General features: G+C 42.5%; 1 protein-coding gene across 1 annotated transcript; it reads left to right on the plus strand.

The window, feature by feature from the left end:
- Nucleotides 1–14,506: 14,506 nt before the first annotated feature.
- Nucleotides 14,507–52,131, plus strand: LOC126236863 (bifunctional methylenetetrahydrofolate dehydrogenase/cyclohydrolase, mitochondrial). Its single transcript, XM_049946484.1, has 9 exons — nt 14,507–14,655; nt 18,725–18,909; nt 19,733–19,842; nt 21,687–21,852; nt 22,486–22,578; nt 27,996–28,103; nt 32,518–32,643; nt 51,249–51,436; nt 51,808–52,131. Exons 1-8 carry the CDS (start codon nt 14,561–14,563, stop codon nt 51,416–51,418), a joined length of 1,053 nt encoding a protein of 350 aa, XP_049802441.1. The 5' UTR covers nt 14,507–14,560; the 3' UTR covers nt 51,419–51,436; nt 51,808–52,131.
- Nucleotides 52,132–72,089: the final 19,958 nt, after the last annotated feature.

Genomic DNA, 72,089 nt, shown 5'->3' on the forward strand with positions numbered 1-72,089 from the left:
AGCTTGCTTACTACTCTTTGCTCATTTCTTAGACTAAGTCAAGTTTATGCATTACGCATTTGGGTATTAATTATCATTTGTATATATAAGCCTCTCACTAGAGTGTTGTTGTTTGCTGCTGTCGCGACCTGTGAAGCTTGGGCGAGATCCTTATTCTATTTGCTACTAGCTTGTGAATTTGCAGTATCGCTAATGCTCAATAGTACCGTGAAGTTGGCATAATAAATCATGTTACTCATATGTTCTTTTACTCAGCTTGTTTATGGTCTGAACTCATCTTACTTTGCGTTATATAATAAAATTCCTTTTTATTCCATCACGCTTTTACTTAAGGTTAACGTCAGGCCTTTTTTAGAACAATTGCACTGCGTTATCAATTTGTTCATGCTTAATCCTAGGTATCTGTTTACTTCAAAGAGATGTTATTTCATCGCTGGCACAGCACTGTGCTGGAAGTTACAAGTTAAAGCTACCGACTGTTTTGCGCTAACAGGGTGTGCCTTATTTACGTCACATTTGAAAATAGGGAATAACGTCATGGAATCGAATCTTTTCTCACAACTTTCCTCTTTTGTCTGGACGTTTAAGTACTTCCTTTTAAAACAGGTCATTAACTTGTCCTCGATTAAATTTCACTTACTAATACTAAGCACATATAATCATCATTTTCATATTACTATTTAGTGAGAGAAGTGCATTATTCGCTCCTTCCTCTTTCCTCATTTTAGTACCTCGGGGCTAATTAATTCCTCTCGAGTACATCATTTTTCTTACATACTAATTTATAACTAAAATTGAAAATCGCCTCTAGGACATGTCCTCCTGTTTATATAAAAATTATTCATGTAAATACTTGTCTACAACTTATTCTATATTTTATTTTCCAGACGCGTTGTTTTAATACATAGGTTCCCTTTTAGCGCCGGTTAACGTCAGTAGTCAGTTCAGTTCCGTTCTTGTTACTCATTGGTTAATCCTGATCTCCAATACCTTAGAATTTTCTTACAGCTTAAATTAACTTAATTCCTGGCGTTATAAAATTTTCTTAAATCATGATGGTGGAACAATCCTTTGATTTTATTCGTGGCAGGGTCAGATAACAAATAGCTACCAATGTGTGGTTTCCTCATTATCACAAAGGGACCTTCATAAATGTGTTGCCACTTACGATTCTTCTTTAACAACAGGGATGGTTTAAAGTGAGTCCTGACTAATACCTTTTCTCCTTCTTTGAAATCTATAACTCTGTTTACCTTCTTATCAAATGCCTTTTTTCGGAGGTTAGCATACGTTGTCAATGATATGAGAGCTTGCCTGATTTTTGCGTCTAGGTCCAATTCGTTGTCTTGTAACTTTGGAAGGGGGTCTATCCATTCAAACCTGCAGCATCCTCTAGGAGGCTCAAAGGTGCTGCTTTTAATTTTCCGCTCGACGCTTACTTTCCTGCTGATTTATATTTCTTAACGTTTCTTCCGTCTGGAACTGGTGTTGGTTTTGTGGTACGAACTCGGTTGGAAATGGATCTTGTTGTCCTGGCGTATTCGCTTGCGCATAATAAATTTGCGTATTATGCGGGCGTTTAGGCTTCAGACTTCCCGAAGGTCCGTTCGCTTGTTGCGTGAAGTGTATATTTTGTGGCTGAAAGGTATTTTGCTGTGGCTTGTGTTGATTGTAACCGTTACTGAAAGGTGTACATTGGTCTCCACCTTGATTATGCCATTTATTTCTTTTCCACTGAAGATTTGAATCGTAAGACTGATCGTTTTGATAATTACCGTTGATCGGTTGCGTGTTTCCATATTGCTGGTGCTGTGTATTATAATGTGCATTTTCGTACTGAGGTGGTGAATTATATATTGGATTGTATCTCTGGCCGTTATTGTACTTATTTTTGTATTTGCTGTTGAAGTACGTAGTGTGTTTATTTTTGAAACCGTTGTGGGGTTGGTACTGGCTGTCGCTGTGACGCGCTTTCGCTCGGCCACCATTGTTGCCTGCATATTCTGTATTGTGCTGGCCGCCTGCACTGAAGTGAGCGTTGCCAACATCAACTCTAGCGTCCTCGTAAATCAGATCTAACGAGTCTAACACAGATAGGAAAGTGTCCGTATCGTCCTCAGACACGTTTACTAACTTTTCTCTGATCGCAATCGGTAGCTTAGTTTTTAGAATCATAATAACGTCTTTGGCGGTGATCGGCGAATCCCAGAACTTGATTTTCGCTAAATACTTTTCAAAATATCTTCTCAAACTACCGCGCTTACTGTTAAACACTTCAGCGTTGTAAACCTCTTTTCTCAGGCGCTGCTGCACACCAGAACTCCAGAATTTAGCTAAAAACATCTGTTCAAACTCTTTGTAACTTTTACAAGAGTCGACCATTTCGGTTCCCCATAAGGCAGCATCGCCTACGATAAATCCACCAACGAACTGAATTCGCTGGCGGTCACTCCAACTACTCGGGAAAATTCCTGAAAAATTTCGGAGGAACACTATAGGATGAATTTCTCTTTTCTGTGGGTGAAAGGTCGGAAAAATACGATGTTTGATCACGCTTTCCTCCTGCATCAAACTGACAAAAGTGGGTGGGCTGGTACTCTGGTTAACTTGTGCTTCTATAGAACTATGAGCTTGAGCATTATCAAATGGTGAACGGTAATGTACCTGCTGTTGTTCATTACATCGTGGTGAATTATTCCACTCTCCTGACACGGAAGGTGGGGAATTTTCAACTTTACATTTTAGTGTACGAACTTCATCAACTATCTGTTGACGCCATTCAGGTAAATCTTGAGCTAACGTTCGTCTTATCTGGCCTAATTCTGACATCACCGTGTCTCCTGTTTTTCCAGGGGCTGCCAATATTTCAAAGGTCACGTTTTTGACTGTTTCCCTGAGTTCGTTCTTGACCTTGTTTTCTATGAATCCGTCTTTGTTTTTAATCCACTCTTGGTAGTGGTCGGACAATGCTTCAGCATGTGCCTTAACAGTATTCTTTATTTGATCCTCTACATTAAGAGTCTCAATCTGTTTGGAAAGATCATCAACAACATTCTCGATCGTGTCAACTGCGGTTTTAACTCCTTTGACCTCATCAGAGATTGCAGTATAATCTTCTTTTAAGGTCGCAGCTTGTTTTTGATATTCCATCACTTTTGAATTTATTTCTCCCTTGGCTGCTTCGATTTTCTTATCTAACCGTTTTGAAATATCCTCTATTTTTGACTCTACTTGTGTGTCAATTTCTAGCCTCATGGTCGTGATCTGACTACTGATTTGGCTTTGGACATTACCCAACAGGGTATTTAAATCAGCTGTTATGTCTGCCTTTAGTTCGGCCTTTACCGAATTTAACCGTGTATTTAGGTCATTTATCTCCGTTTGCAGATCTGTTTTTACTGAATTTATGTCTGTTTTTACTGAATTTATGTCTGTTTTTACTGAATTTATTTCTGTTTTTACCGAATTTATTTCTGTTTTTACCGCTTTTACTGAGTTACACAGATTTGTAAGGACCTGATTTTTATTATGCCGTCTTTCGGCCTTCTCTTTTTCTTCGCGGGCCTTTTCATCTAATTTTTCCTGCTTTTCACGTTCCTGTCTTTGCGCTTCTCTCTGTCTTTGACTTTCGAACTTGCGTTCCATTATTGCTTCGATCATTGCAGCCAAGTCATTTTTTTCAAAAGCGGGAATAGTTTGCACACTAGGACCAGCTTCAAAAACTTCGGTCGAGGCTGTTTCTGTCTCCGCTCGTGTACCTGTCGCGCGTGATCGTAATGGATAGTGAGGTCCATTCGCATCACCGCTGTCGTCTGGTTTTGTTTGTGTCCGCTGTTTACCGTCAGCCATGTTCATGAATTATTTGTCAAACGTCAAAATGCTACAGATATTGTTTGTCACTGCCGTCAGTCGTTTGTCTGTGACGTAGTGCTATGGCTTACTGGGACCTAAGATGAAATTTAAACTCTGGGTAACAACTGACGTTCATGTACGCCAAGAAGACAAGATGGTTCCTACTAATTACAAACAAATGAATTATCACACGTTTTACCAGTTTTGAGCGTAGTTATCCGCCATATCGTAATTTTTTTTATGCACTGACAACAATGATACACTTTCACTGAATTTAACTACATAAGAATGGACTATGGACAAACTGAAATAAAGCTGTTTCAAGGCAAGGAAAGACAGGTTTACGTTCTGATCAACTCGAAAGATGCTACGTCACTACGAAAGCTTGGCTACTGCGTATAAAAATTTCACTTACAGTGGCTGTCTTGATGATGAACGGCTGGATACTCGCGTTTTTTGGTAATTTCGTCAATCGTTCTTCTGAATTAATTAAAAGGTTTTCCCACTTCTCTTTCTCGGTTGAATTGCACCCACATGAAAAAATGAAACAATTATTAGAACAAGCACTGAAAAATTTTTAAACACATACATGAAATGATGTTTTGCTCAAGTCCCTGTTCGGGCGCCAAGTGTAGCGTTGCTCTTGGGGGACGAAAAGAAAAAGAATTGTTATTTTATTTTATTCTATTTTTGAAAAATGTCGAAAAAGTGAATATTTTGGTGGGCCACTTGGCAACAGAATCAGGGATTTATTACACTATTATAATAGCATACGTTGACCATTAAATACCTGAATAAGAGCAGCATACTGATATATATATATATATATGAGATCGTTCGGAAGAAACATTATCATTTCTGTGTATTTTTATAGTCGCGATGTAGTCATACCCGGATCAACACTAAGGGACCAGAAGATTTATAGACTTTAAAATAAATGCAACACTACACAAAAAAGTTGGTTCAGAAACAATAGGAAAACGATAATGTTCCTTCTGTCTCATGCTGCGTTCGGCCCATCAGCGTGATCGTAATTTCTGGTGATGAACTAACACAAATTAATTATTAATTGATTGAATGAGGAGATGGAAATAATCAAGGTTAATTTGCTAAAATAAGCACACTTACATGTAACACACTTTTTTTAATGCTACGTACCTTTTCATATTAAATTACAATAGATGACCATTGTGGTTAAATACTTTATACATAACAGTCAAAATATCCTCTTGACGCTGTCTGTTCGATATCAGTTACAAGAAACTACATGCTTTCTGATTGAAAAAGAAATAACATTTAGCATTTTCACTCAATATTTACACATAGAATATAAAATACAGTTGCGGAACGCAGCAAGTCCGCGTCCGCCTCTCATGGAATACAAACAGTAAAAGGTGAGGCGCCAAAAGCCTCATTTGTCTTGAAACAACATAATTCTTTTTTACACCATTAATCGATACATGTACATAGAGATTTACTGGCACCGCGCAAGAACGGCAAAGATAAAGAATAATAGATTCTGTCGCTGCTATGCGATGGTTCATTTCTTTTACTCTACAATTGTTCGATAACTTGAGGCCTTCAGGCGTTTACTATTGTGCGTATATTAATGTTTGTGACGCGAAAATTACTAATATTACATACGCCAGTTCAGTACTCAGTCATGAGGACATGAGGGCACACTGTCTCGCAACTGAGTTGTGAGTATTCCAAGCAGATTGAGGAATAAAAAAAGTTCATCAACCGTTTGTAAACTGTGAAAGCTTTTTGAAATCGTAACCTATGAGACATTTTTTGTGTACATATTCCTGTAAATTCTTAAGTTGCTTTTGTCAATACTGTATACAGTTCTTGCACTTTGTTTTTCTATATATTATGTAAAAATGTAAAGCATATCGTTTATCTATGCTGAAAATTTAATGAACTACTCCAATATTTTTATAAGAAAGCATAGTACCTGCAGTTATTGGTTTTCACCATTTTGTTTTGTTTTATGTGTTCACCACAAACATATTATTATGTGAAACAAACAGTGGTGTTGTAAGATTCAAAACATTGTCAGCCATCCATTTTGCTGAACAAATGAATCCGTTTATTAAACTCAAGTCATTCGTTTATTACATTCTACCCTGTCATATATATATATATATATATATATATATATATATATATATATATATATATATATATATATATATATATATATATATATATAATTGTTTACAATGTGCCATGATGTCTGCATTGCACATGTCCTTTCTACAAGACTGGGTGCATTTACATTTCATTTTATGCAGAGACAACTTTCTATAAGGAGGAATGCATTACAACTGTTGAAATATGAACTCCTGCAGAGAGTCCTCCCCCACTAGTGTTTGTTTAAATAAAGAAGCATCCAAATTTAGAGAATACAGTGACCATACAGCTCTGAATGAATAGTAGCTTTTAAATGGATTGAGCCACTTTCTCAAGTCTCAGCCAGAATTCCACACTGTTATAAACAGCCCAACGGGTGTATGTTGGACAGTGACATCGTAGAGCCAGTGCAAATATTCCAGCTCTGAGGCAGAATTCCACATTGTTATAAACAGCCCAATGGGTCCATGCTTACCTGTGACATCATAGAGTTGCACCAATATGCCTCGGTCATCAACACCTTATATCTGAGGTCAGCCATTTTGGATTCTAACGTCATAGTTAGGCTGTGTCATTCCAAGTTAGCCAGCATCATCTTGCATTTCTTACAAGTTATACTTAGGACAACAGCCGTACTTCCACAGGAAACTCAGTAGCTCAATTTGGCTATTTTTTCATTTCCTGTCAAAACTTTGAATTTTCCACAAAAAAAATGAATTTCCCGCCATTTAATACGTAGGCTAATTGACCTTTGTCAAAGGGGGAGTGGTGGGGGTGGAAAAATCTTATGACCCACTGGTGACATCATTGATGGCATCACTGGTGATACTTTGGGCCGGAAACAGCCCGGCATATCATCTGGTGGTGTTCCTTCTGTAGCTTTTGACTTCACACGTAAGTGATTATCTAATTTAAGTTGTTCATGTCTAACAGTGTCTGGCTTGAGTATTGGAATTGCTTGTTTTGGCATTGTATGTTAATTACTGTCAGATGTTGAAGGCTAGTTGTAAGGAACAATGTATGCTCGTTATCACTGTTCATCCACATTACTCAGTGAGTATTGTAGTGCCCCCAGAATTTTACGAAAGTCTGGAGACACTTGTGTTCCAGCCGTTTCGAACACGCGTTATTTTAAAGCAGGGCGTAAGGATGAGCATGAGATACTGCACCCATTTATTGTTTGTGCAGGCGAAACTGGAAGGGAGATAATTCGTCGGCACTGGCAAGTGTTCAGCGCGACCTGCCAAGAATAATCAAATACGGCCCGGAAGCTCCGTGGCCGGCTGCACAGAGTAATGTAGCTTTGTATTGTTGAGAAAGAAATGGAGACACTCGAAATAGAGACTGTTTAGTAGACGTTGAACTGCTGTTGAGAGTACGTGGACTGGACGTGGATAGTCAGCCACGATAAAAGCTTATGTATTAATTGTGTTCAAAAATATGTAAATAACTGATTCTGGGTGCCCGGTAATGTGTGGGCTTACGTCATAAAGTTTAGTTGTTTTTCTGTACGAAGTAGAAATAAATATGTTCTGGTGCATTGAATGATATTCCAAGAGTAGTGTATTTTTTAAATAAGAAGAGAGAGAGCGAGAGAGTGAAAATTTCTCCTTCCTAGCAGTGAAATTTTCGGAGAAGCATCCGGTGCTAGCAGAAGACATCGGCGCTGCAAGAAAGCACAACCTACGTTCTTCAACAAGTAAGTCCACGGAAACGCTGTATGGAGAGAGCTTAACATTACACCGGGCCACTGCAGTATCTTGTGCTGTTAACTGCAAAGTCCTGCAGCTGGAGTTGTTCTGATTATACCAGCGATAAATCATCATTAGTGCGCTGACTACCAGCGAGGCCACTGCTGACCACACTGTAGCCTGTGTGGTTATAAAGGGGCTGTTTCGAAGTGTATACTGAAAACATAGACACACTATGGCTAGGGTTGTATAATAATAAGAAGGTTATTGCTCAATAGTTGCAAATGATGTTCTTCGACTAACAGCTAATGTCTTATTGGTAAGTGATGCTATCATCATTAAGATTAATAAATATCAAATGAATGTTCTAGCTTAGGAGTCAGCTTGGCTGTAGTTTCGTAAGTCGCCACTAGTTTGTCTGCTAATTCATAGTAACCACTACTACTAACCAAGTACATGTTAATACTCATTTTATTTAACTAAGTCTGCTATAGATGTTGTTGTGACTATTTAACCTCTGTGTTAACCAGGTTGTGTTTGTGTGAGGCGACATACACCAATTATGCGGTTGTTAGTCTAATAATTACCAGTTTTATGGTAACAATTTGAACTGTATGACAGCTGTGACATTTAGTATCGATTAATGCCAGAATTTTATTTTCTTGAAGTATTTAATTCATTATTATCAGTGAATGTGTTTCTACGAAATATTTAAATTGTTGGTCAATTGCATGTTTTGTTTTGTTTGCTTTAAACATGATTGTTGTCAGCCATTTATGTTGTTGGTCAGAGTGATGAGGAAGTGAAGATGTTTAATAGGTCACATTAACTATTCATATCTCTGTTTCGGAACAAAATCTCTTATGCCTTCTAACTGCCTTCTGCCTTCAGCAAAAAATGGTTCAAATGGCTCTGAGCACTATGGGACTCAACTGCTGAGGTTATTAGTCCCCTAGAACTTAGAACTAGTCAAACCTAACGAACCTAAGGACATCACAAACATCCATGCCCGAGGCAGGATTCGAACCTGCGACCGTAGCGGTCTTGCGGTTCCACACTGCAGCGCCTTTAACCGCATGGCCACTTCGGCCGGCCTCTGCCTTCAGCAATTCCCAGGTTCACACCATCACTGCTTATCGAAGCTGCACGGGCCGAGCTGAGTAAGTTTCGACGTCTGGCACAGGGTTCACTCTGAACACTTTGGATAGTCGAACTTCTCAGCTGATTCTGAAGATCAAAAGTTGAGTTGCATGTGATATTTGTAGCTGAAGAAATGAGAAGCAACTCTGTCACAAAAACACAGAACTCCACTTCCCAGTCATATTTTGTGGCACCATAGGAAACTTTTCTGTGATCACAGATCATCACATGGGATGCTCTGTACTTCAAAATAATGTTTTGCACAAAGAACTTTCCCATTTCTGGAGCTTTGGCAGTCAGCACAGCTTTTGTGACAGCATAGTGGGCGAGGTAGTCAGTGCAAACTATTGAGCACTGATTATCATTTGTCGAGTTCGGAAACCCCATGAGAGGTCGATCCGAATTCGATGGAATGACGCTGCTGTAGACGGCTATCTTACCAGATGGCTCGAAGGTAACTACAGCACATGACTTCATCATTGGCACTTTTTTCAGTGGCACACATCGTGTTTAACACATTAGTAGAGACGTGGCCAGTGATACCTGAATCTGATTCTCTGTAGAGTCTTCACGAATCCCACATGACTAGAGTATTGTGGAAATGCTTTGGGAATGCTGGCTGTAGATAAGCTGGAACGACATACAACAATTACCATCCCATTGAATCCTTATTCCTCTTATACAGTCTTCTGTATATTAATTTGTCCTTTGCTCATTTCCCGCTTCTTCATGCTTTCTGTGGTTTTCAGCAGTCCTTCTGTTCAACAGCAATGTCATTTAATGGTGTGATGATTGAAATTTCATTCACGCTACTGTGTTCGACCAAAGGATTCCTTGAAAAGCAATCTGCATTCGAGTGATTGTGTCCTCTTTTGTTCATGTCATACTCCTGAAGCCTCAGGATTCATGTCACCATTTGGCCCAACAGATCCAGCAGGCTAGTCAAACAACATAGGGAATGGTGATCCATCACAATGGTTAACCAAATAAATATGGCTGAAACTTGTTAATTCTCCAAACAAGTGCAAGGCACTCTTTCTTGGTTATAAACTAATTCATGTTAAACTTGGTGAGTACTCTAGAAGCATAAGCCATCACCTTTTCAGCGGCTTCCTTGGTTTTAGAGGAGTTGGCGGCTAGGCAAGCGGTTGTTACCTCTGTACGCTGATGTGAACAGCTGTGGCATGTTGAGGAGTAACCTCATCCAGTGAGCGGTGATGGGGTTCATCCCGCAGGCCGATGGTAATCATCTGCAGTTGACTGGTATGAATAGATCTGTTGTGGTGGATGAAGTCTAGTAGTGTCCTCCTTAGGTCTGTTCTTCTATGGGACGCTATACTTGACAAAGGCGTTGGTTTTTCCTGCATTGGTTTGATCCTGAGCTGTTGCTTGATGGCTGCAGACTAAGTCCGAATCAGTTGAATCCATTATTCGTGGCATGTTCAGCTGGTAGTGGAGAGTGGTGCTGAAAGTTGATACACCCCTTCTTTCACATTTTGTATTACTCTTTGACATATGTGGTCTACATTCATGGCTGCCATCTCTTGTGCAATCATTCCGACATTTATGGCTGCTGTATTTCTTCTCGAACTATCTGATGTATAAGAGAAGCGGGTTTGTGGTGGTCTTCCACAATTTCCATAAGGGACCTCATTCGGGACTCAGTCCAACTTCTCTTGTCTGACTCTTTTCTGTTACATTTTGTTGCTTCGATGGCACCACTTGATGAATTCCTGTCTTTGTGACATTCATTACCAGAAGCGCCTGGTAATATCTTCTGTGACTCCTCTCATAAACTGTGACATTTTGTCAGATTCTGTCATATTCATATTCATGATTTAGTATAAAGCTAGAATATTCTCTATTTATGACTATGTCATTTCCTTATGATGGCTGGCCCTATTGTTCAGTAGTTCTTCCTCTAAGTGGACTTGCTGCTAACTGTCACTCAGTTTGGAATTTGTCCCAGCTACCCAGCTTCTCCTCGTTGTTCTTAAACCACTGCTAGGCTGTGCTGTATTAGTACATATTTGTCAAACACATCATGTCATCCCACCTGTTGTATTTGGCAACTCACTTGAATCCTTTCCATCATTTCATTAGGTCTTGACCAATGTCTCTGAAAAACAGTGATGGATCCCTGATGTGCAGCTGACTTACTGCTGTTTTGGGATCTAATTGTTTCCTGTAAATACAAGCCTAGAAAACAATGTACTGCCTGTATTCTGGTAGGACATTGCCTAATTGGAGCAACTGTGATGCAGATGTTTACAAGTACCCAATACAGATTGTGGTAGCACAATCAAGCCCATATCCAAAAGCAAGGTCGTCTATAAAGTACAACATTTAGCACTGAAAGAACATTTATTAGTGACATCAATGTACAATCAGAGCAGGCGTGACCTCCTGAACAGAGTGCAACTGTTCATACAAAATCGAATATCCCAGAATGCTGGTATTTATACACTCCTGGAAATTGAAATAAGAACACCGTGAATTCATTGTCCCAGGAAGGGGAAACTTTATTGACACATTCCTGGGGTCAGATACATCACATGATCACACTGACAGAACCACAGGCACATAGACACAGGCAACAGAGCATGCACAATGTCGGCACTAGTACAGTGTATATCCACCTTTCGCAGCAATGCAGGCTGCTATTCTCCCATGGAGACGATCGTAGAGATGCTGGATGTAGTCCTGTGGAACGGCTTGCCATGCCATTTCCACCTGGCGCCTCAGTTGGACCAGCGTTTGTGCTGGACGTGCAGACCGCGTGAGATGACGCTTCATCCAGTCCCAAACATGCTCAATGGGGGACAGATCCGGAGATCTTGCTGGCCAGGGTAGTTGACTTACACCTTCTAGAGCACGTTGGGTGGCACGGGATACATGCGGACGTGCATTGTCCTGTTGGAACAGCAAGTTCCCTTGCCGGTCTAGGAATGGTAGAACGGTGGGTTCGATGACGGTTTGGATGTACCGTGCACTATTCAGTGTCCCCTCGACGATCACCAGTGGTGTACGGCCAGTGTAGGAGATCGCTCCCCACACCATGATGCCGGGTGTTGGCCCTGTGTGCCTCGGTCGTATGCAGTCCTGATTGTGGCGCTCACCTGCACGGCGCCAAACACGCATACGACCATCATTGGCACCAAGGCAGAAGCGACTCTCATCGCTGAAGACGACACGTCTCCATTCGTCCCTCCATTCACGCCTGTCGCGACACCACTGGAGGCGGGCTGCACGATGTTGGGGCGTGAGCGGAAGACGGCCTAACGGTGCGCGGGACCGTAGCCCAGCTTCATGGAGACGGTTGCGAATGGTCCTCGCCGATACCCCAGGAGCAACAGTGTCCCTAATTTGCTGGGAAGTGGCGGTGCGGTCCCCTACGGCACTGCGTAGGATCCTACGGTCTTGGCGTGCATCCGTGCGTCGCTGCGGTCCGGTCCCAGGTCGACGGGCACGTGCACCTTCCGCCGACCACTGGCGACAACATCGATGTACTGTGGAGACCTCACGCCCCACGTGTTGAGCAATTCGGCGGTACGTCCACCCGGCCTCCCGCATGCCCACTATACGCCCTCGCTCAAAGTCCGTCAACTGCACATACGGTTCACGTCCACGCTGTCGCGGCATGCTACCAGTGTTAAAGACTGCGATGGAGCTCCGTATGCCACGGCAAACTGGCTGACACTGACGGCGGCGGTGCACAAATGCTGCGCAGCTAGCGCCATTCGACGGCCAACACCGCGGTTCCTGGTGTGTCCGCTGTGCCGTACGTGTGATCATTGCTTGTACAGCCCTCTCGCAGTGTCCGGAGCAAGTATGGTGGGTCTGACACACCGGTGTCAATGTGTTCTTTTTTCCATTTCCAGGAGTGTACAAACACTGAATATTCCATAGTATAGAAACATTACAAATACAGGATGTCCCACATAAAACTGGTATGCCTCACATACTGGTTAATCATTTTTAGTCGAATTGCTTGTGAAATGGCAGCACTGTCTAGAAAGTTGGCTGTGCTGCAATGTATCTGAAAGTTCATGCATCAGTGGTTGTGAGAAGCTTGTATTGTTGACTTAGTACAGAAATGGAGCAGTTTGCATTAGAAGAGCGAATCGCTATTGTGCAGTGTTACATAAAGACAGGTTCCATCAAGGAATGTAAAGAAAGGTTTCAAGCGACATTTCCTGGTATAAAGCTCCCCACGACTAGCACTACTTAGTTTCTGTATAAGAAATGGAGAGCTGTAGGATCCGTTCAGAATGTGCAGAGGAATAGGCGACCGCCAGTGAGGATCCCTGAAACTGTAGGCAGAATTCACATGGACATTACGAGAAGCCCCAGCAAGTCGGTAAGGAGATTATCATAACAGGTTGGTGTATCTCATACATTGTGTACTAAAAGATATGAAATGAAAATCCTGTCATGTGATTGAGGTGCAAGATTTGAAATTTGAGGATCAGGGAGAAAAGGAGTTCATTATTGTAATTGGCTATTAACATCATTTGCTAGCTCTTGCTTGGATCCCTTGCCTTACTTCATGTCAATGAGGCCCAGTTTCATTTGTCAGGTTATGCAAACTCACAAAACTGCGGGTACTGGTCTCAGGACAACCCACTTATCCCGCATGAAGAATCTTTCCACTAAGAGAAAATAGGTGTTTGGTGTGCATTGTCCGGCATGCACATTATTGGCTCCATATTTTCAATTAAACCTTAAACAGTGACAGACATCTAGAGATCTTTGAACTTTTCTATGCGTAATTAATAAATGCAGAGATGATGTATGTGGTGCTCCAACAAGATGGAGCAACCGCTCACACATCCAACCAAAGTATGGCCCACATCACAACATGTTTGCTGAAGACAGACTTGTTAGTAGAGGTCTCTAGGCTCGAAGGTCCCCATCGTGTGATTTTTATTTATAGAGCAGACTAAAAATAAAGTGTATGCTCACAATCCTCACACAATAGTCGATCTTAAACGGAACATTACTAGAGAAATTAGCAACATCATGCCTGCAGAACTACAGAATTTGCTGGTAACATCATCATACAAGTCAGCGATGACTGGATGCCCATTGCCACCACTTCCAGAATGTCATCTAAACAGATAACTACATGTCTTTTAACGATAATGGTATCCATTCTTTTTAGTTAGTTCATTGTTACTTGAATTTCGGGCGTGAGGTGTACCAGTTTTACGTCAGACACCATATTTAAGATCTTTTCAAAAATATACACCATCTGAATCATGGTTTACAGGGCCCTGGATTGGGAAAACCCGTCTAGTATTGCTGTCAAATCGAATGAAGATGTCATAAAAATGATTTACAAATTTAAAACATTTTAGTAAACACCTACTGAATTCTCACACGGAATGTAATGATTTACGTTTTCCAAGTTTATAGCAATTAAATAAGGGATTGGTGTAACTATAGTCGCCCATTTACGCCGCTAAGTAAGCACATTAATGTAATTGAAGATACCATAAATTTTGTTATTCATGGCCTCCTTTAATTAGGAGCCCGTGCGTTAATTCAGCCGCGAAATTTGTCGATCAATGACTTATAACGAGTTGCAACACTGGTGAGCGATATCGAGGAGTTTGTATCTCCGAGTTATTCCACTTGTCCGTTTTTTCCTGCTATTCCGCGTTGCGGTTACGTCTGCTTGTCAAGGTCGGCTGGCTGTATATATCTCCAGCGACACAGCTGTTGAGTACAGTGTCAGAATGAATGCCGCGAAGCGCGTATTGGCAAATGCTGGTCATTTAGACGTATTTAATAGTGTATTAGGCACCAGGTCATTTCACATTTCTCAGAAGAGGTAACTATACATGAACTATTTAGCATACTTTCGTGCGCAAAATATAACATTAGCAGCAGGTGCTAGATATTTAAGTAGGCTACCGTAATGTGCGGTTTTGTGGAATGGTATCGTAGAAGATCCAAAAGCTGAAGATGCGATCTTGTGAGCTAAAGGAAGAAGATACAAGTACCCTCTGATCCACAGCTGTTGTATTGTTTACAGTGATGTGTCGTACAGACTTCAGGAAACTTTCACCGTGGCTTGTTTTCCTTTTTATTGTAGAGCTTCCGCCTGTATAGCACAGTTGTTTATTTTGCCATCAGGTTCATTCTGTCTTGTTAATTCTTTTCCTTCTAACTTTTTTCTTTACCCCCACGTTTTGTCTGTCAGATACGTAACCCAAAGTAGTAGGCTAAGAGAAATGATGAGTTCTATAGTCTGATGAATACATAATGTCAATGGCATAATTTGGTATATATTTTGTTTCCTCGACCTAGTATAGAGACGACAAAGAAATTGTTGTAAAAAGAGTAGGTCCACAGTCAGCATTAATTTTGTTTTGCTAATAATTTAGTGTGTGTATCTTATTCTAAAAAAATATATAATTTACTATTATATTGCTGCACAGTATACTCATTGATGTTTAAGGGAGATGGGGCAGCTGCAATTTCTCCCAATGCTGGATTCACATAAGTTATTGTTAAAATGTGTTTGTAATGTCCTATGAAAGAGTACAGTAAAGGAAAAAAGATAGAGGATTAATATTATTATAAGTATACTTTTTTACATTTATTGCACACATTTTCAGCACTTACTTAGCTTTTCGCCTAATGTAACGTGCAATTTAAAAAATGAAGCCTTTTACACTAATCAAACAATGGAAACTTCAGGATGGATTAACATGTTTGTGCTGTAATAGTAAATGGAAGTTAGGCCGAAAATCCAGTACTGAGATAAAATTCTAGCTATACTGATTTCGTTTGTAAAAGTTTGCCCCCATTTTTTATGGTGGTGGAATAATAACTTATTTGATTTGGGAACTAGGCCTATGTAATGTAGTATTGGCAAACAAGTTTAGCATTTTATAATTCACACGTGGCTAAATGGAGAACTTAAAAGTTTTCTTCATATTTCTTCTTACAGAAGTAGGAGTGGATGAGCACTCCGTGCTAATCATAGTGCACTTGGTCTCTTGAGACACTTACGTTCGAAGTCCAATTTAAGCTATTGGCAAGTCGAAAACTATAATTTTTGTATAGGATGTATTTAGTTTCCTGATCGTTAATCTTGAACACCAGCATTTACATATACTGCATTTCAACTCTGGACAATGTAGCAATTCAAACTTGTCAGTTTCAGCACTTCACTTAAATTACAGCAGTTCTAGTGTGGTTACACTAAACTTCCCCTCTATGCTTGTTAGAGCTAACATTTTCATTTTCATATGTAAGGACGAGGTCCTCAAACAGGTAGTAAACAGAGGCATGCAAGAAAATGAACCTTTGCAGTGTATTGCCCTTTTGTATATGATGACTTGATAAGTGTTTACAGAGAAATTGCAGGGCAAATGCTGGGGCAGATTCATAAAGCAGGCAGTATAGATGGAAAATTTAACTCTTTCTTACACACAATCCTAGATCACTTTGTCTTGATTTCCAAACAGAAGCAAGAATAAGGAATGGATAACTACTGGTATTAAAGAATTTTTGCGTGCAGATTAGGGAACTATATGGTACTGAAAATGGAGAACAGTCTGTAATTATGAGTTGAAATTCCATTACCACCAGTATTGTAGAATCCTCCACTCTTCCTCACAGTGGTAACAAACATGATACCCTTCAATAAACTGCCAGATCCACATACTTTAGATTTACTTGTTCAAACACTGCACACACAACCAGCTGAATTTAGTTTCTAAAATACAAATCGCAAGGCCAAAATTCATCGTCACAAAACAGTAGTAGATAGGCAAACCAATTTAGATTACATATTTCACTCCTTCCAGTCTTACCAGAAGTGTTCGAGAAAGTGGCCTGTGATAAAATGCCTACTCATTTGACTGAGAACTTGTTAACTGTTTCATTCACTTTTGTTAAGGATTCTCCACAGAGAAAGCAATAAAATGCCCCAGAGTCCTGGCAAAGCCAAAGAAGGAAAATTACCTTGTTGGTATATTTTCTGACCTAGCCAGGTCCTTTGAGTGTGTGGATCTCAAAATTCTCCATTGCAGACTGTCGCAGCATTAATAATGGCATCCCTTGCTGCCTCCTTGTCTAAGATATTGTACTGTAAATAGGACTCATTATTTACAGATGTAGGCAAATACTTTCTTTGAAAAATACAATTGTAATCAAGTAAACTTTGAGCAGCCTATAACCGATAAATATCAGCTATCTACTATAACTGATGACTGATAAGGCAGTAGTTCTTTTTAGAGTAAGTTTTGTTTCTCATTTATTTGAATAAATTTAGCTGGCATAATCGTGTATAGCACAAACCAGTATAGGGACAGTTTGTTAATACAGCGTAGAGATTGTTTTTTATGATTTGGTACTTTTTTTTTATGTTCACCTTCACTTGTTCCACTTTCCCGAAGGTTCTCCTTCTTGACTGAATCAGTGGAACACTATGAATGGAATTCATTTTACCAGAGCTACGCATTTATCCTCTGTCACATGGTTCTTTACACTCAACTAAAATGAGAATTAAATTCCTGAGTTACTTGTGCAGAAGCAGCTTTGACATTTACTCTTAAAGAAACATCCAGCTTATATCAATGTCTCTTAATTTGTAGACATTAAGGTGTCTTAAAGAGGTTTGCACAGGATAGAAGAGCATGGAGAGCTGCATCAGCTGCATCAAACCGGTCTTTGGGCTGATGACAACAACATGTGCAACCCAGCTTGATCTCCATGTGAAACAGGTGTCTTCATAAGTATGTGGGCATTTCCTCACTAATCGCCACAGCATTAATTGTCTTAAAGCTTTAATTACACCTTAGCACAGCTACTAGACATCTGTACATGGAAATTCCAGGTTGGAATACTAACAGTGTCATGAAAAAGATAAATTACTGCTCACACTAAAGATAACATGTTGAGGTGCAGACAGGCACAATGAAAAGACTGTTAAACCTGAAGCATTTGGTTAAAGTCTTCTGATAATAAAAGAAAAGCACACACACACTAAAACAGGCTTTGGTCGCAAGCTCATTGTGTAAGTCTTTTCATCATCCCTGTCTGCAACTCAATGTGTCATCTTTATGGTGAGTAGCAATTATCCTTTTCATAATACTACTGTACACTTTAGTTCTTGCCACATATTGTCACTCAATTTTACATGCCAGCAGTTTCTACTAATACCCTCTCCTCAGCTGATGCTCCTCTGTTCTTATGAGAAATACCTTCAAGTAAGTATCTCTTCTGAAGCTACGTAGGAATACTGACATGCCAAGCTCCCTGTGACATATGACATCCCTAACACATATACTTGGTCTATGGAAAGAAGGGCGACCGTTTGACTATCTTCCGCAGGCACGCTCTATCATGCCGCTGTGACATACAGTATCAAAGTATGCTCTAACTCTGTTTTCATCTCAGAGACAGTATCCTATTAGTAGAAGGGAATTTAAAAAAATAGACAAAATCCTCCTTATGGCTTGATAATCTAGTGTGTTAAACGCTATGCCATCTAACTTAAAGATACCCCAGAAACAGTAGTTTCTACTCCAGTTCAAAATTTATCAAAAAACTGCATGTGTTACTTTCCCCACATTTTAATCCAATAAAGAAAATGACAAAAAATGGATATGCCCTGGAGGACTGTAAGTACAAAGTAACACCTATCATTCTGGAAGCTAGTTCAATTATCGAGTTAACTTGTTTTCACTTAACGTGACACCGACCATTATATCTGTGTTGAATTAGAAATGATTACTTGTTTTAGATTTCCATATGGACATTGACTTTAATAGTACTTTGTTGAATGAGATTTTCTTATGGGACAGCTTAGGAATCATTAGAGTATTTTGTTTCAAATAAGTGTTCACCCAACTGATATAACAATAATCGGATTAAATTTGTCGCAGGTTGAAAGCAAAGATTATAGATGGTGTGAAAATTGCAAGAGATATTAGAACAGAACTGAAAGTTGAGGTGGAGAAATGGGTAGCAGAGGGCAACAGGCATCCACATCTTGCCGCTATTCTTGTTGGACAAGATCCTGCCAGCAAATCTTATGTGTCAAGTAAAATGAAAGCTGCAAAAGAAGTTGGTAAGTGAGAGAATGTCTGATCCCACTTTCTCACAATAACTCCTTTCATGGTAGTTGTTAAAAAATCCTATTTTTTCCTTTCATTGTATAAATATGAATATCTTGCAATACCAAAATTGAACATGCATAGTAGCATGACCAGTATGCCATTTGCTACCACCTCTCTCTGCATCCGGGTGAACTAGTCGAAGTCAAATCACAATATATGCAAATTTCTAATTTACATGAATTTCAGTTCGGAGGGAAACTGTTTTCTTAATTTATCAAAGTTTTTCAGGAGTTACGGTGAAGATATTGTATCTCCTACCACAGCAAACTTTGTTCATCTGAAATCCACAGGCATTCTGATACTGCTACTCTGTCTTAGCTATTTACTTTTTTTTTTTTTTTTTTTTTTCAGTGCTGCTTGCTCCAACTTAGAAGATACTGAAGGTCAAATGTACATGGAGCACAGCATTTTTCATTTCATGCCATTAGTATAAAATGTAACAGAAGTAATTCAACAATTTTGCAAACTAATAATCAAGTCGAGCAAGATGTGAATAATTTTATTATTTCCAAATTTTATGTTGACGTTTAAGTAATGTAATTAAAAAAAACTGTGGGATCACTCCAATTCATAAAATTCCACCACAAATTCATGTCTGCAGTGGAAATGCTTTTTTACTTAACAGAGTAGCGTAATTGATTTACAGTTGATTATTTGTTGTGTTATATAGTAAATAAGTTGATTTTTAAGCACAGAAAACCGCTGTAGTGTATATATCTGCATGATAGATTAAATATTTAGAGCCAATAACTGATTAAATAAATTAATTTCCAGGTATAACTACAAGTACAATAGCTTTAGCAGACACTGTAACAGAACAGGAATTACTGGACCATATACAGCAGTTAAATGAAGACGTGGCAGTGGATGGCATACTTGTTCAGGTAATAGTGGAAATAGCACTTGCAAGAAGGGACTTAAAGCAGTGAGCTGTTTAATTAAAAAAAAACCCTTGCCCTACTTTTTTCTCTTGTCTTCACTATGCACTGCAGATATGCTAATAGTGAATGAATGCTTCACACATTCTCTTGTACAGTACAAATAAATAATTAACAAAAATTTAGTATGGTAGCTAAAACACTAAAATACAGTTAATAGTTTATTTTCATTGATGGATGGATTATTGTGTTTCACTGTTCTTCAGATTCTTGAGTAATCCTTACATTACAAGGTGAAAATTATTTCCTTCTTTTGGGCATTGCAAATGCCAGGTAGCAACAGAATACATCAAGTCAGTTATTAAGTCATTTAAATTATGAATAAAAGTTATATAACAATTTCCTGGGGTGGATAGATGGTTATATGATCATATCGACATAGGAAATTGTGCATTAGCATTTGTATTGGATGTGATTATGATGCAACAAATCAATGCTTGCCTGCAAACAACTACATGCTGTAACAGCTGCATTTTGCTTTTGGAATAGATTACTAGTATGGCTTCTACTAGCTTCACACATTCTCATCTTATATGCAATTGTGCTGTCCAATATTCACTTTTCATATGATTTTGTAGCTGTGCAATGATTGTTGATGCTGTGCAAGAAAAATGTATCAGGTAATAGACACAGTTCACTTTCTATTTCTATCCTCCCTTCTCTCACTGTTTCCAAATAGAAATGGGACTGAGCGATGTATCACAATGGCAAGTTATCGGTGCTCTCCGTAAATCACTTGAGGCAAATGTGGGGATGATTACTTCGTTACTTTGAAAGGAACATGGCCAGTTTTCTTTCCCACTACAAGTTTGTCATCAGTGGAATGCTCAACCCTAATTTTCCTTCCATCTTTTCTTTCTTTGTCTCGCATCGTCGTCCCCCCCCCCCCCCCAGCTTTCCTTTAAGAGAGGTTCTTGGAGACAGAATGAAAATATGATGTATACAGGGTGTTACAAAAAGGTACGGCCAAACTTTCATGAAACATTCCTCACACACAAAGAAAGAAAATATGTTATGTGGACATGTGTCCAGAAACGCTTACTTTCCATGTTAGAGCTCATTTTATTACTTCTCTTCAAATCACATTAATCATGAAATGGAAACACACAGCAACAGAACGTACCAGCGTGACTTCAAACACTTTGTTACAGGAAATGTTCAAAATGTCCTCCGTTAGCAAGGATACATGCATCCACCCTCAGTCGCATGGAATCCCCGATGCGCTGATGCAGAAGAATGGTGTATTGTATCACAGCCGTCCACAATACGAGCATGAAGAGTCTCTACATTTGGTACCGGGGTTGCGTAGACAAGAGCTTTCAAACGCCCCCATAAATGAAAGTCAAGAGGGTTGAGATCAGGAGAGCCGGTCACCGTATCTGTTGTTGAAGCATACGAACACTTCGACTGAAATGTGCAGGAGCTCCATTGTGCATGAACCACATGTTGTGTCGTACTTGTAAAGGCACATGTTCTAGCAGCACAGGTAGAGTATCCCATATGAAATCATGATAACGTGCTCCATGGAGTGTAGGTGGAAGAACATACTGACGAAACTAAAATGAGCTGTAACATGGAAATTAAGCGTTTCCGGACACATGTCCACATAACATCTTTTCTTTATTTGTGTGTGAGGAATGTTTCCTGAAAGTTTGGCCGTACCTTTTTGTGACACCCTGTATACACCTTTGTGTCTCTCTTGCACATTAGAATTTTCATTTTGAAAAATGTACATCTGCTTGTGTTGCAATGTAGACATTGTTTATCTTAAGTTTGTATTTTTCTTTCAGTTGCCTCTGCCAGAGCATATAACTGAAAGGGCAATATGTAATGCTGTTGCTCCACACAAGGATGTTGATGGATTTAATATTGTCAATGTTGGTAGATTTTGTTTGGATATGAAAACCTTAATCCCATGCACTCCTCTGGGTGTACAAGAATTGATTAAGAGATCAGGTTTGTACTATTGCTTGTAACAAGTGGTAGGATTTAACTGTTCTGTTGGTATAAATATTTTTGGCGTTGTGTTATATGAAGTGAGCATTTTCTAGGTTTGTGATAGCAATTTGTGCAGATCACTTCATTTTACAAGAGTTTTTCTGTTTATAAGTTGCAGACAGGCACAATTAAGACACTTATGTAATGATTTCAACAACAGCCTTCATCAGCAAAAGAAACTCAAAAGATTCATATACACAACAAGCACACTTCACACATATATGACCACCAGCTCCAGCATCTTGCATCGAATGCTGGAATTGTTGGTCACGTGTGCAAGAGGTGTGCTTGCTTGTATATATGAATTGAGTTTATTTCTATCTTGCTGATGCAGGCTGTGGCCAAAAGCTTTATGCAAGTGGCTTTGAACAGTGCCTGTCTGCAACTTAACATGTCTTGTTTACGGTAAGTGGCAGTCCATTTTTTCCCACATTGTTGTCTTTATTATCTGTTACTGTTTATTTCAATGAAGACAGAAGTAGAAAAAGTAAAGAAATAATTCTTAGTGTTCATTTACTTTTGTTCTCATAATTGTTCACAAATAAGTTGCAGCGAAATAGGTTGACTATCAATTTTTCTTATGTTTCATAGGTGTAGAGACATTTGGGAAGAATGCTGTAGTTTGTGGCAGATCAAAGAATGTTGGCATGCCCATAGCAATGCTGCTTCATGCTGATGGTCAAGGTATGTTCACATTCTCAGATTTTAAGAGCCGTTATGGGTATCATAAAATTTTACAACACTAGTCTCTAAGAACAATAATAATGTTGAATTTGCATACACTAACAGGTAATGGACCTGTTCGTTTAGTTTCTATATTAAGTGTTAATTGATCCAGAATTTATGAGTTCACAGCAGCATTATTGTATTATCTCAATTGTTGGGGCAGTGGTTGGAAGCTTTTATGGTATGTCGAGGAGAAAAATAATAGTTTTTTCTTGATGGAAAAAAATGAGTGCCTGTAAGATCCAAAAGAAAAAACACACACACACACACACACACACACACACACACACACACACACACACACACACACAGAGAGAGAGAGAGAGAGAGAGAGAGAGAGAGAGAGAGAGAGAGAGAGAGAGAGACCATAAAGTAAGGGCACTTGCAGAAAGGAGGCTGGGTAGATCTAAGACTGTTCTAATCTTTATTCCATCAGCTCCTGGAGAAGTATCAAAAATCTTGTAATGATTTTTGAATGGACTTGTACGCTAAGGACACATGTGGTTTTGTGATTTATGACAGTTTTGTTGGTGTTATGGAAGACCAGAAATTGAGCTACATGGTGAAGGGTGCCTAACATGAAGTTTTTTACTGCTGAAAGCACAATGAAAGAAGGAATATGAGAAGACTAAGTGGCTTGGATAAAGTTTCTAAAAACCACGATTGGCAAGACAAAAAAATAACAGTATTTGGGAAGAGATTGTGACTTAAATTGGTAAAATCAGTAAGCTGCAGATAAATGAAATAAATGAATATTGACTGAATACATGAAGAAGTCGCACAGATGTACATACATAGACAACTGATGGCATTTAGATGTTCTGAAGAATAATCTACAGATGAAGAGACAAACATTCATTTATTGATTATTAAAATTGATGGAAATGCAAAAGGATTATTGTATGTATCTGAAATAATTGCATCATACCTAGTATCATTTATAAGACTTTTCATAATTTTGAAATATGGTACAGTGTAGTCTTGAGAAACCATTCCCATATTGTCTAAGTAAAGGATGTGTGACAGCATTGAGCAACACATAACATATTAGTTTCAAATTTTCATCTGGTAATTGAAAATTTAAAGTGATCCTGCACTTGCAGATACAGCTTTGAACACTTTTTGTGCCATTTGTAAATCTGTTTCTAACAGTGATGCTCTTGTTGTTGCAGAAATCAAACTTAAGTTACACTTAAACAGTATTCACTCCTTTCATTCTAGCATTGGTAAGACAATAAATAACAGTATCATTAACAAAAGAAAAGGAAAAATACAGCATAACTATTTCAAAGCTGTTATTCAGTTTCCAAATACTCAAATAAAACATTGGAATGTACTCTATCTAAAGAAATCTAATGACTTCTGATATCTTTCTCTCTCGTGTGTGTGTGTGTGTGTGTGTGTGTGTGTGTGTGTGTGTGTGTGTGTGAGAGAGAGATTTCTGATCTTTTGGACATCTCCGAAACAAGAGACGCCACACATATACGAGGTTTTTTTTTTTTTAGAAATGGCCGTTCGCGCGTATAGTCCCGTAGTTCGCGCGGACGCTGCAACAAGCCACCGCGCCACTTGCCGGCATCCTTCCCGTTCACACTGATGCAAGTTGCAGCTCTGTAGCTGATGTGTACACGTAGCTGTGCTACTTTATAATGTTTACGATTATTGAATCGCCCGCCACGTGTGAGATACAGTCAGTGATACGTTTTTTGACCGCGAGAAGCCTATCAGCTGCAGAAATTCATCGTCAGTTAACAGAAGTTTATGGCTTGAATGCAATGAGTGAAGGTAAAGTGCGTCAATGGGTTAGAGAGTTTAAAAATGGCCGTCAAAACTTCCATGACGAAGAACGCTCAGGCCGGCCCTCTGTGATCACTGATGATTTGGTGGCTGCAGTCGAAACAAAGATTCGTGAGGACAGAAGATTCACAATTTCCACTCTTTCTTTGGAATTTCCACAAGTTTCAAGATTGGTTTTGTACAAAATTGTGTCTGAAAACCTAAACTTTAAGAAACTGTGTTCTCGGTGGGTACCCAGACTCCTCACAGAGGACCACAAAGGGAAGAGATTTGCCACTTCGTTGGACTTTTTGATTCCTTACGAGGAAGAAGGGGATGACATGTTGAGTCAAATTGTCACTGGAGATGAAACATGGGTATCCCATATCACTCCCGAAAGCAAGCGACAATCGATGGAATGGCGACACACAACCTCACCCGTCAAGGTCAAAGCCAAACAGACGCTGTCAAAGCGCAAGATTATGGCAACTGTGTTCTGGGACCGGCGCGGTGTTTTGCTAGTGGACGCTATGTCACGAGGAACAACAATCAACTCAGATGCCTACTGTGCAACTCTAAAGAAGCTCCGCAGAGCAATTCAAAACAAAAGGCGCGGCATGCTGACAAAAGGAGTTTTGCTTTGCTCCTGCACGATAACGCTAGGCCTCACACCTCTCAAGACTCGGGATTTCATTGATTCTTTTGGCTGGGAAGTTTTGGACCATGCACCATACAGCCCCGACCTTGCTCCTAGTGATTTTCACCTTTTCCGGTACCTGAAACACCATCTTGGCGGGCAGCGCTTCAGTGACGACGACGAAGTGAAAGCGGCCGTGAACTCTTGGCTGTCGGAGCAGGCGGCCGAATTCTTTGAAGAGGGAATTAAAAACTTAGTTGTACGGTGTGACAAGTGCTTAAATAAACAAGGCAACTATGTAGAAAAATAGGTAACAGTGTGTAGAATCAGAAAATAAGTTTTTTTACAAAAGTATTTGTATCTTTTTTAAAAATTAAAATGGCCCTTACTTAAAAAACAACCCTCGTATGAATATACATGCCTTGATGACCACTGATCATTTCCATGTGGATACCTGGATACACTCCTCCCCCCCTCCCCCTTCCCCAAACTCTTGCAGAAATCAGTGTGAGGCTGCGAGCAATGAGTATGTTGGAGAAGGGGCGCTATGTAAATAGTATGCAACAATTTGGGAATTTGGGGCGGACGGGAAGCATGCTCAGTTAGACAAAGTGAGTGAGGTGACCACGTCCACAAATTGGAAAAGCCGGTTTCATTTCCTGGTCCAGCAAAAATTTTAACTTGCCCCATTGAATTCATTTCAGTGTCGGATTGCATCTGATGTCAGAATTTCTACTTTATTTCAAATTTGATATTTTTTTTCCTATGTGAATGCAGGCTTTTTCAGCCAATTTTGATGATGAAGTCTTCTCGGGTGATCAGCCAATTCAAGGCATTGTTCTGCAGCAACATTTTGACAAGCTTTTTACTTGTCAGCTTCAGGCGAAGTGTGAGGCTCACGTCTATTGCATGTCTTTATAGTCACTGGACCGCATGCTCCTCTGCAGTGGCTGTGTCAGTTGCATGTCTCCAGAAGGGATGTCGCAGATGGTGCTGGGGAGAGCCATGGACTGGGGAACTTCCAGTGTGCAGGAGGGTCCAGACATTTCGTCCTGGCACTGCCTGTCTGTTCCATCTGCTACCTTTATTGCCTTTACATCAGAGCACTCCTGGCAATTTTTGCAGCTGCCACTTCCCATGCAGAGCTCAGCTGGAAACTACTATCCTGGTGAACAAGATCATCATGGACCTGTGTCTGAACTGAACTGCCTCTTTGATAATCATCACAGAACCCATTCGCCTGGCACAGCACCCTGGTGCGTTCAAAGTTAAACATATTACCTTCATTGATGCTGAGCTCTGTGACTGCGGATTTGTCTGTTTGGCCGTGGTTAACACTTCCCACATTCTGAATAGCACTGTGAAATACACCATTGCATCTGGTCTATGTATTGTTTGTCACGATAACAGTTGATGTTATTGACTCCATACAGTGGTAGTCCTAATTTGTCTTTCATTGAGCTGAGCATAGTTTTGATTTTAGGCAGGAATGGTTTTGACATTATTTTTCTCCAGAATCCTGGCAGTCCTGGCCCTGACTGATCCAGCATGTGGAAGGAATGCCAGTTGGTTACTCTTCTTCCAGGTTATTTCCTTGCTTGGCTGTAGATCATATCTCTGAGTAGCTGTTACTGTGAAAGGTTTCCTGAGGATGATGTAACTTGTTGGGTAGACACTCCTTGTTCCCTTGTACTCTGTGCACCAAGGTTGTAAGCACATATATCCCTTGTGCTGGATGGTGGCAGCTATACCAAAACACCAGTAGCTGCCACCATCCAGCACAACTGAAATCTGTGCTCACTATCTTGGTGCATAGACTGTGAGACATAAGTGACAAGGAGAGTCTACACTCTTGAATTGCAGCACTTGTGGGGGAAATATCTCGCAGGAAAGGCTGCTCGAAGACACAGTTAAGATGCACTCTCCAGCCAAGTGAGAAGAGGAAAGATGATGACCTGGACGAAGACACAAAGTGTCTGGTGTTCTTTCCCTATGCTGGATGACTTGTGGCTGAGATTGCCAGGATTATGGAGAGCAGAGCACAGCCTCAACAAAGGTAGTACGTTTAACTTAGAACAGACCAGGGTGCTGTGCAGAACATGACACATGTGCAACCAGGAGACAGGTTCCGGGGCTCAATCGTCAAGAAGCAGTGAAGATATAGGTTCATGATGATCTTATCAACCAGGATAGTAGTTTCCAACTGGGCTCCGCATGAGACGTGCCAGTTGCAAAAACATGCCAAAAGCACTCTGATGTGAAAATGACCATGGCAGCAGATGGAATAGACAGCTAGGATGTGATGATTTGACCCTCCACTGCTCCGAGAATGCTTCCTCACTACCATCTGCAGTTCTCATCCCTCCCCACCCCCCACCCCCCACCCCACCCCACCCCACCCACCCACGGTCTGTGACACCCCTTCTGAAGATGCATGATTGGCTCAGCCATTGCAGATGAGGCAGAGGAACTTACAGTCCAGTGGCTATAAAGACAAACAATGGACATGAATCCAATATTTTGCCTGAAGATCACGAGTAGGAACTTTGTTGAAATGTTGCCACAGGACACTGCCTTAACTCAGCTGATAACCAGAGAAGACATAATCATGATTTTTTTTCTGTAATAAAAATGTGAAAGGCGCTCTTTAATTTTGAAATCCTTTGTATTTGACTTCTAAATGTGATTGTTAGTTGTGATAAAATACAAAAAAAAAAGCCCTTTCCTTTCAGTCATCTTAATTTGAGTGAAACTGCTGCACCTTTGTGGTACTGAGTGGGATTAGAAGTGTAATGTGATGGTTAGAACCATTGAATATGTGCGGTTTTTATTTGATTGCATTTTTTTATATAATTTTTCTAAAGTTATTTAGTAGCTGTTCTGATCACTGGAAACATAAAACTTTGTGTATATACATATAGATGCTATAATCTCTATGCACATAAAGTAAATTCTGTTGCAGGAGAAACTTCAGCAATGGATGCTACAACAACAATCTGTCATAGATATACACCACCTTCACAGCTTGCTACACTGACAAAACATGCTGATATAATAGTTTCAGCTGCAGGTAAGCAACTTTCACATAAGCCAAAACTTTTTGTTCAAAAGGAACACACCTATTAAAGGCCTTAATACATAGACCAAACCTTGCAGTAAAGAATGGTAGACATTCTTCAAATAAAAATTATAACATATTTCTATTCTTCATTGTAGTAAATGTATTTCCTCACCCTTCCTATTTGCATAAAGCTGCTGTAATGATAGACAGGCTGTGTTGTTCTATAGGTCTCTTTCTTAGTAGAAATGGACCAATAAGACAGACAGAAAATGCTGCATCTTCCTGACTGACAGCTTTGCTCAGTAGTGTGTCATATATTAGAAATACTTCTCAACAGACAAATTAATTTAAATGATATTAGTCTGATGAACAGAATTTTCTCAGTAAAGCAGTCTCATCTTTTCAACAAAATGACACATTTTATTCCATCTACGTGGATTGATTAAAATTGTTAATGTAAAAATCTATGTTAAAAAAAATCATTATCTTACACTACAGTAATCAATTTTTTTTTATTTTTATGAACCTTTCCTATCTTGATTTTTTTTTTTTTTTTTTAATTGCTGTGGGTACTTAGTATAATAATTTACACAGAAACATAATAATGTGAAGTGAGGTAATCTGCACTTTTCCACTGCTTATTCCAGCTGTTTCATATTTTTATGAACTGTTATTAGTGAGTTATTTTGAGAAAAGTATTAACTGTAATGAGTAATATGTCTTGAAAAAGCTAGTTGGGAGCTTGAGTTAAGTTGGTTGCACAAGCGATAATTGATTCGCTGCTGCTGCTGCTGCTGCTACTACTACTACTACTACTACTACTACTACTACTAATAATAATTTTCTGGTAGGACAAACTAAAAAATTATTTATACAAAAACAAGAGTGTAACACAATCATCCTCCTTTGCTGGCCATAGCAGCCTGCTACTCACTTTTTTTAGTAATTGGTGTATGGGACAGGTCTTGCATGTAGGTCTATTGCAGGGATAAGAGACATGAGGTGAGGGGTTGGGGGTAGGGATGGACAAGGACAGTGTTTGATTTAGAAGGGGGTGGGGGTTCCAATACTGTTGCCTTCCAGGAGGGGGTGTTAGAAACTGACTTCTGAAAACATTAATTTAACACTTTTTGCACCTTTTGTAAATGTAAATGTAGCATATGCACTAGTAAAATATGAAGTTCTGTCATACCACATTTCAAAATCTGCAGTTCAGATTTCTTTTTGTCAGAGGTACAAGTACGAACTGACACAAATCAAGCACTGCACAAGGACATTGTGTAGGTTCGATGGGTGGCAGAATATCACTGGAAAAGGGGGGGGGGGGTAGATGGCGTAGAATATTCTTCATTTCAGGTCATGATGAAAGGTGGTCAAAACCCTGGCATAGAATGTGATTAAATTGCTCCACTGCAGTGCTCCTTTGTGGCCAGACAGCAGGCTTGTGAGAGGAGGTAGGTGACTGAAGGGACAAGGCATGGGAGATCTGTTTCTGTACAAGGTTGGGAGGGTGATGTCAGTCTGTGAAGGCCTCAGTGAGACCCTTACTATATTTGGAGAGAGGCTGCTCTTTACTGCAGATTTGACCGCCACAGATGGCTAGGCTGTGTGGGAGGGACTTCTTGGTATGGAATGGGTGGCAGCTGTCGAAGTGGAGGTATTGTTCATGCTTGGTAGGGTAGATTTGAACAGAGGTACTATGTAGCCATCCTTGAGGTCAAGATCAACATCAAGGAAGGTGGCTTGTTGGGTTGAGGAGGGCTAGGTGAAGCATATTGGGCAGAAAGTGTTTAGGTTCTTGAGGAATGGGAATAGGTTGTCCTCGCCTTCAGTCCAATCACAAAGATGTCATCAGTGAATCTGAACCAGGTGAATAGTTTGAGATTGTGGGTGGTTACGAATGATCCCCTACATGACCCACAAATAGGTTGGCGTAGGATGCTGTCATGTGGATGCCCATTGCAGTACCACAGATTTGTTTTATGCGATGCCTTCAAAGGAGAAGTAATTGTGAGGGAGGCTGTAGTTAGTCATGGCGACTAGGAAGTAAGTTTTAGGTTTGGAATCAATTTGGTGTTGGGGAAAGTAGGGTTCAGCAGCAGTATGGCCATGGAGGATGTTAATGTAGAGTGCGAAGATGGCATCAACACTGATGAGCAGAGTGCTGGGTGGTAAAGGATCAGAAACTGAGAAGAATTGGTGGAGGAAATGATTGGTGTCTTTTGCATGGGGCAGTAGGTTACAGGTAATAGGTTGAAGGTGTTGATCCATGAGATCAGAGATCCTTTCTGCGGGGGTGCAGTAACCAGCCACAATGGGGCACCCAGGATGGTTGAGTTCATGGACTTCAGGAAGCACATAGGAGTACTGCAAGTGGTGGGGTGAGGAGACAGACAGGCTCCGAGGAGAGGTTGTGGGATGGGCCTAAGGATTGGAGATCCTGATGGATTTTGGGAATTGGGTCACTGTGGTAGGTTTTATTGGTGGATGTGTCAAATGGCTAGTGCAGACCCTTTGCCAGGTAATCCTTGTGGTTCATAACCACAGTACTGTTTTCTGGAAGTAGGATTATAAGTCTAATATCAATTTTTAGGTGATGGAGAGTGAGGTTGGTTTCCATGTTGTGGGATTTGGGGAATGACAGTGAGGTGACCTGTGAAGTTAGGAAATTCTGGAAAGTTAACAAGGAGTGATTTGGGGGCAATGGGGGTGGCTCACAGTTGGATGGAGGAGTGAACTGAGTCAGGCAGGGTTCAAAATTTTTTTAGGTTGAGGCTTAGTGATAGGGTTAGTGGCAGAAAGTATTTCCACTCTACAGACTGGGAGGAGGAGAGGTGGTCTTCAACAAGCCCATAGTGATTGAATTTGGGAGTGGGGCAGAAGGTAAGTCCTTTTGAAAGGATCAGTGCTTCTTTGGGACTAAGGAACTTTGGAGGACAGGTTAATGACAGTGTTTTGGATTTGTTTTCTTTGTGGATTCCGTATGGTGGTGGAAGGAAAATTCTGAGGGGTGTGGTAAATGTAGTATGTGTGCGAGGCATGGTTTGCCAGCAAGGAGGGGATGAGGGAGAGATTCGATGGAGGCTGTCATCGAGCTGGTTGCTAGTGGTAGTCCAGGGGGGAACGGGAGGTGAACAGGTTGGAGAGTTTTTTGAGGTGGCATTGTGCATGCTACTTTCGTTCCAGTAGGGCAAGAGTTTCAATCTGGGAGATGGTATTTAGGAATTTGGGATTGCAGAACAGGAGGATTTTATGGGTGGAGATAAGGTGTTGCAATGAGGTTTGGGCCTGGTTTATATATTTTTGTAGGATTAGGTTGGTGAGGGCAATGGCCTGACAGAATTTGAAGAGATAGAGGTCATTGTGGAAGGAGAGTCTACACCTGGAGATTGGTAATTTGATTGTCGGGTAGATGCCATGAACTAGGCAATAATGCAGGAACAGTATGTGGGACTAGGTTCGGGCTAGGGATAGGGAAACTTTTTTGTATTGGTGCAGGTGGAAGGAGCAAGAAGCTTTAGTGGGATATAAAGAAACATGTAAAAATATGTGGAAAAATTCACAAAAAAGACAAAGGATAATGTAATGGGAAAATGATGAGAGCTGAGGGGATTAAGGCTGACAGTGAAAGCAAAAAAAAAAAAAAAGAAAAAAGAAAAAAGAAAAAAAATCCACATGAATACACAGAGATTAAAAAGAAAAAATAATGAAAAGATGGTAATAGTGGGATGCAGGTCAGTGAGTGGATATGTGTGAAGATATGGGACAGTGGGTGTAACTGTTCATATGAATTGCTACTGTTGACAAGACAGCTGGACCACCCAATTGCTGAACGTGCCACCCAACTTGATGTGGTTCAGTTCAATGACTGCTTGACAGCATTTGTCAAATGGATCCTTCCTATCAACATTAGCATTTTCTGAAATGCACAGATGGGAACTCTCCCCACAACATATCCTCCATTCTTATAATCTCCCCCAGCCCCTCCCTCTGCTAATCACTGTCCTCCAGCTCCTTCCCTGCTCCCAATCCAGCACAGCCCTCGCCTTCTATTCCACCAATGCCATCTAAAGGTTCTTCTCTTCTCTAGTTCTCCCCTCTCCTTTCTGCTCCTTGCTGCCTCTCCTCCCTCCCCCCCTTTCTCCCTCAACCTCAAAACAGCATCCTGACTGTACACCCAGCAGCCCTATCCTGTCCCCCACCACATCCCTGCATGCTCTCGCAGATAGCACGCTACCTTCCCCCACCCCTACCCTGCTATCCTTCCCCCTTCCTAACTCGTGCCTCTTCCTTATACCCACCATGGATTGCTGCTCACATCAGAACTTCTATTTTGTTTTACTAGAATCTAAAAACAATTTAATACAAGGTGAATGACTTATTGAATGCAGAATTTTTCAAATATGTATTAACTGCATTTCAGGTGTTCCAAATTTAATACGGGCAAATATGGTGAAGAAAGGTTGTTGTGTCATTGATGTTGGAATTACAAGAATAAAGGATGCTAAAACTGGAAAATCAAAACTAGTTGGTGATGTTGACTATGAAGGTAAGCAGTGTTACTTGCTAATACTGTTGTACTTGCTAATATATTGCAAGGACTAGAAGTCAGTGCATTGGATTTTGGTTTGTTAATATACAGAATCCCTTATTTTACATTTGTTGTTTGTCCTGCCTGTGGCAACTGCCCAACCCTGATTTAGTAATTATTCAAATTTTAATAATGAGGCTACAAACCAATACTACCATCACAGGTATCAGTTACCTTAAAGGAGGAGAGTCGTATACACTGATGTGCAAAACCGTTATGTTCACTGCCCACTGTGAGGTTGAATGCCTCCTGGTGGTGTTGCAGGTGCATCATGCAGTAAGGAAAGAATGTAAGCAAAAGAGGCAAATGGGCAATCACTATAGCAAAAATATGTGTTGCAAATATGGAAATCCACTGATATAAGTGATTTTTGACAAAGGGCACATTGTTGCGGTGCTGCAACTGGAAACAAGAAGCTCTGAAATGGCAAAGCTGGCCACCTGTTGGCATAATTCTGTTGTGAGCAGCTATGGAAAATGGTTGAAGGATGAAGTAACACGTAGGGCTTATGGTATTGGATGACATCATGGTAAAATGTAGAGGTTAAAGGATCCCCCACTATGTAATCCAGAATAGGCAGCGATCTGTGGCAGATCAGATGACAGAGTACAAGGCTGGTGCTGGCAAAAGTGTTTCGGAGCACTCCATTCAAAGGCTATTGTTGAACATGGAGTTCCATGTCACATGATCCCTATGTGATCCTGTGTTGACCCAACAACATTATCAGTTATGATTGCAGTGGGCACAGCGTCACTGAGATTTCACTGTGGATCGGTATAACCATGTCACCTGTCGAATGAATTGCATATCTTGTTACACCAGGTAGATTGTCGGGTCTTTACACACAGTCATCCAGGAGAATGGTTATACAAATCATGCACTGAGCCACAGATGCAGGCTGGTGAGAGCAGAATTATGCTGTGGGGGTACCCTGAGTTGGGCTACAATGTTATTTGTGGTGGTAATCGAAGGCGGCATGTTGGTAGCAAACTACATGAACATTATTGTGGACCACCTGCATCACTTCCCCCTACAGTTATGACATCTTCCAGCGAGATAACTGTCCATTTTGCAAGGTCAGAATCAAGCTATTGTGGTTTGAGGAGCTTTATAGTGAACCCACATTGATGTCTTAGCCAGCAAATATGCCGGATGTGTACCCATTGGAAAACATACTGGGTGGCAGCTGTGTGCCTGCAAACCACCCTCTCATGGTGTGTGTGTGTGTGTGTGTGTGTGTGTGTGTGTGTGTGTGTGTGTGTGTGTGTGTGCGCGCGCCCAGTCCCAAACATGCTCAATGGGGGACAGATCCGGAGATCTTGCTGGCCAGGGTAGTTGACTTACACCTTCTAGAGCACGTTGGGTGGCACGGGATACATGCGGACGTGCATTGTCCTGTTGGAACAGCAAGTTCCCTTGCCGGTCTAGCAATGGTAGAACGATGGGTTCGATGACGGTTTGGATGTACCATGCACTATTCAGTGTCCCCTCGACGATCACCAGTGGTGTACGGCCAGTGTAGGAGATCGCTCCCCACACCATGATGCCGGGTGTTGGCCCTGTGTGCCTCGGTCGTATGCAGTCCTGATTGTGGCGCTCACCTGCACGGCGCCAAACACGCATACGACCATCATTGGCACCAAGGCAGAAGCAACTCTCATCGCTGAAGACGACACGTCTCCATTCGTCCCTCCATTCACGCCTGTCGCGACACCACTGGAGGCGGGCTGCACGATGTTGGGGCGTGAGCGGAAGACGGCCTAACGGTGTGTGGGACCTTAGCCCAGCTTCATGGAGACGGTTGCGAATGGTCCTCGCCGATACCCCAGGAGCAACAGTGTCCCTAATTTGCTGGGAAGTGGCGGTGCGGTCCCCTACGGCACTGCGTAGGATCCTACGGTCTTGGCGAGCATCCGTGCGTCGCTGCGGTCCGGTCCCAGGTCGACGGGCACGTGCACCTTCCGCCGACCACTGGCGACATCGATGTACTGTGGAGACCTCACGCCCCACGTGTTGAGCAATTCGGCGGAACGTCCACCCGGCCTCCCGCATGCCCACTATACGCCCTCGCTCAAAGTCCGTCAACTGCACATACGGTTCACGTCCACGCTGTCGCGGCATGCTACCAGTGTTAAAGACTGCGATGGAGCTCCGTATGCCACGGCAAACTGGCTGACACTGACGGCGGCGGTGCACAAATGCTGTGCAGCTAGCGCCATTCGACGGCCAACACCGCGGTTCCTGGTGTGTCCGCTGTGCCGTGCGTGTGATCATTGCTTGTACAGCCCTGTCGCAGTGTCCGGAGCAAGTATGGTGGGTCTGACACACCGGTGTCAATGTGTTCTTTTTTCCATTTCCAGGAGTGTATATGACCAGAATTTGTTAGGGTTTCTGAAAGATAAATCGACTGTATTCTGCTACGTTGGTCATTGAAGGCGTTATGCATTGCTCTTTCGACCAAATGTGTTTCATTCAGTATATCTCTGTCTACAGCCAGACACTTCATTTTACACCTATTAAGCCGTGACCTGTTTCTTTAGAAGTTTCTCTACAGTGACTGTATACCATGGAGGTTCCCTCCCAAAATGGACTGCTCTGTTAGGTGTGAATCGATCCAGTGCATGTTCAGCTATTCTTTTAAACTTAAGCCAGAGTTCCTCTACATGCTTCTGCCCTGTGCTAAAAGTTTCAGGTTCTTCATTGAGATATGACACAACTAGATTTTTTTGTCGAGTTTACTGAACATAGATATCTTCCTGCTTCTTTTAGTTGTCCTTTGTACTTCGGTCATCATTGTTGCCACAATCGCATCTTGATCACTGATACCAGTTTCAAGATGGACATCCTCAAAGAGGTCAAGTCTATTCACTGCCATTAGATCCAACATACAAAGTGTATAAAAAATCGTCTGATTTGGCATGTCTGTATGTCTAAAAGTAATAAACATATACAATGAATTTTGTTTTTTTGATGAATGGGAAACTTTTTTTTCCCCCCTCCTTCATACCTTTTTGTAGGTGTTCAAAATGCCCCCTTGAGGTGCACGATATATGTCAATGCGGTATTCAGATTGTTCCCAAACTGCAGCGAGCATGTCTTGAGTTACAGCTTCCACAGCTGCTGTTGTGCAGTATCTCAATTCATCCATTGTTCTTAATAATGGAGGCACGTAAACAGTCTTTTATAAACCCCCATAAGAAATAATCACATACTGTCGGGTCTGGTGACCATGGAGGCCAGTAGTGTAAGGCTGAATAATTTGGTCCAGTGTGACTGATGCATCATTCAGTAATCCTTTGATTTAAAAATTCCATCCCTTCCAGATGCCAGTGTTGTGGTGCTTCATCCTGTTGGCAAATGAAGTCATTTGAATCAGTCTCCAAATGTGGGAAAAGAAAGTTCTCAAGTATATAGAGATATGTAACAGTGTTCTCGCCAAAGAAGAATGGACCATACATATTTTCCCATGAAACTGCACAAAACAAATTAAATTTTGGAGAGTCCCTGTCATGTTGTACAACTTCATGTGGTTATTATGTACCCCATATTCTTACATTATGATGGATCACCTTTCCATTTAAATGGACTGTTGCCTTGACACTAAACACTAAGCATGGAAGAAAACTGTCATCCTCCACCTTGCCAAGGACAAAATTACAGAACTCCACACATTGTCATGTCACATTCATGAAGAGCTTGCAGTAGCTGAATTTTGTATAGTTTCACATTTAAATATCGACACAACACACTGCAGGCGGACATTAGGAGCATGTTGAGCTGCACAGTAAACAGATTTCTGGGGACTCCTTGTGAAACTATGGCGGATACGTTTGGCGTCTGTGTCGCACTTGGGGATGACCAAGCGATTTGCCTTTACACAAACAGCTTGTTTATGACATTTCATCATGCTCTGTGCTGTAAGAGGGTCTACACTGTATGTAGTATGAAAGTCTTTCTGAACAGTCATTACTGACCCACACTGCGCAAAACAAAGAACACACAACCCTTTCTGTTGTCCCAACACCATTTCACTAGAACTGAAGTGGGTGCAAACTCCTGCTACCTAGTGGGAACCATGTAAAACTCGAGAGTTTGCACTTTCCAACTGTATGTTGTTCTTACACATCTCTCAAATAACATAATAGTTAGGATTTTTTTTTAAAATCATACAATTCTTTAGATCCATTTATATTTTCAACATGAGTGGGGTTCCTAACTATTTCTTCTAGGTAGTTTTCAGAGAAGGTAATGTTTCACGTAATGTCTTACCATGGCCGTTACTAACAAAAGTGTAATTTTCCAATTGATTATTGGATAATTAAAGTCTCCAGCGATGATGACAGTATGATTTGGAACTTGTGTACAAATGAACTGAGGTGTTCTTTAAAGCTTCTGGTTACATACGGAGATTAGTCTAGTGAGCAGTAGAAGGATCCAGTTATCATTTTATACCCACCTCTGGTACTGAGTCTTGCCCAAACAGTCTCGCATGCAGCTTCAATTTCCATCTCAGTGAATTTCAGTGTCTTGTCTACTGCTACAAATACACCACTTCTATTTTCCATTTTCCATCCTTTCAATATACACTCAGATATTCCCCAAAAATCTTATTGCTTTAGATTTCAGGTTTCAATCAGCTTTCTGTACACAATGTTAAGTGAGCTTCACTGCTTTTCAGGAGTGCTTCAAACTCTGGCACTTCGTTGTGAATGCTTCGGCAGTTAACCATTAGGTAGTGTCACCTGTGGGAGACGTTTCTTTTGATCTTACGCCAATACTTCTTGGTTTCCTACAGCTCTTGTTATTTGGATTGGATGGACAGTTGCCTAATTACCCTTGTGCTCACCCTGCACACAGTCTGCTACCTGAGGAGCAGCCTCTAACATTTAGTGCAAACCTGACCCATTCAGGGGCACATATGGTTGTCTCGGTTCTCAGCCCTGGGGGACAAGTCCAGGAAGTTACAGCATGGTCTGTCACAGAACCTTCAAAGTCTCTAGTTCAGTCCTTCCACTGGACTCGGAACCAAAGGGCTAGGATCAGTTCTGGGGACAATGCTGTAAATTTTGAACTTTGTTGAAACTCCACACACAGGGTCAGTCTTCTCAACCTTCTCTGCCAATTGCTGGAATGACCCAAGTATGAGACTCCTACACTTTTGTGTTTGCCTCTTATTGACACTGAATCAAAGAGATTTTCTCAAACAGGTGAAGCGAGTCCCACTGGCTCAGATTCAGTGAGACAGCACTTCAAACTTGTCGGTTAGGGGGATTGGTACAACACCTGGGTCCTCACCCACCCTGTAAAGGATAACTAGATCTACCGTTGACACAACTCACAGTGAAGTGGACAAGTAATGACAGATCCTGTACTTTCTGAGAGGAGACAGGATTCACAGGAGAGGATAGAACTTGAGGTACCTCTGGTACTGGTATCACAGGTACATGATTCTCAGGAGCACCAACTGCCAATCATTTGACAGTAGCCAGGGCGATTTCCAGCTGCTTACAAATATCAGCCAATTCATTCCATGTTCGAGAACAGCATTCACAGTTGGGCTGCATTTTGGCTAGAGCATTATATTAGAAGGCAATGAACCAATAACTTTAAATTAAGCCTACTAATTATCTTCTAATCTGTTGAGCTAAAGAGTTGCTAATTCCCTATGAGAATTGAAGCAAATACACAAAATGAAATCTCTATTAAGGCAACACAAAAACCTGTGTAAAAATTACTAGTTTCCTAAAACATTTTGAGGTTTATTATATTTGTTAACAAACTGGAAATAAGAGTTAATTTGTGATAGAGGTAGATAATATATAGGGCTACTCATCTTCAAGGGAAAACTAGATGTAACACAATGTTAGTTAGAATACCTGTCACAGTAACTAAATCACAAATACCGATTTACTACAAATTTCTCCTAGATTACACAAAGGATAATGGTAACTTCTGAAAATTTTCAAAAACCCCATGTTTATTTGCATTGATATGTGATGAAATTCAAGGGGTGATGTATTCTTTGGCAGTAACTGTGAACCACAAACACTGGTACCCTATGAAATAAGTTAAGTACCCAAAATACTCAAACCGGTAACTTAAGAAAATATAGTTTTGTAAGCATTTGAAAATTCTCAAAAATAAACTGGTTCTCATGTAATTATATAACGAAATTAGAGAAAGATTGTTTTGGATGAGGATAGGCCTACTGTTCTCAAAAAAAAAATTTTTTTTTGGGTCAACTAAGTTACACCCACAGTTGACAATAAAAGTAAGTGTTTATTCCAGCATTTCATAATATATCACAATACAGGTGGGTATTGATACAACTGATGAAAGATTATGCTGAAGCAATGTGAACAGTGAAGTATGCTAGTCAAGAAGTTCAAATCAGCACAAGAATCTTATACTCAGGGTCACACACAAAGGAACCCCCCTGCGGGTCCGGGGTAAGAATAGGTCCGAGGTATTCCTGCCTGTCGTAAGAGGCGACTAAAAGGAGTTTCACCCATTTCGGCCTTCCATGTGATGGTCCCCCTTGGGGTTTGACCTCCATTTTTCAAAATTCTACAGAACTACGAGTCTTTTGGGGAAGGATGCCTTACGTGGTATACCACTGTTCCTCAGTGCACTAAGACCTTGGCATTCAGCATTGTACCGACGTTGTAACCATACCCACTATTCCTCAAATTGGGCCTAAACGCCTGATGGGTTGTACAAGTTACACCCATAGTGCGTCCCCATCTGCACCTACGATCATGATGGACTTTCCATGGCACCAGAAATCCGGCACAGTAGCCAGCCCCTTGTGGTGGGGTCATCATGTACCCTCTAGGTTGTAGCCCCCTGACAACACAGGGATCGTACTGCCGATACCTGAGCTGCACCCTCCCCACATCGGCCAAGGAGTAGATGCCCATCTCCTTGGGGCATCAGGACTCCCGGCAATGGTCATCCTGCCAGGTGGCCCTTGCTGAGGCTGGGTGGCGCCCGTGGGGAGAGCCCCTGGTCGGAGTGGGTGGTATCGGGGCAGACGTTTCGCAGATGAAATGTCAACACGTATCAGGTCGCTCTGCGGCCGAGTCTTTCAAAAGGAAAGGTACTGTTTCTAGTTCTGGTTCTCCTGCCCTTTCCCCCTTGGCCACTCCCTGGGAGGAGGGACAGGCCCGCCGGCTTGGGGCGAAGTACTTCTCCCGCTATTTGGTCTGTTCTCGAACCGATGGGGGGGACGTTCGCCACCTCCAAGCCCATGTTCTTTGTTCAGCACATTGAGGACATCTTCGGGGAAATCGAGGCTCTCAGTAAGATGCGTTCGGGGTCCGTTCTTATAAAGACCACCTCCGCCACACAGTCGGCGGCACTCCAGGCGTGCGACCGCCTAGGGGACATCCCAGTGTCCATTGTCCCGCATCTGGCACTAAATAGGACACAGGGGGTTATTTTTCATCGGGACCTCCTGCTGCAATCTGATGAGGAGCTCAGGGCCAACCTGGAGCGCCAAGGCGTGCATTTCGTCCGGCGAGTCCAGCGCGGCCCCAAAGACCGTCGCATTGACACCAGGGCCTTTATCCTCGCCTTCGAGGGGGACGTTCTCCCAGAGAAGGTAAAGGTGATGTGCTACCGGTGCGTCGTGCGACCTTACGTCCCGCCTCCTATGCGCTGTTTTCGGTGTTTGTGCTTTGGGCACATGTCGTCACGGTGTGAGGCTGAGCCCCTTTGTGGCGATTGTGGACGTCCTCTTCGTGAGGAACATACATGCACCCCACCACCTCGGTGCATTAATTGTCCTGGCATCCACTCACCTAGATCCTCAGACTGCCCCGCATATCAGAAGGAGAAGAAGATACAAGAACTCAAAACTTTGGGTCGGCTCTCTTATTCTGAGGCCAGGAAGAAGTATGACCGCATCCAACCCGTGCCGTTGACCACTTCGTTTGCCTCAGTTGTGTCCACTCCTTCCACGGTATCCTCACCCCTATCCTGTCCCCCCTCCGCCTCCTCCCCCCATCCGGGGTCTCTGCCTCCGCCTCCCAAATCCCTCCCTTCCAAATCCTCCTCCCCCGTGGCCCCCGCCCCCTCTGCCCCAGGGGCCACCCTTCCTCCTCCTCCTCCTCCTCCTCCTCCTCCTCCCCCTCCCCCTCCCCCTCCCCCCCCCCTCCGCCGCCTGAGAAGCGATCCTCTTCTCAGGCGTCCATCGGGGAAACGTTCCGGACCCCAGCTTCCGAGGTCCGGCGTTCCAAAACGGCCCCCGCGCGTGAGGACCTTCTTCGGGTCCAGCCCACCATCCCTGTGCCTACTCGGCCTTCCAAGAAGGCCTCCAAGAAGAAGTCTCTATCCCCATCTCCACCCCGGCGCGTTTCGTCTGACGCTCCATCCGTGAGTTGCTGCTCCCGGCCGTCCTCAGTTTCGCCAGGACGCTCTGCTGCCAGGCGCTCAGCTGGCCTCTCGTCGGCAAATGATGCTGCCCCTCCTACATAACCAGGGACAGCGGCCGCAGCTGGCGACAACTCGATGGAACTGGATCCGCCTCCCGCCGGTTGTAGCGTTGTTCCCTCGCAACTTGGCCCTACGCGGCAGTCTTAGTGACCAGCTCTTCCCCCGTCTCGTTCCCCCCCCTTTTTGACTAGCGATGGCCTTGTTACATTGGAACATAAGAGGTATTCGATCTAATCGGGAGGAATTACAACTGCTCCTCCGCCTGCACTGTCCGCTCGTCCTTGGTCTCCAGGGAACCAAGTTGCGCCCGACTGACCGTATTGCCTTTACCCACTATACCTCGGAGCGGTATGACCTCACCCCTGTGGACGGTATCCCAGCTCATGGTGGGGTCATGTTGCTCGTTTGGGACGATGTCTATTACCATCCCATCCCATTGACCACCCCACTCCAAGCAATAGCTGTCCGTATTACTCTTTCTGCTTTTACTTTTTCAGTTTGTGCCATCTACACTCCATCGTCATCTGCTGTTAGTCGGGCTGACATGATGCACCTGATCGTTCAGCTTCCCCCGCCGTTTTTATTGTTTGGCGACTTCAATGCCCATCATCCCCTTTGGGGCTCTCTTGCATCCTGTCAAAGAGGCTCACTCTTGGCGGATGTCTTCAACCATCTCAATCTTGTCTGCCTCAATACTGGCGCCCCGACTTTCCTCTCGGACTCTACTCATAATTCGAGCGACCACTTCCCCTGTGTCATTCGTCTCCTGCACCACACCCTATCCCCACGTCCTTCGAGCTGGAACATACCGAAAGCTGACTGGGGACTTTACTCCTCCCTGGCGACCTTTCCGGACCACGATTTTCTCAGTTGTGACAGTCAGGTCGAATACCTCACGGCTGTTATCATCAATGCTGCCGAACGTTCCATTCCTCGTACTACCTCTTCTTCACGTCGCGTTTCCGTCCCCTGGTGGAACGAGGCTTGTAGGGACACTATCCGTGCTCGACGACGTGCTTTACGCACCTTTCGCCGCCATCCTACATTGGCGAATTGTATTGGATACAAACGACTCCGAGCGCAATGCCGTAGAGTCATCAAAGACAGCAAAAAAGCTTGTTGGGCCTCTTTCACCAGCTCCTTCAACAGTTTTACTCCCTCTTCTGTCGTATGGGGTGGCCTGCGCCGGCTGTCTGGCATTAAGGTCCACTCCTCTGTACCTGGCCTGACCTCAGGTAATGCGGTCCTCGTTGATCTTGTGGCTGTCTCCAACGCCTTTGGCCGGTTTTTCGCGGAGGTTTCAAGCTCCGCCCATTACCACCCTGCCTTCCTTCCCAGGAAAGAGGCTCAGCGACCTTCCTTCCACTCGCTGAATCTGGAAACTTATAATGCCCCCTTTACTATGCGGGAACTCGAACGTGCGCTTGCACTGTCCCGGTCCTCTGCTCCGGGGCCAGGTGCCATTCACGTTAAGATGCTGGCACACCTTTCTCCGGTGGGCAAAATCTTCCTTCTTCGTACCTACAATCGCGTCTGGACCGAAGGTCAGGTCCCCATGCGTTGGCGTGACGCCGTCGTTGTTCCTATACCCAAACCCGGGAAAGATAGACACCTTCCTTCTAGTTACCGCCCCATTTCTCTTACAAGCTGTGTCTGTAAGGTGATGGAGCGCATGGTTCATGCTCGGTTAGTTTGGATTCTTGAATCTCGACGGCTACTTACCAATGTTCAATGCGGCTTTCGTCGCCGCCGCTCCGCTGTTGACCACCTTGTGACCTTGTCGACATTCATCATGAACAACTTTTTGCGAAGGCGCCAAACGGTAGCCGTGTTCTTCGATTTGGAGAAGGCTTATGATACCTGTTGGAGAGGAGGTATCCTCCGCACTATGCACAGGTGGGGCCTACGCGGTCGCCTGCCCCTTTTTATTGATTCCTTTTTAACGGATCGCAAGTTTAGGGTATGTGTGGGTTCCGTATTGTCCGACGTCTTCCTCCAGGAGAACGGAGTGCCTCAGGGCTCCGTCTTGACCGTAGCCCTTTTTGCCATCGCGATCAATCCAATTGTGGATTGCATTCCACCTAATGTCTCAGGCTCTCTCTTTGTTCATGACTTCGCGTTCTACTGCAGCGCCCAGAGAACATGCCTCCTGGAGCGCTGCCTTCAGCGTTGTCTAGACAGCCTATACTCATGTAGCGTGGCAAATGGCTTCCGGTTCTCTGAAGAGAAGACGGTTTGTATCAACTTTTGGCGATATAAAGCGTTCCTTCCGCCATCCTTACATCTCGGTCCCGTTGTTCTCCCATTCGTGGAAACAACTAAGTTTCTAGGGCTCACGTTGGACAGGAAACTGTGTTGGTCTCCGCATGTCTCTTATTTGGCGACCTGTTGTACACGTTCCCTTAATGTCCTCAGAGTTCTTAGTGGTTCATCTTGGGGAGCGGATCGCACTGTCCTGCTTCGCTTGTATCGGTCCATAGTCCGATCGAAGCTGGATTATGGGAGCTTCGTCTACTCGTCTGCTCAGCCATCCCTCTTACGCCGTCTCAACTCCATCCACCATCGGGGGTTACGTCTTGCGACTGGAGCCTTCTACACTAGTCCTGTCGAGAGTCTTTATGCTGAAGCTGCCGAATTACCATTGACCTACCGGCGCGACGTACTGCTGTGTCGGTATGCCTGCCGGCTGTTGTCTATGCCCGACCACCCCTCTTACCAGTCCTTCTTCGCCGATTCTCTCGACCGTCAGTACGGGTTGTATGTGTCTGCCCTGCTGCCCCCCCGGAGTCCGCTTCCGTCGCCTGCTTCGACAATTGGATTTTGCCCTCCCTACCACCTTCAGAGAGGGTGAGAGCCCGACACCACCTTGGCTCCAGGCTCCGGTTCATATTTATCTCGACCTCAGCTCACTCCCGAAGGAGGGTACTCCGGCTGCAGTGTATTGCTCACGGTTTGTCAAACTTCGTGCTCGACTTGCCGGTCACACCTTTATTTACACTGATGGCTCCAAAACTGACGATGGTGTCGGCTGTGCCTTTGTCGTCGGGGCCGCCACCTTTAAATACCGGCTCCTCGACCGATGTTCGAGCTTTACGGCCGAGCTTTTTGCTCTCCATCAGGCCGTTCAGTATGCCCGCCGCCACCACCATTCATCGTATGTACTCTGCTCTGACTCACTCAGTGCTCTTCAGAGCCTTGGAGCTCCCTATCCGGTCCATCCCTTGATTCAACGGATCCAGCAGTCCCTCCATTCTTTCGCTGATAATGGTTCTCTTGTCAGCTTTCTGTGGGTTCCCGGACATGTAGGAGTGCCTGGGAATGAGGCTGCGGATGCTGCAGCCAAGGCTGCAGTCCTCCTGCCTCGGCCAGCCTCCCATTGTGTCCCATCATCTGACGTTCGTGGGGATGTTTGTAACAGGCTTGTGTCGTTGTGGTGGGATGCTTGGTCATCCCTCCAAGGAAACAAGCTCCGGGCAGTAAAACTGCTCCCAACTGCTTGGATAACCTCCTCCCGACCATCTCGGCGAGAGGAGGTCCTTCTGACCAGGTTGCGGATTGGGCATTGCCGGTTTAGCCACCACTACCTGCTCTCCGGTGACCCAGCCCCGCAGTGCCCTTGTGGTCAGGCATTAACAGTGCGCCATGTTTTATTGTCGTGTCCCTACTTTAGTCAATCTCGTGTTGTCCTGTCCCTGCCATCTACTTTACCAGATACTTTAGCTGATGACGCTCGAGCAGCTGCTCGTGTTCTGCGTTTTATAACTTTGACTGGCTTATCCAAAGACATCTAACCTTTTTACTTATTTTATCTGCATCTTTGTCAGGTCTTTCTGGTGTCCCCCCATCCCCTTGAGTTTTACTAGATTCCATGTGCTCTAACAACAGTGACTGGGCGCTAATGACCTCAGTAGTTGAGCGCCCTTAAACCCCACCAAAAAAAAAAAAAAAAAAAAAACACAAAGGAAAATTCTGAAGTTAGCATTTATATGAAAATAAATGTGAATCTTGCATGGATTTTTCACTTAGGCATTTCTGTCCACACTTCTACACTGGTGTGCAGAAGAAGAATGATGCAGTGTGAGTTTCTCAGTCAAAGTCTCTAAAATGTGCAGCACCAACAAAGGAAGTCTTCTGCCTGTTGCAGCTAACAATATTGTACTGAAGACCACAATAAAGGAAATTCTTAAGGGGCTTATGATATACGCGTTAAGTTACATGAGAGGATACATTAGTACTCACAATAGAGGAAGAGTAAAGAGAAAGCTGACACAGTGAGAATGGAAAATGTGGTTCAGAAACAGCAACAGAGGAGAAGAGACATTCTGTTAAAAGGAAATCCCTAAGCCTATATTCATTAATAGATTACCCAGGGTAAAATATATCTGATGCAAGAGAATAGATCATTATTCACCAGTCCTCTTATATATATATAATGTTTCACACCACCTGATAGTACAGGGTTCTGAGGGAACAAGTGGAACAAAAAACTTGAGAGTGAAATAAAAAGAAAACAATAACAAAAAAGTATATGTTTTGAAGTGTCCATTTATACATATCTGAGAAATCGCACACTGGTGCTGAGTTTAAATACAGTGTTGCTCCACCCTGTGCATTGATGCATGATTAGATGTATTGACATGCTGTCCACAAAGTGATAGAGATGTTGCTGCTGAGGGCTCTTTTGCTCTTAGGTGTTGGTCCATCAGAGGTTATAAACAGTGTGAGGAAAATTCGTGTGGCAACACAGTGCAAATTCCAACTGATCTGAAGCAAGCAGCAGCAGCAGCAGTCATGTCCGCATATACAGCAGGCCATTTCATTCAGTTGGTTTCCGCCACATGATAGATGATAATCGCAAAGGGGGGCACTGTTTTGCTGCTGCATAATTGTCTTGAAAGGTGAACCCTTGTCAAAATGTTGACAGTGGGTTGGAGGTTCCTGTCCTGATATTGCCAAGAAGGGTCTCTCCTCTAAACTTAGGCTTACCATAGTTTTTTGGGTCAATTCCACGACATATTCATCAAGTTACTGAACAATTTACTGAAACATTAAACTTAATATATATTTTCAGATGGATTTTTCACTAGGCATGACTTCTTTCACAAATGGTTTGTTTGTTGTAATGCATAATAAAATTCTCAACAAGGAAGCTCTGAATTAATTTTAACATTTAACAGATGTTTAACAGATGTTTAACAGTAGCTACTAGAGGTTTACCCCTTTCTGCAGACCATATGTACTAATAATTGAGAAAGCTCTCTCAACTGGGGCAGATGTCTCAGTCAAAGACATTGCTAACTCAACCATTTCAGAAATACTGCAACATGGAACGTGTTATTTGAAACACCTTAAAAATTGTTTTTCACTTTTCTTAAAAAGTATGTGGTACTTTCTCAGAGCTTGAACCACAACCTATCCTTATGTTTTGAATTACCTGGTTGGAAAATGCACATTCATGAAATACACTAAGTGATCAAAAGTATCTGTACACCTGGCTGAAAATGACTTAAAAGTTCGTGGCACCCTCCATCGGTAATGCTGGAATTAAATATGGTGTTGGCCCACCCTTTAGCCTTGATGACCGCTTCCACTCTCACAGGCACATGTTTAATCAAATACTGGAAGGTTTCTTGGGGAAAGACAATGAATTCTTCACGGAGTGAGTGCTGCAAAGAGAGAGATCGATGTCGGCCAGTGAGGCTTGGCACAAAAACTTGGTGTTCCAAAACATCTCAAAGGTATTCTATAGGATTCAGGTCAGGACTCTGTGCAGCCCAGTCCATTGTTATTGTCATGTAAACAGTCCGCCACAGGCTGTGCATTATGAACAGGTGCTCGATCGTGTTGAAAGACTCGATCACCATCTCTGAATTGCTCTTTAAGGTTGGAAACAAGAAGGTGCTTAAAACAGCAGTATATGCCTGTGCTGTGATAGTGCCACACAAAACAACAAGGGGTGCAAGCCCCCTCCATGAAAAACACGACCACTCTGTAACACCACCACCTCCAAATTTTACTGTTTGGCACAACATATGCTGGCAGGTGATGTTCAGCAGGCATTTGCTATACCCACCCCCTGCCATCAGATCGCCACATTGTGTGCTCATCACTCCACACAATGTTTTCCCACTGTTCAATCATCTAAAGTTTACACTCCTTACACAAAGCAAGATATTCTTTGGTATTTACCAGCATGTGTGGTTTATGAGCAGCCACTCAACCATGAAATCAAAGTTTTCTCATCTCTCGCCTATCTGTCATAGTACTTGCAGTGCATCCTGATGCAGTTTGGAATTCCTGTGTGATGGTCTGGGTAGATGTCTGCCTGTCACACATTACGACCTTCAAACGACCTTCAACTGTCTGCGGTCTCTGTCAGTCAACAGACAAGGTCGGCCTGTATGCTTTAGTGCTGTATGTGTCCCTTCACATTTCCACTTCACTATCGCATCGGAAACATTGGACGTAGGATGTTTAGGAGTGTGGAAATCTCATGTACAGATATACGACACAAGTGACACCCAATTACCTGACAACATTTGAAGTCCATGAGTTCCACAGAGCACCCCATTCTGCTCTCTCACGATGTCTAATGACTATTGAGGTCACTGATATGGAGTATGTGGCAGCACAAAGCACCTAATATGAAAAATGTATGTTTTTGGGGGTCCGGATAGTTTTGATCATGTAGTGTATGTCATTGGTATTTATGGAAGCTTTTATAATTTCATTAATACCTTGTGCACTATCTTCTACATAAGACCAGGCAATTTCAGTTAGTAAATTTATCTAATAAAACTGACTAACTTTATCAAAATTATTATTTCCTGCTTTAAAGCAGTGGCATTCATAGCACTTCTATGTTTAACTGTTTTCATGTAGTCTTCATTATCACTGTTCCGTTATGTCCAACACGAAGTACTACAGTACATAGTGTGCGGTAACATGTGTTATTACTCTAATTACACAGTTTCAAAAATTTGTACTCCTGTTGCAGGTTAAAGCTAAACACACACTTTATTTTGCCCATTCCTAAACAATGAGGCAAAAAAAAAGAAAGAGAGAAAATGGTTAAAAACGTGTAAACAAGTTACTTCACACCTGAAAAAAAACATAAACAAACACACAGCCCCTGTGGTGTTGTCAAGTAACTAAGGTGAAACATTGTGACTAAACTGGTAACTGTAGCTCCCCATTGACATTAGTGCTTGCTTAAAGGTCAGCTGAGAGAGGCACAGGCATAAGGAAATGTTTAAAAAAGTGATGTTGAACATGTACGTTTAAAATTTAAAAAAAAAAAGTGTAATAAAATTCTCAAACTCCACAAGATTTTAGCGATTCCAGATGGCACTAAAAGAACTAGGGCTGTCTGGGCTAATCATGGAATGTATTTCTACACTTGAAACCAGTCCTAAACATGACTGGCCGACCGAAGTGGCCGTGCGGTTAAAGGCGCTGCAGTCTGGAACCGCAAGACCGCTACGGTCGCAGGTTCGAATCCTGCCTCGGGCATGGATGTTTGTGATGTCCTTAGGTTAGTTAGGTTTAACTAGTTCTAAGTTCTAGGGGACTAATGACATCAGCAGTTGAGTCCCATAGTGCTCAGAGCCATTTGAACTAAACATGACTGATATACTTTCATCCTGGAAACAATGGACTGCAATGCCTAAGACATGTGTGGCTAGCTGGTCACCCCCCACCCCTCACATCCTTCTGTGATGGTCTTAAAGTATCAGACAAATCTTGTATCGTTAGTGGAGATAACCCGACTTTGTTGATTTGGGTTCCGTGCCAGGTGTTCCCTTATCTTTGTTCTTCAAATGTCATAGTGGATGGGGTTTGCTCTGTGTGTAATTTGTGCTTAGTAAGCAGATTGATTGTTCAGAGATGATGGCAAACTATGGGTTAATACAGCCCATCCAGTAACCTCCAGAAATCCCATTCACAGTTCTTGTCGTATTCTTCTTTATGCCTCTATGAGCCATAATTTGAAGGCAGTTTGCGGTGTTAATTGTGAATAACCACTAAAAGGCAGGCCCACAATGTTTATTGTCTCAGAATAGTGCAACTGTTTGAATGATATCATTTCAGTGAAAGCCAGTTCAGTGGGTGGCTTCCCATGGTGACAGAATTTCGTGCCATGAAGCTGTGCAGATGGTCTAAGCCTGAAATGATTCTTTGAAGTAGGTTCATATTTGGAAACTCCATGCGCTCTGCTACACTGCACTGAGAATGCAGCTTTACTTCCATGACACAGGTTGCCATACATAGTGATTGATGAGGTTAAAAGTACTGCAATAGGTTTCCAATTAAATAACAAAGCAAAATTATGCATGTCATGAAGTGCATCAAATACTTTTTTTATGTATTCACATTAAGTATTGGATTTAATTTTATACACAGGTGCTATTGTTTCTTCCATGACCGTATTACTTTTGTAAAATAAAGAACTGTCTTCAGTCACAATCATTTCATTTCGAGCCTAGGGAGCTTCTCATTAGGTGCTCTGACAGTCTACATCAATTTTTTCCCCTCAGATTTAGCTTAATTCTAGTGTTTCCAGTAGTGGATACATTGTTTTGAAGCACAGTATGAATAAACATCTTTATGTACATGTATACACTTCCCATTCTACAGCACATTTGTAAATACATGTACGTAAACATATTTATTCATACTATGCTTCAAAGCAATGTATCCACTATTGGAAACAGATTAGTTAGCCTAAATCGGAGAAAAAACCAAGGTAGGCTGTCAAAGCACCTGAAGATAAGCCCCAAAGCTCAAAATGAATCACGCATTGAAATTAAATCATGGTTATGAGAGAAGGTGATTACTTTTTATTTTGTGAAATCTTGGATTTTCCATTATTGCAGCTGGTGAGATGAATACAACTAACATCTTAACAGTGGTAACACATAATCCATATGTCACTGAGGCGGTTCGAATTTTGAGGGGAATTAGGGAATTAGCTGGTGGAATGTTCTCTGACTACTTCATTTCAACACAACTCTTGCTTTCCATATTTCACCTCACAAACAGCTGAAGGCGATGACTTTCAAAATTGGAGATAGTTCTCAGGATGGTGTCTAGGCAATAATGCCTCCTTTTATGTAATATTTTATGGGTGAGGCACTGTTTCCAAACTAGGGAAAAAAATCATAGTTATTTCTTGAACATTGTGAAGACTGACTCCCAAGGACATGAAATAATGTTTAACAGAGCTTGTGCTGCGATGAGTCCAAATCAAATTCAACATGCAATATTGTCATCCAGAATCAGTTTATAGTAAAATAAAAGTTGTACCTGTAGTATGTCTTTGCTTAAATTTGAAACAGTAGGGCAGACGAGTGGGACCTTATCTCCTGATAGCAGGACAATGGCTTAAATTACCGTTACTTAGTCATTTGATAAAATGCCACACATTTCATGTAGTTAGTTGAAGTTCTCTCCATAGGCTCTTATCAATGCCACAGAAAAGTACGTAGTTCTATAAAAGATGTCATAATTCAACATTCATAAATGTTAAAAATAACTTGCATATGTCACCAGGTTGTCCACTATAACATAACAAAATCTGCACAGTGATAAATGTACTCATTCTGCAAACCCTGGGTGGCCTGTCTTAACTTATGAGTGGAAAAAGTGCATGGTATACTGTTAAATGAATGCTGAAGGGCTAGTAAGTTAACTGTTAGTAAGGTTTTTTCCTACATGACATGTTGTGAAAGTTGTTCTTGTAAGCTGACTGGTATGTGCATGACTATACGTGTGGGAATGTCTCTTCCCCCCACAAACATGAAACAAACATTTTTAAATGTAACACTCCCATCACTGGCCAGCAATGTAATTTATAAGTAAGGTAATTAATATGCATGGCACATTAAAGGAATAAAACACAGCCTATAGTGGTTAAAAGGATTCCATCATTTACATGTGTTGAGGCTCTGGACACATACATGAAGAAATTATTTTCATTCGACAAGCCCCCAAATTTGTAAAATCTGTCTCCCTCTTCCTTGTGCTACATTGCTGCAATAAAAGTGTGTTAATTGTATGGTAATTTTGCAAACAACAAAATAAAATTCTGTATTTCATTTACAAATTATTTATGGTACTTTCTTCAGCTGTCAGTGAAGTTGCCGGGCACATAACTCCTGTCCCTGGTGGTGTTGGGCCAATGACTGTAGCTATGCTAATGAAGAACACAGTTATTGCTGCTAAGAAGACTGTTGTGTACAATATCCTTGATCCTGGAGCTGTGGTACAGAAGAAGGCTTCTCAGCTGAGGCCCTAGTAACACATGACATTAAAAGTACGTAATTTTTTTTAATTTTGAGCATAAGGGTGGCGAATACACAATCTTAGCTGCCTGAACGTTTAACACTGGAAGCAGGAACCTGATTTAAAATAATGTAGAGTGAAGGGTGCATCCCAAGTAATAAAAATACATTCTAATTAATTAATGTGTCTGACATAGTTTGCATGTACATCCTATTGTCTCGGAGTAATCTCTTTGCAAACAGTTTTTTTAATGCAATTTAGTACACACTTCAGATCACTGTCATATGCTGATTTGCAGATATGAGGCCTTCCCCATCACCTTTGTGCATTAACAAATTTCTTAATTGCTGAATGAATGTTACTAGTCCTATGTTTGCTCTTATATATTATGTTTTGTTTTAGGTGATGCATGGAAACCATACAGAGGGAGTATAGGAACTCCACCACAGTCTTTCAGTTAGAAGAAAATTAAGATATGTTGACTGTGATCATTGTCAGTATTGAAGCAAAACTATTTGTTGTGAAACTAAATAAGCAGTCGGAAAAATCAAGTCAAATTGGGTATTAAAAATACTGTTTTTGTGCCCTAAAAACTAAATATATGTATGTAATTTGAGTGGAGTTTAAATTTTAGCATAAGTCTTATTTATTTTTATAAGAAAAAGTGATCAGTCCATCCAGTTTTTATATAATGAATAAAATAAAGATAAATATTTAAGAAGTTAATGTTTTTTTTATTCATTTGGTGAGAAATCAATAACTGAAACACAATATTTCTAAGAATACATTATTCACGTTGTTTATATTATCATTGTGGCAGCACAAACTTGGTATCAGTAAACTATTTTACTTGTCAGAAAAAATCCTTTGGATTTGTGCTTCATAGTCAAACTCTGTTCTCACTGTCATTAGTTTTTTCAGACTCATCTATTGGTTGTGGCCACTATGATCCAGGAGCAGCTCTGTCACAAGCTTCCTGAATGCAACACAATGAATCAAGTATGTAGACTTACTTTTTCAGCTTAAAAATGGTGGAACAGAGATGTTAAGAAACAATTTAAGGTTTAAATTCTGTAAGCAGTGACCCAAAGCTTAATTTTAATGAGTCACTGTTGGTATTGATGAGCTTGAGCACATATAAATACTTTAGGAACAAACGAGACCACACACTCTAAAGAAAAAGTATTTGGAGTTGTCAACAGGCACGTACAAATGAAAGAAAAATTGCCAGCTTTTGGAATACGGCCTTTCTCAAGCTAGAGCAAAAACGCACACGTGCACCCCTACACAGCTGCGGCTGGACACATAATGTGAGGATTGGAGTTCAGCAGGTGGACTAGGGGTTGTTTGGATTGATGGATGGATGGATTGGGGGAGCGGGAGGGGGGGGGGGGCAAGGCAGAAAGAGGATCTGGAAGCTCCCAGCTCGGAGGGAGGCAGCTAGTTTGCTCGCTAGGAATTGTAACATTATACCTATGAATGCTGGTTGTTCTGCCTAGAATTGGCAGGAGATTAATTTGCTTCTACGGCTGATTGTTAGCTGGTAAGCCCAGAGCTGAGGGTACCCTGTAGCAGTCCAGTGAGGCAACTGGTATGGCCCTGCGTGTGTCGGTGGCTTGATCGGGAAAGCATAAAATCCAGTACAGGGAATTTGGACAGTGGTTGCTTGCTTAGACAATGAATAGATTGTGCACCAGAAATGGTGAACTTTGGCAGTCTGAAATACGGTTTCTTACAACTATTAGAAATTTGATGATATATCATTTAAATAGAAGAGAAAATCTGAATACATCTGCAATTTAAAAAATAAATAAATAAATAAAATGAGGTTCACCCAATGAAACAATAACATTCACAATATCTTAAAAACTACAGAAGTTAATGTTTTACAGTGACTAAATACACAGATGAGCCAAAACATTATGACCACCTACTTAAAAAGTGTGTCAGTCCTCCTGTGGAACACAGTTCAGCTGTGATTCTGCATGCCATGGATTCAACAAGTGTGAGACAGTTTTCCAGAGGTTTCTGGGACCAGACACCTATGATACACTTGTGGGCTTGCAGCTGATGCCCAATTGTGTCCCAGTTGGGTTTCATCGGATTCAGATAAGCCTGATGGCCAAGACATCAATGTGAGTTCACTATCATGCACCTCAAAATATTGCAGCACAATTTTGACCTTGTGACAGGGACCGTTATCCTGCTGGAAAATGCCACCGTTGTTGGGGCAGACATCAGGCATAAGAGGTTAGAGGTGGTCTCTAATCATGGTTACATAGTCCACAACTGTCACGGTGCCTTCGATTACTACTAAAGATCCCATGGAAGCCCAGATGAATGTCCCTCATAACATAATACTACTCCCACAGGCCTGCATCCATGGCATGCTGTATATTTCGTGCAGCTTTTCATCTGGATGACGGCGTATCTGGACACAACCATCGACCTAGTTAACAATAAATAGGATTCATCCGACCAGGTGACATGATTACACTGAGGTGCGATCCAATATCTATGATCCTGTGTCCACTGAAATCGTAACTGACGATGATGTTGGGTCAACAAGGGAACAAGGAGGGCTCCTCTGCTCCAGAACACTATGTTCAACAGTGCGTGCTGAACGTGTGCTCCAAAACACTTGTGCCTGCCCCAGCTCTGCACTCTGTTGCCAGATCTGCCACAGATCACCACCTATCCTGCCTTAGAGAGTAGGCAAGCCTCTGATCCCTACATTCTGTGATGAGGTATGGACATCAATCTTCTTGTCGCCTACTCATGGTTTTGGGATTCCTCAACCACTTTCCATAGATGCTCATAACAGTAGCACATGAACAGTTGACCAGCATTGGGTTTCTGGAGTGCTCATTCCCAGGCACTGGGCCACAACATTCTGGCTTTTATCAAAGTCACTTAAGTAGATTTCCGCATTTGTGCCACTTATCATTGCTAGAATGATTACTCAGAATATCTCTGCTCCAATCGTATACTTCTTACCACATCACGTGCCTTCAGTGTCACCAGGCAGCATACAACCTCACAGTGGGCAGTGGTCATAACGTTCAGACTCATCAGCGTATTTTCACAATGAACTTTAGAGTTAACAGTCTTTAAACATTCCATGCAGTTTGAACAAACAAAATCTCGTGTAGTAGCCCTGCACTATAGCTATTGTCCCTAAAAGCTATATATCTACATCTATTTTATTTATTGATTAACTATGTTTTATATATTTTCTTTAAGCAGACGTTTGTCAGCTCATCATCAATCACGTCCATAATAATGGCAACTGAATGCGTTATTAATTAATCATATCTTGTCATACTTGAATTGTTGTTTTACTATTTTGCTAGTAACCTTACGTAACCCTTGAGCAGTTGTTCCTAAGTATAAAGTGTATCAACCACAAATAATATTTTTTTGTACCATTCCATTGTTATTTTACAACTGTGAGTTTACTTCTATTCCTCCGTTATTGCTTCAGTTGACACAGTGATAAGCTGTGTTGTTATAAGCCCAAATGAGTAGCAGGAATATAAAGTGAACAGTGACCCAGGTGAGAAAAAAATTGACAATTTGTGCAAGAAAACTCCAGATTCTGAGCTAGCTGCACAACCCCCTAATGAGGCAGTTGCCTATAAGATAATTGGTAATTGAATAAGATTTTGGTGTAGATCTGATGCAGCTGCACTGTTTAATGCTCCAAGTGGGTCATTACTGTGTGGTAACACTTGAACACAGCAACAATGTAATACAATGAAAGCTTATTTTATTATTGTTTAATTAAACTAAGATTATACTGTCATTTTGCTCATACATGTTTACCTTGGTAATATAGACAGCTGTCCTTTACATGTGTTTAAAGTGCGCCATGTGGCAGCTCATGTTTTGAAAATTTGCGTACCTGCTCGAGGATTAAATATGATTACAATAGATATTAATTGGCAATTTAAAATTGGTGACACCACCTTTCAAAAGAGTATTAAAAGATGCTTCTATGAAGCAGACATAAGTAATTGTTTAAACAATATTTGATGATATTTTGTTGTCTTTTAACATAAGCACACTGGCACAAATCTTTATTTACATTTATTGTAAAGGGCATATGCATGACAGAATGTTGATAGCATTTAATTGTTAAATATAGTTAGTTTAGCATGGAAATGATAAAGTTGAGTCAAAATCGTGTATGTATAGCATAAGAATGATGTATTTTGGTGGGAATGGCCTTCGGCCAATGAGAATTGCACAGTGGCAGAACACTGCTGGTGTCAAGTGGAGAGACGCTTTTCGAGTGGAGCACTCAAGGAAGTGATTTTGAATATTTTGTAGTGAAATCTGTTGGAAAGCAGACCTATCTGTGGTATTGTGGGTTATTTGGTCGTGTGGGTGATAGATTCTGGGTGCTGAACAGCTACTATAATAATTTAACTTTTGCGAGGTCTTTGCATTACAGAGTTGAGAATAGACAGAGTATGAGTTCCCTCTCATTAGCTTTTGTGTGTTGTTGTCATACTGAAGTATTACTTTAAAAGAGCTGGCGAATATTTCGTGCACTGTGATCACGAAATGGACTTAGTTTTTCGCAGATCTTTGACGGCTATTTAACTAGTGGATTTTACTACCATTCTCATAAGGCTCTCCGTGCAACTTTACTGCATTTAGTAAAGTTATTTTCTGTCTGTATTATAACTGGTTACCATAGAATAACTTTCCATATATTTGCCATTAACTTTCTTGAATAAACATTAGTCAACATAATTATCTGGTGTCATCTACACCAATTATAGGCATTAGAATAGAATAGTTTTTATGGCATTAGAATAGAATCATTTTTATTAATTATTCATTTATCTATTATTAATACATAATTCTAGCTAATTCATAGATTGTCTGACTGCAGGATCACAGCTAAAGGTTATGAAACCTGCTGGGCATGAAAGCAGACATGCAGCTCTACTCTATAATATTATCGAGCTAGTCTTTTAAACAGAGCTGTGCACAGCCCAGTTACTTAAGGAGCAAGAAACATCAAGTAATGTTGCAATTTGTTTGCTCGTGTGTGATGCTGGTTAGAGAAGCTGCTACTACTCAGCAGAATATCCTTTAGATTACATCCCAGAATGCAGGAGGGAGGGGTGGTAGATGCACAGACTGGTAAGTGCTGATGAGATGTAGAAGTGTCAGAGCCAGTGGGGACCAGTATATGATAACATGGAGACATGATAGGAAAGAGAGAGGAAGGGTCAGTTGCTGGGTGGAGGATGCAGGGGATGTGGATTAATGGAGGTGGAGCCATGAGGGTTACGGAAGTGAAGGATGTGTTGCAAGAATAACTGCCATCTACATAAATCAGAAATGCTGATGGTGGAGAGAAGGATCCATATGGCCTAGGCTATGAAGCAGCCACTGAAATTGAGCTTGTTTTGCCACTTAGTAGTCAACTTTGTTCTTGGCCATAGTTGGGCAGTGGCCATTCATTCTAGTGGATGGCTGGTTGGTCGTCATATGACATAAAGAGCTGTACATTCATTGCAGAACAATCGGTATATGGCGAGGCTGTTTCAATGGGCAGCCGTGCCTCAGATGAGATATAGTAAGCTAGTGGCAGGGCTACAGTAGGAAGTGCAGGATGAGTGAATTGGACAGGTCTTGCACATGGGTCTTCCATAGGAATATGATCCCTGTGGCAAGGAGTTGGGAGTGAGGGAGGAATAGGGATTAACTAGGGTGGTTTGTTGGTAGAGTTGTTGCCAGAATACCACCTTAGGAGGAGTGGGAGGCATCTTGGATAGGGCATGATGATAGAGATAATCAAAACGCTGGTGAAGGATATGGTTCAGTTGTTCCACTGCAGGGATGTATATTGGGTTACCAGGAGGGTACTCCTTTGTTGCTGATTCTTGGGTTGATGGGAGGTTTAGGGGAATGTGGGGGAATGGCATGGGAAATGTGTTTGTGGGAAATTGCCTCTGTATGAAGGCCTTCATGAGATGTCCTACTAGACAAGGCATTTCTTGTCACCACAAGTATGCTGTCCATGGGGTGAGGGGGGGGGGGGGGGTGTATGGGAGGGATTTTTCGGTGTGAAAGAGATGACAGCTGTCAAAATGCAGTTACTGTTGGTGGTTAGTGGGTTTAATATGGACAGAGGTGTGGATGGAACCATCGTAGAGGTGGAGGTCAACATCGAGGAAGATGGGACATTTGATTTGAGGAGAACCAGGTGAAATGGATGTGAGAGAAGGTGTTGAGGTTGTGAAGGAATGAGGACAGGATGTCTTGGCCCAGATTCCAGATCAGGGCAATATCATCAATGATCCTGAACCAGAAAAGGGTTTGGGTTTTTGCGAGGCTAGGAAGATTTCCTTTAGGTGGCCTATAAAAAGGTTGGCATGGGAGGGTGCCTAGCAGCTGGCCGTGGCTGTGCCATGTGTTTGTTTATATACATCCTCTGAAAGTAGTAGTTGTGTGTCAGGATACAGGTGTTGAGGTGTATGAGGAATGATGTAGTGGGCTTAGAATCTGAAGGATGTTGAGAGGGGCAGTGTTAGTGGAAAGTCCATGGAAATGAGATATTTTGGCCTACAGGCAGATGGCATCAACACTGATGAAGAGAGATCCAGGGTGTAAAGATGTGAAAATGGTGTAGTCAGTGAAGGAAGTGGTTAGTATTTTTGGTGTGAGAGGATAAGTTTTGGGCAATTGAGGAATAAGGATATGGTGCCTTGGCCCTGAGTCCAGATCATGGAGATATCATTACTGAACATGAGCCTGAAAAGGGGTTTGTGGTTTTGGGAGGCTACGCAGGCAAATGCTTCACCGCAGTTGTGATGAATCATATTGACTACCTGACAGAAGGCTCCCACCAGCCATCTGACTTCTTCACCTACAAGCTCTTTCATAGTGATCGCATCCCAGAAGTCCAATGTAACTATGTAACTTCCAGTCCCTACTGAAATTCTCAGGCACACTGCAGAGTCTCTTCCCCCCCCCCCCCCCCCGCCCCCCCAGGGGATCCACAACTCTTTTGTGGATACGTGCGTAGCGAGCACGGGACCCCGAGCTGATGTGGCCTTCCTTCCTTTCCGGGCTGCATACCTTCCCTTTCCGCATCCTTCCCCATCCCCCATCTTCGCCCCCCCTCTTCACCTCTGGCTCTTTCTTTCCCTTTCTCTGGGGTTATGGTTTGTGCCTACGTCCGGAGACGGATGCTTGTAAATATACTACATTCTTCGCCTTCCTTCCTTGCTTGTAAGTCTTCATCCTTCCCTTGTCCTTCTCTTTTCCTTACCTCTTCTCTCTACCTTCTCCGCTGCGGCGTTTGAGACCTCTCTTCTTTCCTTTCCCTTTCTCTTTCTTCCTCCCTGTGCGTGTCTGAAGGCCAACCCACGCACTTCCATGCGTAGCCGGTGACGGGGTAACGCGTAATTCCCCGCCCCGGGTAGACAGGTAGGACACGTACTAAACCCCTGGTAACGGCCAGGCCCAGGGAGGGGTGATTACCCGAGCTGATACCTTCCGAAAGTATTGGTCCCTCCGTCCGTTTGTCGGGAGGTGTGACCTGAGGTGTGAACAATCACCTAAGGCGGGAGTGCCCTCAGAGAGGGCCCCCACAAGGGAGGAGCGCACCATCGGAGACGCCGGTAATCATGGGGGATTCTTCCGCAATGGTTTCCTCACCTTCCACTATGTCTGCTCACAAACGTAAGTTCACTGAGTCTCAACCACAGTCAGTTCTTCCATCGTTGCCACAGTTCCTTGTTGTTTCTCGGTCTGACGAAGGTCACGACTTCTCCACGGTCAACCCTTTCATTATTCAGAAAGGTGTCGACACAATTTCAGGTCCTGTAAATTCTTGTTCCAGATTACGGAATGGCACCCTGTTGTTAGAAACAGTCAGTGCCCTCCAGGCACAAAAATTGCTGCGTACGTCACTACTACACACCTTCCCTGTCCGGGTGGAACCGCACCGTACCTTAAATTCGTCGCGTGGAGTCGTTTATACACGCTCCCTCGATGGACAGTCTGACGAAGAAATTCAGCACTACCTGTCTGACCAGGGCGTAACGGCTGTTCATAGGGTTATGAAAAGGGTTGACACGAACATCATTCCAACCCGCACTGTCTTCTTGACATTTGACAAAGTTCAACTACCATCGAAAATCAAAGCCGGCTATGAGATAATTTCCGTTCGCCCTTACATCCCGAACCCTACGCGTTGCTATCGGTGCCAGCGGTTCAATCACACCAGCCAGTCCTGTTCCAATCCGGCCAAATGTGTTACGTGTGGCAGGGATGCCCATGAGGGTGCTTGTCCACCTCCATCCCCTCGCTGCATCAACTGTATGGGTGACCACGCCGCTTCCTCTCGAGATTGTCCCGTTTTTAAGGACGAAAAGCTCATCCAGGAATTTCGAGTAAAGGAAAAGGTGTCGACCTTTGCTGCTCGAAAATTATTCGCCAGTCGACAGCCCACCGTGCCTCAGACAGGAAAATAAAGTACTGTCCTTGCTTTTCCTCGGCCAACAAAGGAGGCGGCCACGCAGACTTGCGACCTCACCTTTAGTGCCACGGTCGTCAGATCGGCCAGCGCAAAGATCGCCCGTTCAACCTCACCACTTTCGCCTGCCCACTCTCTGGTTCACCCTTCGTCGAGTTCTGCTAAATCTCGAGCCCAAAAGTCAGACACCAAGACTTCGAAAAAAGAGCATACTCGTGAAGAGTTTTTACGTACGGCAACTTCGCAACCATCGGTTCCTCCTTCCTCTAAACATCATACTTCCAAGAAGGCTACAAAGAAACCCAGTTCCTCTCCTTCTCCGCCAAGGCGTGTCCCATCTACAGCACCACCTGGCGGAAGTCGCCCTCGGCCGTCTTCTGTGTCGCCGAGGCGCACTGCTGGCGGCCGATCAACCGGCCGGTCGCTGGTGGCAGGAGCTGCTCCTGACCAACCTATGGATCAGGATCTTCTGCCTTCGGCTGAATGCCATTCCGTGCTGTCGGTCGCAAGCTCAGAGCAGTCGTTGAGTTGACAGCGACCTTGGTCACATTCCTCCATTTCCAGTTCACCCTATGTCCATTATCCACTGGAATATCCGCGGTATTCGAGCCAATCGGGATGAATTGTCGATCCTCTTAAAATACTACTCGCCGGTCATCTTTTGTCTTCAGGAAACAAAGCTGCGTCCCCATGACCGCTTTGTTCTCCCTCATTTTCAGTCCGTCCGATATGATCTCCCCTCTGTTGAAGGCACTCCAGCACATGGAGGACTCATGATTCTTCTCCATGAAACTCTCCATTATCACCCAATCCATTTAAACACTTCCTTCCAAGCTGTCGCCGTCCGTCTTTCCCTTTCCGGATACACGTTCTCTCTTTGTACTGTATACATTCCATCGTCCACACCAATGGCACGAGCTGATCTCCTTCATCTTCTTGGTCAGCTTCCACCCCCATATTTGCTGGTTGGGGACTTCAATGCCCACCACCCGCTTTGGGGATCTCCACATCCTTGTCCACGTGGCTCACTATTGCTAGACGTCTTCCACCAAGCAGATCTAGTTTGCCTCAACACTGGGGTCCCTACGTTTTTGTCTGCCTCCACGGCAAATTTATCTCATTTGGACCTTGCGGTCTGTACTGTTCCACTAGCTCGGCGCTTCGAATGGTTCGCCCTTGATGATACACACTCGAGTGACCACTTTCCATGTGTCCTTAGACTGCAGCCTCAACAGCCATATATGCGCCCGCGACGCTGGAAGTTTTCCCAAGCTGATTGGACACTTTTTTCGTCTCTAGCGACATTCGATGACCGTCACTTTCCCAGCGTCGACGATGAGGTCACACATATTACCGACGTTATTCTTACAGCTGCGGAACATTCAATACCACGCACCTCCGAATTGCCCCGGCGCCCCCCAGTTCCTTGGTAGAACGAGGCATGCCGTGATGCACTACGTGAGCGGCGACGTGCTCTCCGCGTTTTCCGCCACCGTCCTACTTTGGCCAACTGTATCCGCTATAAGCAGCTCCGAGCGCGATGCCGTCGTGTCATCCGCGATAGCAAGAAGGCAAGCTGGAAATTCTTTATTAGCTCATTTAACACCTTCACTTCCTCCTCGGAAGTTTGGAGTCGGCTTCGACGGTTCTCAGGCGCGCCTGGTTTCTCCCCGGTCTCTGGGCTCACTGTCGCGCATGACACATTAGTGGACCCCGTCGCAATTTCTAACTCGTTGGGTCAGCACTTTGCCGAGATTTCGAGCTCTTCAAATTACCCACCAGCGTTTCTCCCAAAGAAACGTGCAGCGGAAGTGCGACATCTTGCTTTCTCCTCTCAAAATTGCGAAAGCTACAATACTGTTTTCTCCTTGCGGGAACTCCAACATGCGCTCTCTTCTTCTCGCTCCTCCGCCCCAGGACCAGATGGTATCCACGTCCAAATGTTGCTACATTTATCAACCCATAGTCTGCGTTACCACCTTCGCCTTTATAATCAAATTTGGACCGACAGTACTTTTCCCAGACGATGGCGGGAAGCTATCGTCGTTCCTGTTCCGAAACCTGGAAAGGACAAACATCTCCCCTCTAGCTATCGCCCCATTTCTCTCACGAGTAGTGTCTGTAAGGTTTTGGAGCGTATGGTGAATTACCGTTTAGCGTGATGGCTGGAATCCCGCAGTCTTTTAACACCTGCCCAATGCGGATTCCGAAAGCATCGTTCTGCAGTTGACCATCTTGTTGCTCTCTCCACTTATATCATGAACAATTTTCTCCGGAAACGCCAAACGGTAGCCATATTTTTTGATCTGGAGAGAGCATACGATACCTGTTGGAGGACAGGCATCCTCCGCACACTGTTCTCATGGGGCTTTCGAGGCCGGCTGCCCCTTTTTCTTCGCGAATTTATGGCAGAGCGCACATTTAGGGTGCGGGTGAACACTACTCTCTCCCACACTTTCTCCCAAGAAAACGGGGTACCCCAGGGCTCCGTGCTGAGTGTTGTACTGTTTGCCATCGCTATAAATCCAATTATGGATTGTCTCCTTCCCAATGTGGATGATTTTGCGATCTACTACAGCTCTCAACGGACCAGCCTTCTTGAACGACGTCTTCAAGGATGTCTCGATCGCCTCCACTCTTGGAGCATCGAAACCGGGTTCCGTTTCTCTCCCAGTAAGACCGTTTGTGTTAATTTTTGGCGACGTAAGGAGTTTCTTCCGCCCTCCTTACATCTAGGACCTGTCAACCTTCCGTTTTCAGACGTCGCTAAATTCTTGGGTCTTATGTTTGACAGAAAACTGTGCTGGTCCTCCCACGTTTCCTATCTTTCGGCTCGCTGTCTGCGATCCCTCAACACCCTCCGTGTCCTGAATGGTACCTCCTGGGGAGCGGACAGAGTGGTCCTTCTCCGCCTCTATCGCGCCTTAGTGCGCTCGAAATTGGATTATGGAAGCATAGTCTACTCCTCTGCTCGGCCGTCTATTCTTCGGCGTCTCGACTGTATCCACCACCGTGGATTACGTTTAGTGTCTGGAGCTTTTTACACTAGCCCTGTGGAGAGCCTTTATGCTGAGACTGCTGAACCTCCGTTGTCCAATCGGCGAGCGGTCCTTCTAAGTCGTTATGCTAGCCATCTGTCTTCCATGCCTGCTAATCCAGCCCATGCCCTTTTTTTCGACGCCTCATTTGATGTAGGGTATGCAGGCCGCTCCTCCTCCCTACAACCCCCTGGAGTCCGCTTCCGTCAACTGCTCCATTCTCTTTCCTTCCGCTTTCCTAAAACCTTCTTGACAACTTGGGGTACAGCACCGCCTTGGCTCCGTCCCCGGATCTGCCTGCTCCGTGACCTTTGTTGATTTCCCAAGGATGGTACCCCTACACTTGCTTATCGTCGGGCATTTGCTGCTCTACGTGCACAAATGACGGATGCCACATTTATTTACACCGACGGCTCGAAAACATCGTTAGGTGTAGGGAGTGCCTATATTGTTGGCAACACCCCAAATGAATTTCGGCTTCCCGACCAGTGTTCGGTGTATACTGCGGAGCTTTACGCTGTTCTCCAGGCTGTCCACTACATCCGCCGCCATCGGCGGATACAGTACGTTATCTGCTCGGATTCTCTCAGCTCTCTCCTCAGTCTCCAAGCTCTTTACCCTGTGCACCCTCTGGTCCACCGGATTCAGGACTGTCTGCGCTTGCTCCACCTGGGGGGCGTCTCGGTGGCGTTCCTCTGGCTCCCGGGACACGCTGGTATCTGTGGGAATGAGGCGGCCGATATAGCGGCCAAGGCTGCAGTCTCTCTTCCTCGGCCAGCTATTCAGTCGCTTCCCTTCACCGATCTACGGAGCGGTTTATCTCGCAAAGTTGCTCATTTATGGCATGCGCATTGGTCCACACTTCACCATAATAAATTGCGGGAAGTGAAAGCCCTTCCTTGCGCTTGGACCTCTTCCTCCCGAACGCGTCGTCGGGAGGAGGTAATTTTAACTAGACTCCGGATAGGGCACTGTCTTTTTAGCCATCGACATCTTTTAAGCGGCAATCCTCCCCCAATCTGTCCCCACTGCTCTCAGCTGTGGACGGTAAGACACCTTTTAATTGAATGCCCCTATTTTAATCCGTTACGTGCCCGTCTACAGCTATCGCCTGATCTATCGTCGATTTTAGCCGATGACACGCGCTCAGCCGACCGCGTTCTCCAGTTTATTAGTGACAGTGAAATGACGTCAGTTATTTGAAGCTTTTTTTGGGGATAACAAGCCCCTTTCTGTAGTGGATTTTTAAGCCTTCCTTCTGCTTTTAGTTTCTCCAATTTTATGACTTTGTTCCCATTGCTGCTTGTTTTCAATTTCGGTTTTTTTACCGTTTCCTAAGTTACGGGCTGGGCGCTAATGACCATAGCAGTTTTGCGCCCTAAAACCAAACAAACAAACAAATAAGAGTCTCTCCCACGAGTCCACCTCCTGCCTCACCCCCAACAATACCCCATGCACCCACCTTCTACATGCCTTCCTAAACCATTAAAGCCATCAATGTAGGATGCCACACTGTAGCTGGTTATTGTGCTCTTACTGAAAAAATTTCCACTCTCGTGGACCAGCACTTCCAACTGCTTGAAACCTAGCCTCACACATCAAATAGTCTAACCTCTTACTTCACTGAATGTCCACCATTCCCATCACTGATTCCCCCCCCCCCCCCAACCCCCCTCCCACCACTTTACCTCCTGGATCCCTACTCGTCATTGTTGATGACTCTTTACAATATACCAACATCTATCGTCCTATCCTCCCAAAACTGCCAAAATCTTGTGTAGTTTAGGTTTATTGACAAAATCATCATGACCTGGACTCAGAACCAAAACACCCTCTTCTCATTCTTCCACAACCTGAAAACCTTTTCACCCATCTGCTTCACCTGGTCCTCCTCAACCCAAATACCCACCTTCCTGGACATTGTTCTCCACATCTCTGATGGTTCCATCCACACCTCTGCCCAGAATAAACCAACTAAGTACCAACAATACCTGCATTTCGATAGCTGTAATACCTTTCATCCCAAAAAATCCCTCTCCTCCAGAGTGGCCAACATGGATGGCATATTTGGAGTGACAATAACTCCTTTGGACACTATGCTGAAGGTCTCGTGAGGATCTTCATAGACAGGTGCTACTCCATAAACATAGTCCCATGCCATATCCTTGTATGCTTACCCCAAAACAAGCTACAAAGGAGTGCTCCCTTGTCATTCAAATCACCTTGGACTGGAATGACTGAACCATATCCTTCACCAGAGCTTTGATTTTCTATCATCATGCCGTGCACGAGATCCTTCGCACCGTTCCTAAAGTGGTATTCCATCACCCACCCACCCAACCTACACAACACCTGAGTCTGTCCCATGTCATTCCCACACCAATCGCATCCCTGTGGAAGACACAGTTGCCTGACCTGCTGCCCGGTCCACTCAACTGGCATTTCCTGCTCCAGTCCTGTCACAAGCTTATCCTATCCCAAAAGAGACAGTGTCACCCTTTAAAGCACCCTTGTCATATAGCAATCATTATGCAATAAATGAACAGCTTTTTATATCTGTGTGAAAAGGTACCAGCTATCAATCAGAACGAATGGCCACTGCCAATTTATGGTCAAGAACAAAGTTGACTACTCAGAGGAACAACATGCTCATTTCATTGGCTGTTTCATAGTGTAGGCCATCTGGATCCTTCCCTTCACCATTAGCTTTTCTGAGCTATACAGATGGGAGTTATCCTTGCAACACATCCTTCACTACCGTAACTACTGGCTCCTATCTCCATTAATCTACTACCCCCTCATCCTCCATCCAACAATTGCCCCTTCCTCTGTCCTATCACCGCATCCCAGTTCATGTCTCCACATTACTATCATGGGCTGGTCCCCAGGGGCTCCATCACACGCATAACATCATGTACTAGTCTGTGCACCTGTCATTCCCTTCCTCCTGCATTCCTAACCAACGAACTGGCTGCTGCCCTCTGAACCATTAGCTACCCACCCCTAACTTCTCTTCCTGTCTCCCATCTCTCTCTACCTCAATCCATTCAGCCTGACATAGATTCCAGCCCATCATAAACCACCAGCTCATCTACAGTCCTGACAATGGGAGTCCAGCAGCCACAATGTGGGAGCACAAGTGTGTGTTTTGGTGTGTATTTATAGTGTAGCCTGAGAAAGTATTCTGAAAGGTAGCAAGTTTTGTTTATCTTTAGCTTGCACTTGTCAACAACTCGATGCTTCTGCTTTTTGGTGAATGGTCTCCTTTACTCTTAAAATATTTACATTCAATCAGAACTTTCCTACTACTGTTCGCATATATTAATACGCAAAGCATTTGATAGAACTTCAGTTCATTAGTAGGATGCTGAGATTATGCAGCCAATCTGAAACATTTTGCACCATATTTCTAAAATGTGTTAGACTAATATCAAATAGGACTAACAGTGATATCAAATGTTAAGAAGGGCAGTGTGGCAAGTCACAAGTTTCACTCTCTGTTACGAAATTCTGAAAAACTGTTAGATGTTTAAAAATGATCATTAGCTATCCCTCAAAAACCTACATAGAAGGTTTCAAGTGAAGTGTTAAGTGAGGATTCTAAACTATAAAAACATGCCAAGGACAATGAAAGTGATAAAATAGAAAAAGGTGCTGTATGAAATGTAGAGGAAGAAGTGTAAAAAAAAGTCAAATATTCGAAATGGAAAGTACTGACTGAACTACACTGGTCAGCCAGAACATTATGACCTCTGCCCATGGTGACATGTGACTTCATAACAAAAGTATGTAAGTGGAGCAGACATGGACAGGGAATCACCCTAGCAAAGATATGGGCATCAAATGGGGAAATCCATTGAGATAAGCAACTTTGACAAAATGTAGATTATCATTATTATTATGCAGAGCCTGTGTATGAGTATCTTGAAAACAGTGAAGCTGGTCAAATGTTCTTGTGCTGCTGTCGTGACATCTATGGAAAGAAGTACAAGACAACTACCTCTAGGTGCTAAATGGTTGGATGTCCATGACTCTTCACAGAACAGGAGGCTTGGAGTCTTGTCTGCTCTACAAAGTAGGGTGATAGCGGTCTGTGGCATCTCTGCTGAAAGAGCACAATGCCGGTGCCCACACAAGTGTTTCAGTGCACACCATTCATCATACATTGTTGAACATGGCATTCCGCAGCAGGCCATCCCTACATGTTCACATGTTGACCCCACGACATCATCCATTATGACTGCAGTTGGTGTGGGACCATTGGGATTCGACCATCGATCAATGGAAATGTGTCGGCTTTTCACATGAACCACATACTTGCTACGCATGGTCAATGGCCATCTTCACAAACGCCGTCATCAAGGTGAATGGTAGCTCGAAACGTGCAGTGTGCTATGGATGCTGGCTTGTGTGATCAGTATTATGCTATGGGAGATATTCTCCTGCACTTGCTTGGGACCTACGGTAGTAATCTAAGACATGCTGACAGCTGCAAACCACCAGCATCCTTCACGCTTGATGTCTTCCCTGACAGCACTGTCATCTTTTAGCAGTATAATTCTCCTTGTCTCAGAGCAAGAACCATGCAACAGTGGTTTGAGGAGCATTATATATATTGATGTCTTGGCAACCAAATATACCTGATGTTTCCTTTGGAATCCATCTGGGTTGCTATCAGGATCTGTCACCATATAGGCAAATAAGCGGTCTATTATTTATGCAAATTACATGACCTGTGCTTAGTAATCTAATGCCACATACCTCCAAAAACCTACCAACAAACTGTCAAATCCCTGATATACAGAATCAGTGATGTATTTTGTTCCAAAGATGGACAAACAAGCTATTAAGCATTTGGTCATATTGTTTTGGGTCATCAATGTTACTTGATAACAAAACTAAGTGCTCCTCCCAAACACTATTAATATACTAATAACATCAACAAGAAATTGTCATCATCTAAAATAAACATCAAGTGCTGAAGGACAAGTCCCAAACTAACCTGCAAACTGTGCTCTAGTGTGAATTGTTGTTGCAGATAGTTAGTTGTAAGACAGTAGAAAAGGAATCTCCTAAAGAATCTAGAATGATTTATCTGCTTGGTACATGTACTGGATAGTTCAGAGTGCACTTACAATCAGAGTACTTAAGAAAATTTGTAGCTCAAATAGATCTTGTCTGCTGTAGTATTTTCAAGACCACCACCATCAATAACATAAAAGGTGACTTCGCTTAAGAAACAGCTCTTGATACAATTGGGCAAACCTATACAGCAGTCAGGGCTGCATCTCTGCTTATACAAAGTAGTGATTTGATATACTGACTGCTGTGTTGCTGCTGTCAGCCACAGCAGAGCCTTGTGCATAATGCCATGCACCTGGCCTGGCTTGTCAGTGAAGCATCCATCACTAAGCATGTGGCTGTCCATGTGTTACATCCAAATTCTTGACTTCTGTCTGTCCTGCACTCATGTCAACAAAAATAGTTCTGGCCATTACTTACATTTATGAAGTAAATTCTTATTACTGCCAATAAAAAACTTTGAAAGTAGAAAATACTTTCCATAGTTTGTGGAACTTATTTTGGGACAATAGAAAAATACTGACTCAAGCGACATTTTTTGTTTACTATACCTTTTCACATGGATGCTTAGAAGAAAATGTAAATTTTTATACTTCATTGATCCAAGTGCACAAACTACTGTCTTCTGTAAGAATGTCTCAATCTCCCTAGAATTGACCTTACTTTGAACAAGACATCCTTCCGTACTGATGCAAGTGGAAGTCAACACTTAAGTCATTGTGGCTCCAAGGATGGCTCCAATTTAGTGTTAAAGCTAAATTGATAAAAGTGCAAAATATTACTATGATGGTGACACATAGTTGGGAGTTTGTGTAACTTGTTATATTAAAGTCAAAATAGATCCAAAAGAAGAAGATATACATCTTTATGCCTCAGGAATGGTTTGGTCTCGTGCATGGCTGTCAGAAACATAAACCTTTCATAGTTTGAGCCATGGCTGACAAGTTTGTGGAGTTTGAAAACCTGTCATGTCACTACAAAGATTACCAAACAATTTTTGGAGAGGATGCAAAGATAACACAAAAAAATAAAATTCTTCAGGGGCTCAGTCCTTATTCATTACAGAGATGAAAATGCAGAAAAATATAAAGTGATTGACCTCAAACCTACTGAAACTGATTTGGAGGCAATTCTGATAACACTCAAAAGTTACATACCTGCAGAGGCTAGGGCAGCAAAGCCAATATCATGCAAAAAGATGCAAGACATAAAAAGTTCTTAAATTTGCTCCATGAGCTCATCATTCATTCTACCTGTCAGTTCCACGTGTACCGAGAAGAGGACGGGGTGATGAGGCCCAGGACAATGAAGACACGCTATCATATGGAGTTGGAAATGATAAAGTTTTGTTATCTCTTTAGATCTTCATGATTTCTTTAGTGCAGAAACCAAACTTTTTGTATCTTCCAATAAAAATATTACAATAAAACATATTTTTATTTATTCTAACATATTAGTCAACATTTATTTAAAAATTTAATCAACAAATTACCAGTTTCATTAAAACAAAAACAAACACAAACGCATTTCCTTTGTTTTCTCAAAATGACGAGAATGTCGCTTGGATCAGTATGATTCTACTGCAACCTTCTTTAAGAAGGAAAGAGAGAGAGAGAGAGAGAGTGAGAGAGCGTGTGTGTGGTTCAGGAATGTTAAAATAGGGTTAGATTACTTGGATCTTGAGATTGAGATGGACATGACAAGTAATTTTGCTTCGTGAGAGCAAACACTGGTCAGTCACTTGTAATATGACAATTTTCTCAATTGAATATACCCATTGATAAAATAATTGTGAGTCTCACAAGTGAAGAGGTTGACAATGAGCTCCACTGCTGTGTAAAGACTGACATTTGAGAGCACAAATTACATTTTGGCTGTGCCTTTGTGTGGATTTCATGAAGCTTTGCAGTGTATGGTCAACTGGAAGAGCTATGCTCATAGCTGACATAGAACGTATGTGACTGACTTCATATGAGATATGTACTTGTATCCCTGATTCACTATATGGAGATGTCACTGGCTGGAAAGTGTTAGTTTGCTAGCCTTGGCACAGAAATTAGCTGTGGCGTTCATCCTGTCCTAAACAACCTTTTTTTCCTGATGTACAGTGATTTTTACATAACAATGTTCTCTCTCTCTAACTCCCCCCAAGCACACACCATATTATTACACATTCAGAAATCATTCTGTATTTCCTATTCATACGGTTGTTCATTTCGTATTATCAGATTTGATTTTTAGTTTCTGATTATAGTTTGTCATTCTTTATTTTCTTCTGTTATAAGTAATGTTAGCAGTAAATTGACTGAAATATTGAAACTACTTGAAACAAGTAATTTTTTCAAATACATTGCTTAGAAGGCATCCCTATTTAGGTAGTAATGGGACAGGTTTAATAAGTGCAGCAGTAAATAAATAAATAAGTCTTAAAGCTGATATTACTACTGCAGCTGATCTGAAAATAACTGTTAACTGGTTTACAGATACACTAGCTTATACAGGCCTTTATGTTTGAAGTGACTGAAGTATGCAGTATTCTTTGAACCTGAATGCTTCTAGTAACATGCAGAGCTGACTGCCAGATGCAGCCAGTCTGACCAAAGTGGTATCCATCCTGACCTAGTGATTACCAGTGTGTTCCCTTGGTCACTTTAGGGTATAGTCATCTAAAAGGCATAACTGTAGAATAAATATAGTTACAGTAGAAACAGATACTAGCAAAACAAAACACTGCAGGTTGAACAGCTCTGTATCTTCTTTCAATAATTTTTTTGAAATTTGTGAAGGGCCTTTTTGAAACACCCTGTATAAAAGAATACAAAAATCTAATTGTTGGGTGGTCTCCTTGTCAGCGATGTCAGTCATGGACAATGGACGACAGGGCATATTAGAGGTGACTTGCTGGCATTGCTCGGGTGCGAAGTAATTGATTAACGGTGCCCGCGTCACGGACTCATCTGGGGCTCTGGCAGACACCATGTCGCATCGATTATGCATGTACCGTGTAAAGAAAATGTACTTACACAGTCAATTAAGGATGTACTTCTCACATTCATACAGAAAATGAGAGGACAGATGGAATATCACTTGTTTTGCTGTACATATCAGAACATTACATAGAAATCACTGGAATTAAACAAGATGGGTAAAGGTAATATCATACTACTGTATGAAGAAAGGAGGCTGACTATATATGCTAAAAGTGGAATTATATCTCAAGCCCTTCAAGTTTGAGAGTTATGCTCAGAAGGTCCTTGAATGTTGTACAAAAATAGCGGATCAGAAAACACAATATCTTGTGGCACTGACAGTTTACAGGTCTGACCTCTCAAGGTTTCTCGGTGCTATTAATTAATATGTGCTTTACAAACCATTAGCAGGAAGTATCTTAAGCTTAATAAAACAGTTGGAGACAGTTATGCAGACTTAACTGGAATATGATTGTGGACACTTTAATGTTGATTTTCTGTCAGACAGAACTGATCGAAGGGATCTAGAGTTGTTTATGTGCAGGTTTTAATTATTTATCCTGTAAAACTCTATACAAATATTGAAGGATATAGTGCAACAGCCATTATTAGTTTGTTTTTAGAATCAGCCAGCAGTCAATAGTTTATCTGACCATGATGATCAATGATAACAATAAAATACATTGACCAGTTAGGCACAACAAACAATGACTTAATCATGATATTAGAGGCAAATTAATAAATGAAATGAATAGATGGAAAATTCAATTCTTGTAAACATATTCCTACATCACGATGACAGATGTATGACTCCTGAAATTTAAGTATTTTGTGCAAGGAAGAGAGAGAGGGGTGCACCAATTCAGAGAAAAAATTGGTAGACAAGAGACAAAACTCAATTACTACTCAAAATTGTAATACCCTTCAGTCTGCTGTTAAAAAAACTGAAACATAATTGCACTACGATCAGAAATAAAACATTCCAAAAATAAGGCAAAAACAATTTGAAATATTATTGAACAAGAATCAAATCAGTGATCAAAATGAAATTAAGCTGCCAGGAAATAGTTCTGTCAGGTATGGTGATTATGT

The sequence above is a fragment of the Schistocerca nitens genome, chromosome 2 (genome assembly GCF_023898315.1).
Source record: "Schistocerca nitens isolate TAMUIC-IGC-003100 chromosome 2, iqSchNite1.1, whole genome shotgun sequence".
NCBI classification, from domain to species: domain Eukaryota; kingdom Metazoa; phylum Arthropoda; class Insecta; order Orthoptera; family Acrididae; genus Schistocerca; species Schistocerca nitens.

Coding starts and splice junctions, on each gene's coding strand:
- LOC126236863 (XM_049946484.1), top strand. CDS start 14,561: ATGAATGCCGCGAAGCGCGTATTGGCAAATGCTGGTCATTTAGACGTA. Junction 14,656..18,724: donor TTTCACATTTCTCAGAAGAG/GTAACTATACAT, acceptor AATTTGTCGCAG/GTTGAAAGCAAAGATTATAG. Junction 22,579..27,995: donor GCTTCATGCTGATGGTCAAG/GTATGTTCACAT, acceptor ATTCTGTTGCAG/GAGAAACTTCAGCAATGGAT.